General features: G+C 38.3%; 1 protein-coding gene, 2 long non-coding RNA genes and 1 pseudogene across 5 annotated transcripts in view; 1 reads left to right on the plus strand and 3 right to left on the minus strand.

The window, feature by feature from the left end:
* Window positions 1–575: 575 nt before the first annotated feature.
* Window positions 576–30,746, plus strand: LOC144617414 (uncharacterized). Its single transcript, XR_013557908.1, has 3 exons — window positions 576–738; window positions 18,737–18,844; window positions 25,084–30,746. It is a non-coding gene; the product is annotated as an uncharacterized LOC144617414 (long non-coding RNA).
* On the minus strand, window positions 5,651–8,983 carry LOC144612818 (cell surface glycoprotein CD200 receptor 1 pseudogene; annotated as a pseudogene). The gene is made up of 3 exons (XR_014138166.1): window positions 8,975–8,983; window positions 6,113–6,437; window positions 5,651–5,994 (listed from the first exon to the last, which is right to left on the minus strand). The product of XR_014138166.1 is annotated as a cell surface glycoprotein CD200 receptor 1 pseudogene (transcript).
* A 7,428-nt stretch (window positions 30,747–38,174) lies between the features above and the next one.
* On the minus strand, window positions 38,175–39,204 carry LOC132677094 (uncharacterized). Its single transcript, XR_009609201.2, has 2 exons — window positions 39,028–39,204; window positions 38,175–38,345 (listed from the first exon to the last, which is right to left on the minus strand). It is a non-coding gene; the product is annotated as an uncharacterized LOC132677094 (long non-coding RNA).
* Window positions 39,205–39,408: 204 nt separating this feature from the next.
* Window positions 39,409–52,801, minus strand: part of LOC132675719 (cell surface glycoprotein CD200 receptor 1-like) — a 17,122-nt gene continuing 3,729 nt past the window's right edge. Inside the window, exons 2-5 of one of the 2 annotated variants that reach the window (XM_078452998.2) lie at window positions 46,867–46,926; window positions 43,321–43,641; window positions 42,954–43,202; window positions 39,409–39,694 (exon numbers count right to left, since the gene is read on the minus strand). In XM_078452998.2, coding sequence (XP_078309124.1) covers window positions 39,585–39,694; window positions 42,954–43,202; window positions 43,321–43,641; window positions 46,867–46,926 — 740 coding nt within the window. In that variant the 3' untranslated portion in view covers window positions 39,409–39,584. The remainder of the gene's footprint in view (window positions 39,695–42,953; window positions 43,203–43,320; window positions 43,642–46,866; window positions 46,927–52,801) is intronic. The other variant, XM_078452999.2, reaches the window with a different exon arrangement.

A 52,801-nucleotide genomic window follows, 5' to 3' on the forward strand; every position in this document is an offset into this window, starting at 1 on the left:
CAGCCCTTGTGGCTGACAAATAAGATATTGAATGTGATATTCTAGAGCATGATTTGTTTTTATGGTCCTTATGATGCTCAAAACTTTTCTGGATAACATTATTTCTTAAAAGAACAAGTATATTTAATCCTTTCACAGAATGTGAGAATATTGTCAAAAATTATTCTGAACTATTCTTCAACATACAATTTTAAATGGTCGAGATACAGTTTATAATACAGCCATCAAAATGGACATAAACTTTGAATTCTTCTGGAATTGTTTACTCAAATTTTGCAGTAGAATTTAAATGCATGATTTGGGTCACAACATAGGAACAAGAAGAAGAAGAAGAGGAAGAAGAAGAGGAAAAAGAAAGGGAAGAAGGGGAAGAGGAAAAGAAGGGGGAGGGGAGGAGGAGGAAGAGGAGAAGAAGGAGAAGGGGAAGAAGGGGAAGAGGAAGGAGAACAAGAACAAGAACAAGAACAAAAACAAAAACAAAAAAGGAATAAAGAAAATTCCATTCTCTGTAAGTTTCCTTAAAGTTTCTTGTTTTTTTTTTTTCTCTTCCATGTTACAGGTAACTAAAGTGCATTTTTCAATCACAGAAAAAGCACTTAACAAAATTCAACAACCAGTTGTATAAGTCCACTCTGGATGCTGTGGCGAAATACCACAAACTTAGTGACTTCAGAGAAATTTATTATCTCACAGCTCTGGAAGATAGATGTCTAAGATCAAGGTACCAGCAAAGTTCTGGTAAGTTTTCTCTTTCTAAGAGACAGCTGCTTTCTTGTATTGTTTTCAGATGGCTTTCTTCTGCCTAGGTTCTTGCATGAGAGACACCTCTGGTGCCTCTTCTTTCTTGACGACTAATAGTTACATTAGATTAGGGCCCCACCCGGATGACCTCATTAAAGGCCCTACATCCTAACACACTCACATTGGGCATTAGGGTTTCAACATATCTATTACCATAACACAAATTGATGATAAAACCTCTCATAAAAAAAAAGGAATAAAGGAAACTTCCCCATTTTGATGAAGAGCATCTATAAAAACCTACAGCTCACATATTAATTAATTGTGGAAAATTGAATGTTTTCCACCTAAAAGAGAGAATGAGGCAAGGATGCCTGCTCTTACAACTCTTATTCAATATAATTTTGAAAGTTCTAGCCAGTGTAATAAAGCAGTAAAACTAAATACAGGGCATACAGATGAGGAAAGAGAAAGAAATCTGTTCCTATTTGAAGATGATGTGATGGAACTGTTTTGTATGGTTTTTTTTTAATTTTTTTAACGTTTATTTATTTTTGAGACACGGAGAGACAGAGCATGAACAGGGGAGGGTCAGAGAGAGGGAGACACAGAATCTGAAACAGGCTCCAGGCTCTGAGCTGTCAGCACAGAGCCCGACGCGGGGCTAGAACTCACGGACCACGAGATCATGACCTGAGCCGAAGTCGGCGGCTTAACCGACTGAGCCACCCAGGCGCCCCTAGAACTGTTTTGTATCTTGATCAATGTCAATATCCTAGTTGTTTTTGTACTATAGTTTGCAAAATGCTACTACTGGAGGAAACTGGGTTAAAGGCACATAGGATTCCTCTAGATTATTTCTTACAACTGCTTGTGAATCTGCAATCATCTCAAAATAAAAATTGAATTCAAAAAATAAAAATTAAAAGAATATTCCATTCTCTCTTTCATAATTATGCTTAAATAATTTCCCCTTGGGTGTTACAAGTAACTAAAATACACTTTTTTTATTATGGCAATTATGCATAACTCAAATTTTACCATTTTATCCATTTGAAAGTGTACAATTCAGTGCTACTTAGTAATTCCCAATTTAAAGAAATCATCACCGCTACAAAGTTCCAGAGGGTTTTCATCATCCTAAAAAGAAACTCTGCTGTCATAAATATCCACCCCACACACCCTGGCAATCATTAATCTGCTTTCTATCTCAATGGATTTGCTTATTGTAGATATTTCAGGTAAATGGCATCATACGATATTTGGTATTTTATGTCTGGCTTCTTTCATGTAGCATAGTATTTTAAAGGTTTATCCATGCTGTGGCATGTATCAGTACTTCTTTTCTTTCCATAACTTAATAACATTCCCTTGTATGGATATACCACCTTTGTGTATACATCCAACAACTGATGAGATTTGGATCGATTCCTACTTTGACTATTGTGAACGGTGCTCCTATGAACATTAGCATACAAGTTTTTGTTTGAACACCTGTTTTCAACTCTCTTGGCTATGTACCTACAAGTGGAATTGCTAAACCATGTGTAATTCTATGTTTCAGTTATTACACACTCACCAAATTGTTGTTCATCATAGTAACACCATGGAACTTTTCTACTAACAATACATGAGAATTCCAATTCCTCCAATCCTGGCCTACACTTGTTATTTTCAGAATGATTAGCCATCCTATTTGGTGTGAAGTGATCTCACTGTAGTTTTCATTTGCCTTTCCCTAGTAATGAATAACACTGACGATGTTATCATGTGTTATTAGCCAACTATCACTGACTATTTGTAAATGTTCCTTGGAAAAAAGCCTATTAAAGGTCTTCACTCAGTGTTTAATTAAGTTGTTTGATTTGAGCAGTAAAAAATTTTTTATATATTCTGGAATACTTAAATCTTATCAGATTTATTATTTGCAATTATTTTTTCACATTCTATGGGCTGTTTTTCATTCTTGATATGTATTCTGATACACAAAACTTTGTAGACAAGAACTGTTAATTTCGATAAACTGTAATTTCTCTATGTTTTCTTCGGATCCTTGGACTTTTGATGCCATATCTAAAAATCATTGCCAAATCTAAAGATAGAGTTAATACCTTACACTTCTTAGATTTTGATCATTTTAGCAATCATATTTAAGACTTTGATACAATTGGGGTTAGTTTTTTAATATGGTGTCAGATAAAGATCAAATTTCATTCTTTGCAGGTGATGGTCCAAAGCATAAACTTTGGAGTAAATCTCAAAAGAATAGAAATGTAGTGTATAATTTCTAGTACAATAAAAATGGAACTTTTAAAGCTCTGTAACATCTAAAAATATGGGGGGGGGGTGGAATATAAGCACAGAAAAATCAGGATAAATATAAATACAGTATTATAAACATACAAATAAATAAAGAAGAAATAAATAAGAAGAAATAAATAAATAATTATAAATATAAATAAAGACCACATAAGAGGAAAATGACAATGGTATTAAAAAAGGAAAGTCAAGAATTAGAGATGGTTTCATGAGGAAGGAAGGACCAATTCAGTTTCTCTAAAGATTATAGTCTAAATGAGGCAAACATTCTGTGTTTTGCAAGATACAGTTCTTAAAATGAAAATATGGTTTAGGGTATGTATAAAGAGTACATGGTCGATAATTAACAAAATAAGTACACCTGAATATTAGCATTATAAAATTAGAATTTTTACTTTCTAATTAAAATACTAATATGAGGCAAATTAAAAATTATATAGCTATATTTTGACTTTACGGCTTAAATTTTTGCAAATATTCTTTTTAATGTTACCTTACCTCCTCAACAACTAAAGTTGCTTCTTTTTTTTTAACTAGCATTTTCTGCAAAATATAAAAATAAGCTGGAGTGAATGAAGGAAACATCAGTATTTAGTTAAAAATGGGAAAACAAAATAGTATACTATTGACAAGTGTGGTTCATTTTTTATAGAATCCATAGTAAATCAGAACTGAACTACCAGAAATAAGAATGATGCTTGTGGTTAATACACATAGACAAGATAATTCCAGATTTTGGAAAAGGAAGTGGAATTATGAAACAGAAGCCTAATATATGTTACACATGTAACACAAAATAAATTATTGTACTTCTTTCCGGGTATAGAAATTTAGCATACACAATCTCTCCCAAGATCCTGTCCTAAGTGGCATAATTCACTGTGCTTGCATGCCTAAGTAATCAAGCAAGTCCCTCTTGTCATTTGGAGTAGTCTAAATCTAACACATTTAGGATGTGCTTCTTGATTATGGGAAGTTGATGTTAGCATATTAATTTCATCTTTCAGTTCCCCTTTTCTGACTCCTTCTGGCCCAATAAAGGTGAGGGAGAAAAAAACAGCCAACACCTGCAAATTTTCAAAAGGCAAATGGATCCCACAATGACCAAGATAATAAAAACAAAGAAGGTGATATACACAATATTTAAGTTTAGTGGTGACTGGTCTGTAAATATAGACACAAAAAACATATGGTTTAACTATAGTCCATCTGGACAGTGGAATATTATTTAGCACTAATAAGAAATGAGCTGCCAAGCCATGAAAAGACACAGAAGAAATTAAATGGATATTACTAAGTGAAAGAAGCCAGTCTAAAAATGCTACATTATTTTTTCTTAGTGTTTATTTTTGTGAGAGAGATTGAAGAGAGACAGAACTTGAGCAGGGGAGAGGCAGAGAGAGACAGAGATATAGTATCTGAAGGAGGCTCCAGGCTCCGAGTTGTCAGTACAGAGCCCGACATGGGGCTCAAACTCATGAGTCGTGAGATCATGACCTGAGCCAAATTCAGACACTTAACTAACTGAGCCACCCAGGCGCTCCAAGAATGCCAAGTTCTATCTGATTCCAAGTACATGACATTCTACAAAAGGTAAAACTATGGGGACAGTGAAAAGATCAGGGGTTGTTAGAGGTTAGGGTGGAGGGAGGGAGCAGTAGGTGAAGCCTGGAGGACTTTCAGGACAATGAAACTACTCTGTGTGAAATGGGGGATCCCTGCCATCTGCACAGTTACCAAAACTCACAGAATGTACACCTAGAGTGACCCTTAATTAAACTATGTGCTTCGAGTGATAATGTTGTATTACCATTGGCTCATTGACTATCCCAGGTGTACCTGGGTGGCATAAGTGATGGAGGCAGGGGAGGAGGGGGTGCCTGTAGTAGGGCAGGGGTTGTTGGGAACTCTGGAATTTCTACTCATTTTTCTGTAAACCTAAACTTCTCTAAAAACTAAAGTTTATTGAAAATAAGTATAGATATATACATAAAAGTATAAAATCATGTATCTCTGTGTGTGTGTGTGTGTGTGTGTGTATATACATATATATGTGTGTGTGTGTGTGTGTGTGTGTGGTTTAAGGATATCTCATAGCTCATGAAATTCACTTCTGTGACTTTATTTTAAACATTTCTTGGGGCACCTGGGTGGCTCAGTCGGTTAAGCGTCTGACTTCAGCTCAGGTCATGATCTCACAGTTAGTGAGTTCGAGCCCCGCATCGGGCTCTGTGGTGACAGCTCAGAGCCTGGGAGCTGCTTTGGATTCTGTCTCTCTCTCTCTCTCTTCCCCTTCCCTGCTTGCACTCTGTCTTTCTCTCTCTCTCAAAAATAAATATGAAAAAATTAAAAAATATATATATATATTTTATCCTTCTCCTAAAACCATAAGAATTAATTTAAAAGTACACTACTCAAGCCAGCTTACTGCTTGTATAGAAGTGTACACTTAAATTATTAAATCATGTTTATTATAATTATTAAAAAGTAAACATCATTTAAAATATGGCTTCTTAAACCAAATTCTGCATTATTCTTCTTGACATAACTCATAATGGTGGAGAAGGACATAAAAGAGAGGCTGGGGAGATTATCCTTGAGTGAAATTCTCCATACACTCCTTTTTCATTCTTCCATAGCTTCTCTGATATAATGAAAACTTCATACAAAAGCTGAAATTACTAACAGAATTCTGCTCTATGGACAGATTCCTGTTGCCAGTCAGATGATACACAAAGCAGGACACCTTAAATACCCGGTGGTCCTCCCAGCGGCACAAACTCTGGACGGTCACTGTGTCATTGCCCAGTGGCTCTTCCACAGTGTGACAATCTCCCCCTGGGGTCCAGGAGATCTGCGCCGCTGGCTTCCCTGCAGCTGCCCTACACACGATAGTTCCATTCTCAAGTTGAAACAGGGTCACGTCGGGGGGCACTGCAGAGATGCAGGGGAAAATGCTTCAGTCTTAACACACGGATATGGAATAGAGAGAGACATCTGTTTCAGTCCAAATCTGGTTATCTGACATCCCACAATATACGATGCTCCTTACCTAACGCTGTCAGGTGATATCCATGATAGAAATGCCCATGAGTTGTGACCACTTCACACCTGTAATATCCATCATGAGTGATGGCCACTCGATCGATCTGAAGGGCGGGATTCCGATCAGGTCTGGAGTCCCAGGATATTGTCTCGTCACTACAGTTTATGGCCCTGGTCTCATTTGTATCTTTCCTGTAGGCTCTGGTGCAGGAAGGCTTGTCTCTGAGGATTATTTCCCATGTGGTTACCAGCACAGTTGTCAAGCTGATGAGAGGGCAAGAGAGGATACCTTTGTATCCACAGGTACAGACAGGGAAGGGTGAGCTGAACACCTGCACAAAGAGAATAATGAAAGTACTTCATGTGTTTATTTTTCATAACATACTACGCAAAATTTTACTATAACAGGACTTTACTGGTGATCTTATTCCAGAAATATAAGGCTTACATAAAAAATTAAACTTGCACAAAATGCATATAACATGTTAAAACTAATCCAAAGATGAACCCATTTTTCTCCTTTATACTTTGGTCTTAGATAAACTATACCTATTATCATTGTGAGAAATATTTAAGCATTTATGCATTGATTCGCAGGTTTTGATATGTAAGAAACAAGAAAACACAATATAAATAAATGGACAAAATCATCTAAATCTAATGTTTTGGTCAGAGAGACTATTAGATTTATCTAATAACTCATGCTTCTTAGTATAGAAAGTAGAAAGAAAAATTGGTGAGTTGATTTTCTCCTCCTAAGTATTACGGAGAAAGAATAAGTCAGAATATCAGAACTAATAAGAAAGAATATCAGAACTAAATGCCTATCCTTACGGGTGGCACTTCAGACAAAAATAAATATAAAAAGCATAAAATGGCATTCATGTTGACCAGACTGAACATTTTTTTAATGCTTATTTATTTTCAGAGAGATAATGAGTGGGGGAGGGGCAGAGAGAGAGGGAGACAGAGAATTCCAAGCAGGCTCCCTGCTGACAGCTCAGAGCCCAACACAGGGCTCCATCCCACAAACCATGAATGAGATCATGACCTGAGCCAAAACCAAGAGTCGGATGCTTAAATGGCTGAGCCACCCGGGCACCCCACCACTACCCAGGGTGGGTATTTTTAAAGCTTTTTTTTTTTTTGGAGAATCACAATCAGTAAAATCAACAGATCTTTCTTCCTTCCTTCCTATTGAGTCACACGTACACTGCCAAACAGTTCAACTGTGAACTCTGCTCACAGATTGCGTCTCTATATTCGAATTACAAGAATTACATAAATTCACTCCCTTTGTCCAACTTTAAAGTCAAAATTAAGCCCTGCGACATACAACATAATGGGTGTCTGACCGGGAGGGGTTTGCTGAGACAGGATTAAGGAAGTCAGGGTCCATGCACCTGTAACCCAGCTGACTGGCAAGGAGCTCATCACTTTACATTGAGCAGAACTAGCGTGATGGGGCAAAATTGTTTTGTGCATGGAGCTTGTGGGTGCTAAACTCTCATTTGAGATCCCTCCTCTCCTTTTTTGGTGTATCCTGCCTCTTCTGTGATGATGGACTCATGCCCTCGCATTTCACAGACCAATCAAGATCCCATAACTACAGGAAGCAAGGAGGATACTTCCTTACTTACTCCTTTTTGAGAGAGAGGCTGAGGGAGAGGGAGTGAGGGAAACTTACATAGGCTCCGAGACCAGCATGGAACTTGGATGGGGCTTGATCTCACGACCATAAGATCATGACCTGAGCCTAAATCAAGAGTCAGACGCTTAACTGACTGAGCCATCCATGTGCCCCATTGGGGGGTGGCAGGCAGATTTTACAGCAGATCTGAGAGGGGAGTAAAATCCATGAAGCATGTGCACAGTGAAAATGAGCCTTGGCCAAGGTTGGAGGCAAGCAAGAAGTTAGCTGATTAGGAACAGCTAGAGGGGGGATGTGGGTGAACATCCCTGTGCCTCAAAACAAGATGCTGAAGATGAAACCACAAAGGGAAGAGGCTGGTGAATGTTCTTTTGTGTTCTCAGGGATTTGCACTTCTGCTTCTGAACAGTCTAAGGTTTTAATATTTTGCCTGCTATTGAGCCTTAAGGCCTGATTCTATTCTTTTAAAAGAAATTACTAGCTAATCAAATTATCAAATGCATTTTAATAGGGGTGCCATCTCCAGAGAAGTGGCTCCCAGGGTGAGGATCCCAAGCACCATGGACAATCCCTGTTCTTTCACCTTCCTCTGCTCTAGGACCCTCCAGCAATCCCCCTTCACCTGTGATGGGACTTCTGTGATTCCTGTCAGTCACCCTTTCTTTATCCTTCTCTTTCTCTATTCACACCTGTTGCGATAATTCACCAGTGACCAGTCACTCCCCCACACTCAGTGGGGTTGGCACCTGTCTAACAAATATAATCTCCTCACAGCCCTGTGATCAACTACCGTGATTTCACTTCCTGGTCACAGAGGGATAGCAGGTGGATTCTTCTATTGGCTCCAGAACCAGCAGTCACCTTCCAGCTTCTCTGCATCCTGTGTCTATGACTCTCCTCCAGGCTCCTCCAGCCCTTCTGCACACAGACCAATCCCTATGAGATTTTGGGCTTTTCCTTTCTGTCCTCACTGCCAGATATTAGATTACGACCCCATCACCACACACCTGGATTCCTGCAGAAGTCTCCTGATGTCTGTGTCCGTCTCAAATCTCTCCCCTCTTCGGTTCACACCTGACCTTGCAGCAGGTCCAGGATTCTGGGACACGGGTGTGATCCCCTCCATCTAACACCCCTCAGAGACCTCTCCCCACCCGAAGACAGCACTTACATGTCCTTATGTTGCCTTTGAAAGCCCTCTTTTGCAGATGGACTTACCTTTGCCATCTTATCACCCCTCAGTCGCCCCCACACTTTGCAAAGAAAACACCAAGCACCGCTGCATATCTGGGTCTTTCCTCACATCGTTCCTGCAGACTGGGGTGGCCTACAGACCACTCTTTGTCCACGAAAACGCTCCTCTTCCCCTAAGAGCCATTTCACACGCTGCACCTGCCGTGAAGCCTTCTCAGAGCCTTGCTGCTTCGCCTTCTCCTCTACACTCCCAGCACACTTGATGTGAGTGCTCATCTCCTCCGTCAAATGCCATCTGTGCTGACATCTGGGCTCCCCTGCGAAATGAGCCCCTTAGGGTGCTGTGGGGCTCTAGCTACTCTTGTTTGTCCCCGTGTTCCCCACATGGCCTAGCACAGTGCCTGACAGGGAGAGCTCCATAATCCTCGGATGGAATGTGCACTGCCCGGGGGGGAGGAGGCCTGGGGTCATTCAGGGTCCCTCACACCTCAGCACTCAGATCATCATACTCTTCAACTGGGCTCAGGCCGGCCCCCTGACCAGCCCATCAACCCTGTTTCTAAGGAAGTTCAACACTTTTTCCCTTTAGTACTGGCCTGTAGGAAAAAATTAAAAACATATTACCTTCCATAGGAAGTATGAAACGTCTCTGCTTTCCATCCATGAATGTACTATTCGTTGAAGGTAGAAGATATTCAGGGAAAAGTAAATGAAATGAACTTCAGGGACTGAAATTGAGTGTCAGCCACTGTTTATTCATACATCTTACATACAACATGATAGAAAATCAGTTGTCACTAAATTCCACAAAAAGCTTTACAAAACAGAAATTAGAAGTTATTTCATCATTATGTGGAAAAAACAGGTTAACATTTAAAATTACATTGCAGGCTTTTAATCAATAATTTCCCATTTTTGAGACACCTTGTTCTGTACTTGACAATAATTTTCTCCAGGGCAACCCTGCCTCCACTCCTCTCCTAGCCACAGTGGATTGTTCCATCATGGGTACCTCACATGATGGGGACTGAGTATAGTGTTTTCTCCAGATCCACCTCCTGATTAAAGTTGTTTGATCCACTGGTGGGCACCTCACCCAGCTGCGCAAATGAGAGTACTTTCACGAGAATTTTGGAACCAGATTGAGACTAGTCCATTCTTCTTTTCCTCCCCTTTTCTTACAGTGATTGCTAAATTTATGTGTCCATTTTATGTGTTCTCGATGTTTCTGTGAAAGTATTTTTTAAAATTTTTTTAATTTTTATTTATATTTGAGAGAGGGAGAGAGACAGAATGTGAGTGGAGGAGGGGCAGAGAGTGAGGGAGACACAGAATCTGAATCAGGTTCCAGGCTCTGAGCTGTCAGCACAGAGACCAATGTGGGGCTGGAACTCACAAAGCCGTGAGATCATGACCTTAGCCGAAGGCAGACCCTTAACTGACTGAGCCACCTAGGTGCCCCAAAAGTATTTTTTTTATAGATAAGGTTAACATTAATATGAGTAGACTTTCAGTAAAGCAAATTACCTTCCATAATGTCGGGAGGCCATGTTCAAACAGTTGAAGGCCTTATTTTAATAAAAGACTGACCTCTAGGAAAGGGAAATTCTATAGCAGACTGCCTTTAGACTCACTACTCCTCTTCCCTGGGTCTCCAGCTGCTGGCCCAGCCTGCTGATTCTGGACTTGCCAAGCCTCTACACTCTTGTGAGCCAGTTCTTTAAAATAAATCTCTCTCTTTTCCCTCCCTCTCTCCCTCCTTCCTTCTGTCTCTCCCTTCACTCTCTGTTATTCTGTTTCCTTGAGGACTGATGACTGTCCTGGAAAGAAGGAAGCAGAAGCAGAGAGAGAGAGAGAGAGAGAGAGAGAGAGAGACTCCTCACCTAGCTAAAGTTTCTAATTCCATCCTTCCTGAGACCCACATGCATTCCTTCCCTTGGAATTCCTGACAATCAAAGACTTTTCTGATAACCAAAGTAGTCCTAATCTACTTCAAATCTGGGTTCTGAAAAGATCTGTAGTGAAGTAAAACACAACAATTTTTTTCTAAATTATGATTTATCCTGGGAATATTCTGTGTGTGCTTGAAAAGACTGTATTCTGCTATTGTTGGAAACAATGTTCTGTACATATCTGTTGGGCCATTTGGCCTACAGTGTTGTTCAAGTCCACTGTTTCCTTATTGGTCTTATGTTGGAATGATCTTTTAATTTTCCAATGAAAAGGTACAGTTAGAGTTCCCTGAAAATGCTGTATTGTTTTCTATTTCTTCTTCAGGTCTGTCAATATCTGCTCTATATATTTAGATGCTCTGATGTTGGATGAATAAATATTTACATGTGTTTGGCGCCTGGGTTGCTCAATTGGTTAAGCATCCAACTTCAGCTCAGGTCACTCTCTCATGGCTAATGAGTTCCATCCCTGAGTCAGACTCTGTGCTAACAGCTCAGAGCCTGGAGTCTACTTTGGATTCTGTGTCTCTCTCTCTCTCTACCCCTCTCCTGCTAATGCTGTCTCTCAAAAATAAATAAACATTTAAAAAATTTTTTTAAAATATTTTCAAATGTTAAATCCTCTTGATGAATTGGCTTTTTACCATTAGAGACTGAAATGTTCTGTCTTTAGTTACATTTTTTAACTTAAAGTCTATTTTCTCTAATATTAAATATAGCTATCCTTACCTTCTTTTGGTTTTTATTCCCTGGAACAGCTTTTTCCATCCATTCACTTTCAGCCTACATGTATCCTTGACTAAAGTCAGTCTCTTGTAGTAGCATATTGTTGAATCTTGTTTTTTTTTTATCTATTTGCCCACTATATACCATGTGATTGGAGAATTCAGTCCATTTAATTTTTTTTTTAATGTTCATTTATTTTTGAAAGAGAGAGACAGTACAAGCAGGGGAGGGGCAGAGAGAGGGGGACAGGGGACCCAAACAAGCCCCCGGTATGGGTTTTGAACTCCCAAACCACGAGATCATGACATAAGCTGAAGTCAGATGCTCAACCAACTAAGCCACCCAGGTGCCCCTAGTCCATTTACATTAAGACAACTGATAAGAAAGTAGGTACTTACTATTGCTATTGTGTTCATTGTTTTCTATTTTGAAGTTCCTTTATTCCTTTCTTCCTGTCTTACTGACTTCCTTTGTGATTTGATAATTTTTTGTAGCAGTAGGATTTGATTTCTTATTCTATGTCTTCTGTGTATCTACCAAATAGTTTTCTTTGTGGTAACTATGAGTCATACGCCCAACACCTTATAGGTATTTCAAGCTGATTACAATATAAATTCATTGCCTACAATACTCAATATTTTTACATCTCCTCCCTCATTTTATGTTACTGATGTCACAATTTACATATTTAACTTGTGTACTGACAGATTTTTATAGCTATAATTATTTTTAATATTTTTTTGGCATTGGTACTAGCGTTAAAAGTTAATTCACACACCATCATTATGGTATTACACTATTCTGAATTTAATTATATATTGGCCTTTACAATATGTTTAATGTCCATATGTCACCATGTTGCTAGTTAGCACCCTCTCTTTTCCTTTTATTTATTTATTTATTTATTTATTTATTTATCTTACATGTATTTATTTTGAGAGAGAGCATGAGCACGTGTGGGGCAGAGTTAGAGGGAGAGAGAGAATCCCAACCTGGCTGCACACTGTCAGCACAGAGTCCAATCTGGGATCGACCCCATGACCAAGAGATCATGACCTGAGACAAATGCAAGGGTCGTACACCTAACCGACTGAGCCACCCAAGTGCCATAGCGTCCTGTTATTTCAATTTGAAGAACTCCCTTTAGAATTTCCTGTAAGCAGGTTTAGTACTGATGAAGTTTGTCAGTTTCTGGTTTTTTCTAGGAAAGTCTTTACCTCACCTTTATTTCAGTTTTCCAAGTGAAGGATTTCCGTGGCTGGATTTTTCTTTCAGCACTTTGAAGGTATCATCCCACTCTCTGGGTCTGCAAGGTCTGTGCTGAGAAATCTGGGCATCCTTTATATACGACCACTCACTTTTCCTCTGCTGCTTTCAAAAGTTTCTCTTTTCTATTTGATTGTAATGTGTCTTAGTGCAGATTTCTTTACAGTCAGTCAAGTTCTGTGGTCTTCATGGATCTGGATGTTCATTCCCCACAGATTTAGGAGATTGCCTCTCATTAGTACTTTGCATAAGCTTTCTGCTCCTTTCTTTTATGCTTATCTGGGGCTCCAGTAATGCCTATATTGCTTGGTTTGTTGGTGTTTCATAACATCCCGAGACTTTCTTCCCTCACTTCCGTTCTTTCTGTTGGTTTGCTTTTTATCTCTGACTGGATGATTTCAAATTATGTCTTTGTGTTCACTAATTATTTCTTCTGCTTGATGACTCTGCTGTTGGAACTCTTGATTGAATTTTTCAGTGTAGTCTTTGCATAAAATTTGCCGTTGTGTCCTTTACATGATTTCTACCTCTTTTTTTGAACACTCCCTTTGCTCATAGATTGTTTTCTAGATTCTATTTAGGGGTCAAACTGTGTTCTCCTGTAGCTCACTGAGCTTCCTTAAGTAAACTATTTTTGAATTCTTTGTCAGGCATGCAGAGCTCCATTGCTTTGAGATCAGCCACTGGGGCTTGATATTGTTCTTTTAGTGATGTCATGTTTCCTTGAATGTTTTGAAAGGTTTGCATTGCTCGTGTCTTCACACTTGAAGGAGCTGTCACCACCCCCCACCCCTCCCACCCACCCCCCCACCCCCCACCCCCGCCATCTTTACTGCCTGGTTTCTTCAGAAAAAGATATTCACCTGTCAGCCCAGCTGGAGATTCTGGGAGGTCTCTCAGACCTTTCCTAAGGAGGTACCTTCTCCATTCCCGAGGTTCCTTTTGAGGTGGAAGTCTTAGGATTCTGTGTCTTCTCTCCATCCCACAAAAGCAGACAGAATTCTGAAACCCTCCTTTTTATTTACACAAGGGAAATTCCCTGAAGTGCTCAGGGTTGTGGGCCTTCTCCCAAATCACCAGACTGCTGATATCCATGCACACTATCTAGGGAGGTTCCCATCATCTGTGGGAAAGTGTGGGGCTGGCCACAGAGAGGGTGATAGGATTCTGCAATACCAAGACAAGGTGACAGCACTTAATAGTCAGGGGCAAAGTACATAATCATAAACAGTAGTGAGGCCAGAATGACAATCAAGAGGCTCTGACCTGAAAGATCTGTGGCAAAAGCCAGATAAATCTTAACGTTCTTAAGGGTAAGAGAGAAGGGCAGCCAAAGACGGTATGGTTTGCCTTATATGGCCAGATCAAGGATAAATGGGTGTCTTACATCAGTTTTGCTTCCCGCAACAAAAATACCAAAGAGTGGTGTAATAACAAACACTTTATCTCACAGTTCTAGAAGCTGGAAGTCTAAGATCAAAGTACTAACAGACATGATGTCCAATGAAAGCCCACTTCCTGGCTTGTAGACAGCTGTCTTCTCACTGTATTCTCACATGGAGTGGCAGAGGGAGAGAGAAAGAGAAAAAGCAGGCTCTCTTGGGTCTCTTCTTATAAAGGTACTAATCTGAGAGCTCTATCCTCATGACAAAGTTACTTCCCAAAGCCTCCTTCTCCAAATGACATCCCATTGGAGATTGGGCTTTGACACAGGAGTTTTGGAGGACACATTCAGTCCATAGCATTGAGTAAAGACCCAGATTATTTGCCATAATGGAAAATCATTGTCCTTCACCAGGTTTTTATATTCAAACCAATTCTCATACTCAAAGCCACACAATTTTGGGCTCACATTCCAAGATTACAAAACATAGGAAAAAACAAGCCACCATAAATTCAGAAAATATTCTCTTTATTGGCTGCCCTCTGTTATTCCTAGAGAGAAGAATAAGATTCAGAACTTGAGATAGTAGAATCATGAAACACCAGGCATAAAATAAATGTGGTGAGGATGTTTAAAGAAATAAAAGGAGAATTAAAACACAAACAAGAAATATATGCTTCCCCCACACCCCACTCCTCCAAAAATAACTAGGCAGATTAGGAGAATACAAAAGAGTTCAATTTACTCATTGATTCACTGCTTATTAAAACTGGAAAACTATAGCAAAAAACAAACATACAGGATACGAGAAAGGGAGAATTTCAGAAAGTCCTAAAGGACAGTTTCCAATATAAGACAGTTTCGTTGTGTTAAAAATCTGTTCTTTAGCTTAGTCACTTTATGTATTACCTTAGCTAGATCTTCCAGATAACTCACTGCAGCATCTACATCTGCATTTGTTGCCTCACTATGCACTTTTGTTATGGAGAGAGTTGCTTTTCTTAAACCTCTTGAACCACCCTCTCTGCCAGCTTTCAACTTTTCTTCTGCAGCTTCCTGAAATCCCTCAGCCTCCATAGAATCAAGGAGAGTTAGGGCCTTGCTCTGCATTAGGCTTTGGCTTCAGGAAATGCTGTAGCTCTTTGGTCTTCTTTCTAGATCACTGAAACTTTCTCCTTATCAGCAATAATTTCACTTCCTTATCATTAGTGTGTTCACGAGAGTAACACTTTTGTTTCCTTCAGGAATTATTCCTTCACACTCACAACTTGGCTAACTGCTGGCACAAGAGGCCTAGCTTTTGACCTGTCTCAGCTTTCAACATGCCTTCCTCGCTAAACTTACGAATCATTTCTAAGTTTTGATTTCAAGTGAGAAATATGCAACTCCTCCTTTCACTTGAACACTTAGAGGTCACTGGGAGGTTATTAATCGGCCTAATATCAATATTGTTGTGTCTCAGGGAAGAGGGAGGCCTGATGGGAGGAACACAGAGATGGGGGTAGAGCCAACACAAACACACACACGTATCACTTACATCCACCATCTCATATGGACATGGTTAGTGACACCACAAAACAATTACATAATAACATCAGAGATCACTGATCACAGATCACCACAACAAATATAATGTAATGACAAAGCTTCAAATATTTCAAGAATTACCAAAATGTGACACAGAGATGCAAAGTGAGCAAATGCTGTTGGAAAAATGGTGCTGATAGATGTACTCAATGCACGTTTGGCATACCTTCAACTTGTAAAAACCATGATACCTTCAAGGTACAATAAAGTAAAACAATGGTACAATGAAACAAGATATGGCTCTATACCTAGTAACAGCTTCAAAATACATGAGGCAAAATTGGCAAAATTAAATCAAAAACATTAACAGAAATGAAGAATGTCTTTGATGACCTTATTAATAGTCTGGATATGGCTGAGGAAGGAATCTCTAAGCTAGAGAATATATCAATAGAAACCTCCAAAACTGAAAAAAAGAATAAACAATTAAAAAAAAAAAAACACAACAGGTATCCAAGGACTGTGGGACAACTACCAAAATGTGTAAAACATGTGTAATAGAAAAATCAAAAGAAAGAAGAATGAGAGAAAAAAAATAGAGGAAATTTTTGAAACAATGACTTAGAGTTTCTCCAAGTTACTATAAGATACTAAATAAAGTTCCAGGAAGCTGGGAAAATACAAAACAAGAAAAAATCTGAGGGAAATAAACTTGACCTGGCATATCATATTCAAACTATAGAAAATCAAAGATAAAAAAAATCTGAGAAAACTCCAGAGAAATAAAACACCTCATAGAAAAATAAAGATGAGAATTATATCCAACTTCTCCTAAGAAACCATGCAAAGAGAGAATGAAATAAAATATTAAAAATGTTAATAAAAAAACCCACTACCCTAGAATTCTGTATCCTACAAAGTTACCCTTCAAAAGTGAAAGGGAAATAAAAGACTTTCTCAAACAAACAAAAATTGGGGGAAGTTGCTTCCAGTAGACCTGCCTTGTAAGAAATGTTAAGAGTCCTTCAAGGAGAAGGAAATAATATAAGTCAGAAATTCAGAACTACATTAATGAAGAAAGACAATTGGAGAATGAATAAGAGAATGTAAAATAAAAGCTTTCTCTTTCTTTTTCTTAATTGATCCAACAGACATTTTATTCAAAATAATAAGAGCAATAATATATTCTTTGAATATATATTTATGTTGTATATAGTATATAGATATTTAATATGTAACTATATAAATATATTTATATATGTTTAATTGGATAGAGTATATTTATATAGAAGTGAAATGAGTGACAGTAATTCACAAGGAATGGCCAAAATCTACACCACTAATAATACCAAATGCTGGCAAGTATAGGAAGCAACATAGACTCACTGATTGCTGGTGGGAATGCAAAATGCTACAGCAACTTTGGAATACAGTTTGACAAGTTCTTAAAAAACTGAACATACTCTTACAAAACGATCCAGCAAAAGCACTCGTTGGTATTTACCCAGTTAGGTTGAAAATTACGTCTCCACAAAGTCCCCCACACAGATGTTAATAACAACTTTATTCTTAGTTGCCAACACTTGGAAGCAACCAAGATGCTCTTCAGTAGGTAAATGACTTTAATAAATTAGGATTATGCAGATGACAGAATATTGTTCAGTGCTAAAAAGAATGACCTATAGAGCCATGAAAAGACAAAGAGGAAACTGAAATACCTATTACTAAGTGAAAAAAAGCCTATGAAAAGGCTACATACCATATAATTCCAACTATAAAATATTCATTAAAAGGCAGAAACTGTGGAGGCTCTAAAAAGATGAGCAGTTGCCATGGTTTAGAGGGGAGGGAGGATAAATACACAGAACACAGAGGACTTTTAGAGCTGTTAAACTACTCTGTATGGTACTATAGTAATGGATACAGGCCATTGTACTTTTGTTCAAACTTATAGAATGCCCAAGACCGAGAAATGAACCCTATGTAAACTATGGCCTTGGGGTGATGATTATGTGTCAGGGTAGGTTCATCACTTGTAACAAATGTAACACTCTGGAGGGGATGTTGATAATGAAATAGAAGCTGTGCCTGGGTGGGGTTAGGAGGTGAGGTATATGGGAAATCTCTGCCCCTTCCTCTCAATTTTGCTGTAAAATAAAACTGCACTGAAAAAAATTAAGTCTTAAAACACACAAAACAAAACAAAACAAAACCAAACAAAACCTTTTTATACTACATGGATGTTTAATTTTATCAAATACATATTGCAATCTTACAGTTTTTCTCCTTCAAATATGTAATGGAGTCAATTACATGAATAGGTTAATCACTCTTTTCAATTACATCTTTTTGCTGCCATCTGTTTCCTGCCACATCTAAATAATTCTCTAGTGCTTTCATGAGTCAAATCTGCTATTCACTGTGTTTTGAATTCTTCCCAAATGTTCCTCCCTCCCTCCCAATTTCTTTCATCTTTTCCTGGCCTTAGGTTCCCATCTTTCTATCTCTTAAGAGCTGGTTTTCTTCAGTGTGGAGTTATGTTTACAGAGTGTATTTGTAAGTCCTGAAGGGTTAATGAGGTAATTGGTGAAACATCAGCTATGTTCTGGTCTCAAGGATGTCGAATGAGATAGCACTATGAGGACAGAGCCCCATGATCCCCTAAAGGATACTTTAGATACAACACTTGCTGTACCTCCCTGACATTCCTTGAAACCATAAGCACTCCCTTCATGCCTTCATGTAGCCACCAGATGTATGTCTGGCTAATGTCTAAAGACCCTTTGTGCTCTCCTTCCTTGCTTTGATGTTCTTTGATACTTCTATCTAAATAAAAACTGTGTGCAGTCTGCTGCGGCTGCTGCTGTTCTTGCTGGCAGAGAGAGCACTGCACATACGCTCAGCCTAAGTATCTGAGAATTTTTTCTTCAGAGTGCAGCAACAAGTGGCGCCTGAAAGGGACCAAGAGAATCTACTGGCTCCAGGCTGTGTACCTCACCTCTCAAGCCCAAAAACAGAAAAGGACATCTGTGCATTCAGGTAGGAACTACTGGCACTTAATGTCCACAAGGAGACTAGAAAAACATCCCTAATCTTTTCTGTTCCAATCAGGCGTGCAGAATCCTTTGTCTTCAGGTTTCTTTTGCTCTCACTGTTCCTCCTTCCTAATAGACTCCGGTTACTCTAGCTGTATGTGTGGCTTCTCCCTCATTCACTTCCTGAGTTAATGACTATGACGATTAGGACCAACTGTCTCTGGTCAGTCTACCTCGGGAAGGAGACTTAAGGAACATTCCAAAGCAGCTGTCGAAATTCCTTTTGTTTCAGGGAAATTCAGTCTTCTCTGACCGACAAGGACTGCCCATTTCCACTTGTTGGTGGGAAAAAAAAAAATCTGCTGTCTCTTCATCTGTCCAAACTGACAGGCTTTAAAACTGGGAGACCTCTTTCTCTGTCCTCTGGGCTTTTATCCACCAGCAGCCTTCCTGGCTGTACCTCACCTCTTCTGCTTTCCCTTCCCCCTCCTCCCATTTCTGTACCACTTTCGGTGCAGCCAGTGTTTTCCATGTCCCTGGCTCAGCTCCTCCTCCTCCCCTCACTGTCAAGGAGCAAAGAGCACCCCCTTAGACTTACATTGCCCACTTCAGATTTCCTCACTGATACCCTAGGTAGAAATTGACAATGGTGAACAAATTTCTTAACTTTTAAATGGACCCAGGCAAAATATATTTGGTATTTAAAATAATTTTAAGTTTATTGGTTTAATCAAGATAAACGTGTCTTTAAAATTATCAACATCAAATATAAAACTTTTCTACCTAAGTTTACTAAAGGTCAAATAAGCTCATGTTATGTCTGTTGCAATTTGTTAACAAAAAGACAACTTAAAATAATGGCTACTTCTGTCTCAAAAGTTTTCATGGGTAATTGTTAAGATAGCTTTCAAGTTTTGGTAACCTAAAACTTTAAAGTTTTGTCTGGATAATAAATTAAAATTAAATTCATTGGACATTTAGGCCATTTCCAAATCAAATGGAATGCTAAAGAATTGCTTACTAAAAGCAGGCTTGTGCTTTTGGCTTCTTATTACAAAAAAACTAAGGATATTTAAATATGTCAAAAAAAACATACTTTATGCTTAATTAATTCATAAATTTGCCACCTTAAAATTTCTGATATAACAGGGGTGCCTGGGTGGCTCAGTCGTTTAAGCATCCTATTTTGGCTCAGGTCATAATCACATGGCTCATGGGTTTGAGCCCCCTTTGGGCTCTGTGCTGACAGCTCAAAGCCTGGAGCCTGCTTTGGATTCTGTGTCTCCCTCTCTCTCTGCCCCTCTCCTGCTCACACTCTCTCTCTCTCCAAAAATAAATAAACATTAAAAAATTCTGATATAGCAGACAGTTCACAGTTAATTACTACTTAATTTTCACTGGAGACTAAAGTTTTTAAGAGTTAAAATTCTAACTATAATTAAAACTGATGAAAATAAAAAAAGTAACTCTGTATGTACAAAAGTAGGAGATATATTAAAAAAAGATATAAAGAATGGGAATACATTTTTGTTAAAGGTAAAAAAATAATAATAATTTTGTCCTAAATGAGACTGGTTGTTTGGAAAAAAATGGCTTAGGACAAAATCTAAATGCAAAGGAAAGTTATAAAAGGTTCACAAAGGGAAATCTTTGAAAAAAAATTTTATGTGTGGTTAGGACAGAGTAAGGTTAAAATAAACAGATTGTTAAAATACACCGATAAAAGATTAAAATTCTACTTTTCTCTCTATTCAAAAAACAGTTTTCTTGGATTATGGACCTGCTCTTGAGGGGAAAAAAAAAATTGTAAACATAGGTCTTTTGTCTTTTCTGTCTGCCAAAAAAAAACAAAGAAAGAAGAAGCCAAAGCTTTTTGTTTTGTCTTTATCAATCAGGTCTTTGATTACTTAGTCAAAACTTCTCAATGTTAAAAAAGCCAGGTTTTGCTAATAACTATATAAACCTACATATTTGCCTTTAAAATCTCTTATTGCCACCTTGATTAAATAAATAATTATAATTTATAATAATTTAAGGGGCGCCTGGGTGGCTCAGTTGGTTGAACATCTGACTTCGGCTCAGGTCATAATCTCACAGCTCGTGATTTCAAGCCCCACGTCAGGCTCTGTGCTGACAGCTCGGAGCCTGGAGCCTGCTTCCGATTCTGTGTCTCCCTCTCTCTCTGCCCCTAACCCACTCTCATTCTGTCTCCCTCTCTCTCAAAAATAAATAAACATTTTTTAAATATTAAAATTTATAATAATTTTAATATAATATATAATATATTTTAATATAATATAACTTGATTTAATTTTATATAATAATATTATATATATAATAAATAATATAATATAATTTAGGATATGCTTCATAACTGTCTATAATTTTAACAAACTCCCCAAAATTTAAATTGTAAATAAAATATTTTTTAACAATTGGGCCTTTTTATTTAATATGTTACTTAAAAAACCCTGTCAAACAAATAGTAATAAACCTTAGGTGGTATTACTTAGGTAAATACTATGACTGCTCAAACATATATATAAAATTGTAAAATGTTTAGATATTTTAATACAAAGTCATCACTTAATATTCTGATTATCAAAATGTTATATGTTACAAAAATAACTAAATTTCCTTGTCAATTACATCATAATAAACTCTCATATCACATTATTAACCATGTCCATTTTTAAATCTCTTGTCAGTTATAATTATTGTTCTGATACTCTTAAAAAATATGTTTCATCTTCAAAAAAATTTATAAAAAAACTTTTAAGACAAATACAGGTATTTGGCATTTTTAAAATCATAAAACAAATAAATAAAAATTTACAAAATGAAAAAACTACATTTAAACTAAACAAAAATAATAACATTAATAACATTTATAAATAAAATAAGATTATAATTTTTATAACTCTTGTTAAAAATATTGCTTGTTCTCTAATGTTTGCTCTTCCAAATTAAAAAAATTATCTTAAGATATCTATGATATTATAAAAGTATAATAAAATATTCATTTATATACAAATTAAAACATTTAACTTTTCTCTTTACTTAAACCTTCTAAAATTCAAAAACTCTCAATAAATGTTCTTTCTTTCATGACAAGTACAATTGTTTACATAAATCCAATAAGAATCTGTTTTCCTTATAATAAAATACCATTAAAAATACTCATTATTTTACCAAGGCTTTAACTAAAATGTCATATTTAAAAATGATATACATAAACTCAAATATAACCAAACAATTTAAAAAAACTGAAGTTAACTTTATAAAACATAAAGCCAATAAAGCCCCTTAAAAACCTTAGCTTAATACCTTACTTAAAAATTCGCAACAACCTTCCCAGGTAACTAAACAATGTCACTTCTAATTCCTTTTATCACCAAAATACACACTCTCTATCCAAACAATTTTCTATTCCTCTCAGACAAAAAATGTCATTCGTTCCTGCCCAAAATATCAACAATTCTCTCCTATTTGCCCCATGGAGTAAGTCCTCAGGGCCTGACAGCCAATCAATTTTGGCAAGTGAATTTTACACACATATCATCTTTTGGTAAAACTCAGTGGGTACATGTGTCTTATAGACACTTTTTCAAAATATATATGGGCTTCTGCCCAAAGAGAAAAACACACCTCACATGTTATTTCTCGTTTATTAAAATGTTTTGCAATGATGGATATACCTAAAAAGATCAAAACTAATAATACCCCAGCTTACACCTCACAACAATTACAACTCTTCTTACAATAAAATAAATACCATTCCACTAAAATTCCTTATAACCCACAAAATCAAGCCATCCTAAAACTTGCAAATGGCCTCCTAAAATTATTTTTATTAAAACAAAAAGGGGAAAATACCACCCCTAGGGCCAAATTAATGAAAGCCCTATTCCCATTAAATCATTTACAATTAGGCAGAAATTTTCTCTCTGCAATGCTCATTTTCAAATGGAACAGGAACTCCCAAAACCCAAAGTATGGTATAGATGGGCCAATCTGGAAAGGTCCGATACAATTGTTAACCTGGGAGAGAGGTTGTGCTGCTGTGCTTTCTCCTCAGGGCCCTTTCTGGGTACCTACTCGGTTAATAAAACCACGAGGGACTCAGGAATCCAATACTAAACTTCAAACTGATGACAATGACCCCTCCCAGCGGGATGTCAAATCCAAAGAAGAGGAAAATTGATCATTCAGCCAACTGAGACATCTCCTGAGGTATGTTAAAAAATTAACCTCACAGCCTAAAGAGGTTCTAATCAACACAGGCACGCCTGTGATCCCTGAAAATACGTTCCCATCCGTCATCTCTTGCCTAATTGCCAACTCAGCTAAAGTAATACTCCTGCTAATGTGTCTGAATTCTTTACCTGTTGCTTCCACTCACCCACACTCTACTTTTACCTGCTGGGCTCATCTTCTTAGCCCTCCTATGTTTGATTTAATCTCTTGGGAAGATCCTGAAATTCCTATCTCATCTAATGAGTCCTCTATTACCATAGGATACTGGGTTCCCATTAACGCTGATGATTCATCTAACTCTCCAGCCCATAGGCTCCCAATAGATTGGGATTTTTCTCACTTGGGCATCCCTTTATGTTTATTTTATAATCCTAATACTCAAAATACTAACCAAAGTCGCTGTGTCCCTCTTCACAAACGATGGTATACGAACAGCATACTTAAAACACCAGAAGATGAATCTCAGGTAAGTACTATCAAATATCAACATTTTGTTCTCACGATAGGAATAGGAGGAAACCTAACTGAGGGAAAACAACAACCAAAACCTCTAATGCCAGTATGTACAAGACCCTGGCTAGAGATGGGGTCCTATGATGGCTTCTCATGGGACCTCTGCCGTTCTCGTAATTTTACCCAAATATCCCTATTGAACAATACAATCCTTAAAGACTGGGGACCCCATGAACTGATGGTGATAACAAGTAATAAAACTTGGGAAGGACATATCTGAAATTGGTCACTTCCTTTCCATTATGATACCTCTAAACCCATATGGAATCCTGGATTTGTGAGTCTGATACTTAGATACTCCACTAATGCCTATACCTCTATTAAAACTTTTTCTTGGAGGGTTGGCCTACCATTTATTCAAAGAAAATTTAGACATGGTCCTGTGACACTTATACACAGCAAATTTAACTGGTCCTATACCGGTAAAATCAATACTACTCTTATATGTACCATAAGGCCATATGTTTTCTTACTTGCATCTATAGGTCTAAATCTTAGTGAGACACACACTATTTTCATAGGAAACAAAACATGGGCAACCTCCTGTTGCTCTACTACAAACATATCACATTTACATACAACTTTTGTCTATACAGCCAAATGAAAGGCACAGCTCAGGTTGCCAGTCTAATTAAATCAGCCCTGGCAAGGGGGTCCCCATTGCAACAGCTTGTCCTTGCATTAAAAGAAAGAATGAGAAGCCAAAAGGCTTCTAGGCATTTTCTTGGCAGCTATTTTACCCATTACAGCACTTGTAGCAACAGCAGCTACAGTAGCCACCTTCTTACAGACCACACACCAAATAAATCAATATATGCAAAATACTACTTTAGATTTAGAAAAACAAGTAAGAACTGATCAGCAAATCCTTGCCCAACCTCAGGCATTAGCAGCCTAGGTGTCCAGCTAGGAGAACATCAACAGGCATTATGAACCCAATCACAACTTGTATGTGACTCAGGTTTCACAACCTACTGTATCACTCCCACTTACTACAATGAGTCCTGGAATCAAATACATAGACCTCTTGATCAGGCATTCGACTCACCCTTGAACATCTCCATTAAAAACTTAAAAATCAGATTGCAAAACAGTTACAAGAGCTTCAATGAAAAAAGCCAATATGCCACAATTAACAGTCTCAATAATATTTCTCTTTTTAAAAAATTTTTTTAATGTTCAGTTATTTTTGGCAGAGAGAGAGAGAGACAGAGCATGAGTGGGGGAGGGGCAGAGAGAGAGGGAGACACAGAATCCGAAGCAGGCTCCAGGCTCTGAACTGTCAGCACAGAGCCCAACGCGGGGCTCAAACTCACAGACCACGAGATCATGACCTAAGCCGAAGTCACTCAGGCACCCCTCTCAATGATATTTCTAACTGGATCAACCCAAAAAACTGGTTCTCCTCGTTCAATCTACACTCCTGGTTTAACACTATTATAATATTGCTAATCATCTTGTTTCTCGTTGCAGTTATCAACATGATGGTGTCTCTTTGCTCCCGTAACAAGTCATCCAAGGTATTCTTCACCAATACCCAGATGCTCACCACTTCTGTGACAACGCCTTTTCCTGCTAATAAAAAGATAAAAGGGGGTAGATGGTGAGTTATTTTTAGAGAGTGTATTTGTAAGTCCTGAAGGGTGAATGAGGTAATTGCTGAAACATCAGCTATGTTCTGGTCTCAAGGCTGTCGAATGAGATAGCACTATGAGGACAGAGCCCCATGATCCCCTAAAGGATACTTTAGATACAACACCTGCTGTACCTCCCTGACATTCCTTGAAACCACAAGCACTCCCTTCATGCCTTCGTGTAGCCACCAGATGTATGTCTGGCTAATGTCTAAAGACCCTTTGTGCTCTCTTTCCTTGCTTTGATATTCTTTGATACTTCTATCTAAATAAAAACTATGTGCAGTCTGCTGCTGCTGTTCTCGCTGGCAGAGACAACCTTGTATGTCTTCTCAGTCTAAGTGTCTGAGAACTTTTTCTTCAGTGCGTGGCTACCTTCACCCTTAACTAGACATATATGGAAATATGGAAGCCAGTGTTGCTCAGAATGTTTTGGAACTTCTTTGGGAAGATTGCAAGGAAAGACAGGGTGGATTCAAAAGTTTGCTTCCATCTGCTTAAGCCTGCTCTGATTTTAGCTACTTCCCTCATTTGTTCTACCTGTTCACACTTTGGGATAAGATTCCATTTCTTCTGATGTGAGCTTGAAATCATTGACTTCAAATAGATAATGATTACTATATTCTTATGTTCTCTGATGCTCATTTTCTGAAACAGAATTTCCCCATATACTTTTTGCCTCTATTTTAAAATTTTAAAACCCCAAATAGAAAGTTAGGGTTTCCTTCTTAGCCTGTGAGCTAGAAATATTAGAAATATCAAAGGAGCAACAATAATCACACATTAATAAACATAGGGATCAAAAAATAAGAATTCAAGGAGACAATAAAGGTACAGAACAAAACACTGGAGGATTTGTCCTGTCACACAAGTTTAGTTTCACTCCATTCCAGGGCCCCCTGTGTTACCCTGGACTCAGCTGGACAACCAATCAGTGCACTATTGACATAGGGTAGATCAGAAGGTTTGCTGGATAATAAACAAATTTATCACTGCCACAAGGCAAAGCATTTTATGAGTGGATAAAGAGCGTCCTTATCACTTCTGAAAATATCTTTACTTTTTGCTAAAAATGTCACAGCATCAGACTTACCAGATACCACGGTATTGACAGAGATCAGTACCCTCAAAGCTGATATCCTCCCCAGAGTATGCATTTGGAGTGGTCAGCCACGGAGGAGCCACTGACAGGAAATATTGCTGAGTTTTGTTGAGTGATAAAGAAAAAAAACCAACGCCTACAATTCATTGGTTCTTGCAGAGTACTGAAGTGACAACATAAATTTTGTAGCAACTCATTTAGAAAGTAGTATTTTGGGACGCATAAATTACACCTGGTAAAATGCACAAATCTTTAGTGGACAGCTTGATGAATTTTTACATGTGTATACACTCAGATAATCGCCTACAAAACCAAGGTAAGACCATTTCACTATTAAGAAGTTTCCTTCCTGTTCCTTCTCTGTCAATATCCCTTCCCCAGAGAGAAACACAATTCTGACTTCTATCACCACTTTGCCAGTTTTTGAACTCCATATAAATGAAATTCTACCATGTGAGGAATTCAACTCTACCTGCCATACATAAGCTTCTCAATACGGTTCTCACTGTCACCCTGAACCTGATTCATCCCCGGGTGGCCAAGTATGGCAGCCATCCTTCATTTCAAATTGTCACAGACAGTCTGCCTTTCCTCTCATCTATCTGAATGTCATTGTGTTGTGTCCCACCATCAAAAAAAAACTTTCAATCTTATAAAACATTGGCACTTTGGGCAAGATTGCATGGCCACAACTGCTTACTCTTACATAGCTTCTTGGGGGTCTGCTCTTGCCTTACTAATTTATTCCAAACCACCAGGAGAACAGCTTGGGAAGGAAGTGTTGCCTGTTGGTAAGCTTGTGCTTTAACTTGCAGCTTGTTGCTGTGTCTGCTGGTGGTTTCCATGTGACTCCTTACCCAAATCTTCTTGGTGTTGGAAGATTAAGAAATAAAGAACGTTATTTCATAATAATAAAAGAGTAAGTTCATAAAGAAGACATAACATTCCTAAAAGTTTTTGCCCTTTATAACTGACCTTCAAAACTATACCTCCTCAACAATAGAAGTTGACAGAAAATCAACAAGTACATAGAAGATTTAAACACTATCAATCAACTCGAACTCATTAACGTTTGTTGAGCACTCCAAAAACAACAGAATATGCACTATTTTCAAGTATGTATGAAATATTTATGAAGTTAGTCCTCTACTAGAGTCACATATCATGTCTCAATACATTTAAAATATCTCAACTCATACACCATATGTTCTCTGACCACAGAGAGGTGAAATTAGAAATCAATTATGGAAATATATCTGGAAAATCCTCAAATATTTGGAAACTGAATAACACTTTTCTAAATAATCCACAGGTCAAGAAGCAATCTAAAAAAGTTTATTAAGTATTTTGAACTAAATGGAAATGAAAAGCTTCACAAAAGAAAATTCTAAGCACATACAACCCCCTTAAACCAAGCATTTCAAAAAATATTCCCAATTATACACAAGTTTTTCTAAAATGATGAAAACAGAGGGATTACATCCTATCTTAGTCAGCTCAGGATACAATTACAAAATACCATAGATTGGATGGCTTAAGCAAGAGACATTTATTTCTCACAGTTGTAGAGGCTGGGAGGTCCAACATCAAGATGTTGGCCAATTTGGTTCTTGGTAAGATTGCCTCTTCCTGACTTGTAGACAGCTACCTTTTCACTGTGTCCTTAGTGATAGAGAGAGAGTTCTCTCTCTTCCTTTTTTTTTTTTTAATAAGAACACTATTCACATCATGGAACCCTCAGAATCTCATCTAAACTTAATTACCACTCAAAACCCTGACCTCCTGATGCATCACATTGGGAGTTGAACTGAATTTCGAAAGGACACAAACATCAGTCCATAACCCTGTGCCAACTCATTTAATACCACTAGCATGACCCTGATACCACATAAAGCAAGGGAAAATATTACTAGAGAACTACAGATCAGTATCTCTCACGAACATAGATGCAAAAATTCTAAGGAAAATTGTAGTAAATAGAATCTAACAATATATATTAAGGATGATACATTATGTCCAAGTGGGTTTTAACCAAGAATTCCAGCTGAATTTAATATTCAGAAAAAAATATTACCATGTCAAAAGCTAAAAAAGAAGAAAATTCTGATCATCTCAATTGGCACAAAAAATATTTTTACAAAATCAAACATCTATTCCTATTTAAAACTCTGAGACCCTGATGAACATGAATACAAAAATTCTCAACAAAATACTAGCCAACTGGATCCAAGAATACATTAAAATAATTATTCACCACGATCAAGTGGGATTTATACCCGGGATGCAGGGCTGGTTCATTATCCACAAATCAATGTGATACATCATGTTAATAAAAGAAAGAACCATATGATCCTCTCAATAGATGCAGAGAAAGCATTTGACAAAATACAGCATCCTTTCTTGAAAAAACCCTCAAAAAAGTAGAGTTATAAGGATTATACCTCAAGATCATAAAAGCCATATACGAAAGACCCACCACTAATACCTCACTCTCAATGGGGAGAAAATGAAAGCTTACCCCCTAAGGCCAGGAACACAACAAGATGTCCACTCTCACCACTGTGATTCAACATAGTGTTGGAAGTCTTAGCCTCAGCAATTAGACAATGGAAAGAAATAAAAGGCATCCAAATTGGCAAGGAGGAAGTCAAATTCACTCTTTGCAGATGATATGATACTCTAGGTATAAAGCCCAAAAGATTTCACCAAAAAACTGCCAGAATTGATCCATGAATTCAGCAAAGCCTCAGGATATAAAATTAATGCACAGATCAGTTGCATTTCTGTACACTAATAATAAAGCAGCAGAAAGAGAAATCAAGGAATCGATTCCATTTACAATTGCACCAAAACCCATAAAATACCTAGGAATGAACCTAACCAAGGAGGCAAAATATCTACACACTGAAAACTATAGAAAATTTATGATGGAAATTGAATGACACAAAGAAATGGAAAAACATTCCATGCTCATGGTTAGGAAGAACAAATATTGTTAAAATGTTGATACTACCCAAAGCAATCTACATATTCAATGCAATCCCTATCAAAATAACACTAGCATTTTTCACAGAGCTAGAACACATTTTTCACGTAGCTAGAACTTCTAATGCTAGAAGATGCATTACAATGCTGTAATCATCAAGACAGTATGGTACTGGCACAAAAACAGACACTTAGATCAATGGAACAGAATAGGAAACCCAGAAATGGACCCACAAACGTATGGCCAACTAATCTTTGGCAAAGCAGGAAAGAATATCCAATGGAATAAAGACAGTCTCTTCAGCAAATGGTGTTAGGAAAACTGGACAGCAACATGCAGAAGCATGAACCTGGATCACTTCCTTACACCATACACAAAAATAAACTCAAAATGGATGAAATACCTAAACATAAGACAGGAAGCTATCAAAATCCTAAAGGAGAAAGCAGGCAAAAAGCTCTTTGACCTCGGCCACAGCAACTTCTTACTCAACATGTCTCTGGAGGCAAGGGAAACAAAAGCAAAAATGAAGTATTGGGACCTCATCAAAATAAAAAAAGCTTCTGCATAGCAAAGGAAACAACCAGAAAAACTAAAGGCAACTGACAGAATGAGAAGACATTTGCAAATGACATATCAGATAAAGGCTGAGGATCCAAAATCTATAAAGAACTTATCAAACTCAACACCCAAAACCCAAATAATCCAGTGAAGAAATGTGTAAAAGACACGAATAGACATTTTCCCACAGAAGGCATCCAGATGGCTAACAGACACATAAAAAAATGCTCAACATCACTCATCATCATGGAAATACAAAGCAAAACCATAATGAGATACCACCTCACACCTGTCAGAACGGCTAAAATCAACAATGCAGGAAACAACAGATGATGGCAAATCAGATTCGGAGAACGAGGAACACTTTTGCACTGATGGTAGGATAGAAACTGGTGCAGCCACTTGGGAAAAGTGTGGAGATTCCTCAAAAAACTAAAAATAGAACTACCTACGACCCAGAAATTGCACTACTAGGTATTTATCCAAAGGATACAGGAGTGCTGTTTCAAAGGGGCACATGCACCCCAATGATTATAGCAGCGCTATTGACAATAGCCAAAGTGTGGAAAGAGCCCAAATGTCCATCGGTGGATGAATGGGTAAAGAAGATGTGGTATATATGTACAATGGAGTATTACTCGGCAATCAAAAAGAATGAAATCTTGCCATTTGCAACTGCGTGGATGGAACTAGAGGGTATTATGCTAAGTGAAATTAGTCAGTCAGAGAAAGACAAATATCATATGACTTCACTCATGTGGAATTTAAGGTACAAAACAGATGAACATAAGGGAAGGGAGGCAAAAATAATATTAAAACAGGAAGACGGACAAAACATAAGAGCCTCTTAAATACAGAGAACAAACTGAGGGTTGTTGGAGGGGTTTTGGGTTGGGGGGGTCGTGCGCTAAATGGACAAGGGGCATTAAGGAGGACACTTGTTGGGATGAGCACTGGGTGTTATATGTAGGTGATGAATCACTGGATTCTACTGAAATCATTATTGCACAATATGCTAACTAACTTGGATGTACATTTAAAAAAATAAAATAAAATAAAACTCTGAGAAAGTAGGAATAGAAGAAACATTCTTCTACCCAATAAAGAGCACCTATAAAACAAACAGAACCCAGCAGCCAACATTGTATTCATGGTGAAAGTCAGCTTGATTTCCCCTAAGACTAGAAGTAATACCAGGATGTCCACTTCCATTACTTCTAATGAGCCTTTCACTAAAGGGTTTAGCCAGTGCAATAAGTAAGCATGATCTAAGGTTATAATAAGAAATATATATTTGATTGCTTGCACAGAGCTCCTAAAATCCTTGTAATTTCCTGAGTGATAGAGATGAGAGGAGTGCCTTTTGTTATTCATAACAAGTCCCTTTCTTTAAAAATTTTTTTTTAAATTAATTTATTTATTTTTGAAGAGAGAGACAGAAAGAGCTAGCAGGGGAGGGGCAGAAAGAGAGTGAAAGAGAGAGAATCCTGAGCAGACTCTGCACTGTCAACATGGAGCCCGATTTGGGGCTTAAACTCACTAACCGTGAGCTGAAACCGAGAGTTGGATGCTTAGCTGACTGAGCCACCCAGATGCCTCCATAACAAGCCCCTTTCAACCATACCTGAGTTTATACTAATGAGGTGAACTTGACATGCCTCTGGATAGCTTCAGGATGGTGGCTGGTTTCAGGGGAAGCAACCACATTTCTAAGGGTTGGCAACTTCAGGCCTATCGCATGACCTCCAGAGCCAATGATTTAATCATCATGCCTACGTAATGGAAACTATATGAAAATCCTAAACAAAAGCGTTCAGAAGGCTTCTGCTTTGGTGAATGCATCCAAAACTCTGTGGGGACAACAGAGCCCATATGCTTGAGAGCTTTTCAGATCTGACCTATGTACATCTTCATCTGGCTATTTCTTTGTATCTTTTTAAATATTTTTTATAATAAACCAGTGTTTATTGCCATTATAGCAAATTATCAAACCTGGGGGAAGGGGTCTCATGGGAGCTCTCAATTTGTAGCCAAGTTGGACAGTAATGTGAGTAACCTGGAGACCCACCACTTGCAACTGGCATCTGAAGTAGAGGGCTGTCTTTTGGCACTGAGCCTGTATCTGTGGGGTCTGTGCTAATTCTGGATAATTAGTGTCAAAATTGAATGAAATCGTACATCACCCAGTTGGTGTGTACAGACAATTGGAGAATTGCTCGGTGTCGAAAATTTTGATGTCAGAAATTTTATTGTGAAAATTTCGATGTCAGAAATTTCATGAGTAGATAAACAGTTATTATTCAATAAGTGAAAACAAATAAAAGTCATACAGATTGGAAAGGAAGAAAGGAAGCTGTCTTAATTTACATACATCATGATCATCTCTATTGTAAATCTGAAAGAATCTTCAAAAAAACTATTCAAACCACTAAGTATAATTATCTAGTTTGCAGAATATATAAGGTCAATATACAAAACTCAGTTGTATTTTAATATAATATTAAGGAACAATTAGAAATTGAAATTTAAAAAATAATATCCTTGGCACGCCTGGGTGGCTCAGTCCATTGAGCATCTGACTTCAGCTCAGGTCATGATCTCACGGTTCCTGAGTTTGAGCCCTGTAACAGGCTCCCTGCTGTCAGTGTGAAACCCTCTTCAGGTCCTCTGCCCCCCTCTCTCCCTGCCCCACCTCTGCTCATGTTCTCTCTCTCAAAAATAAACATAAAAAATAACAATATCTTTTACAGTAGCATCCAAAAGTATGAAATGTAGTATTTAGGGACAAGCCTCAGCAAGATGTGTAAAGCTATACACTGAAATGTATAAAATATTGCAGAGAGAAATAAAAGTAGGCCTAAATAAATGAGAGATCTACGACGCTCATGGATTGGAAGACTCATTATCGCTAAGATATTAATTCTCCTCAAACTGATATATACTTCAACATAATCCGGTTAAAATCCAAAAAGTGTTCTTTGCAGAAATTGACAAAGTCTAAAATGTATATGGAAATGCAAAGTACCTAGGATAGCCAAAGCAACTTTGCAAAAGAACAGTCGTAGAGCTAATGCTAACTGATTTCAAGACTTATAAAGCTACAAACAGTGTGACATTGGCACAACAATAGACACAAGGTTCAATAAACAGCATAGAGAGTCCATAAATAGACTCTTACACATGAGTGCAAATGATTTTCAACAAAGACAAAGGGTAATTTAGTGGTTTTGGGATATGCACATGAATATCAGTGTACAAAAAAAAAAAAAAAAAAAAAAGAACCTAGGTCTATATCTCCACCAGATACAAAATTCCATCAAAATAGATTATAAATATAAATGTATAACCTAATTCTAGAAATGTTCTATAACAAAACACTAGGAAATCTTTGTGTTAGAAAAAAAAAATTCTTAGGGGCCCCTGGGTGGCTCAATCAGTTGAGCATCTGACTTTGGCTCGGGTCATGATCTCGCTGTCCATGAGTTCAAGGCTCTGTGCTGACAGCTCAGACCCTGGAGCCTGCTCCGGATTCTGTGTCTCCCACACTCTCTGCCCCTTCCCCACTCATGCTCTTTCTCTCTCACTCTCAAAAATAAATAAATATTAAAAAATAATAAAAGGAAAAAATTCCTAGATGCAACCAAAAGCATAGTCAAGTAAAGGAATAAGTCGATAAATTATTCATCAAATAAAAAAAGTCCTCTCTTAAAAACAAACAAACAACAAACAACAACTACCAAAAACCATCTTTTCAAAAGACAGTGAATGTTGTAAAGAGAATGAAAGGACTTGTATTCAGAAAATAGAAAGAATTCTGAATAAAGAATGAAGAAACAAACTACTGAATTTTTTTAAATGAGAAAAGCATTTCAGCACTTACCAAAGAAAATATATGAGTGATAAATAAATTTATGATAAGACAGTCATCATTAGTCTTAGAGAGATATACATTAAAACCATAATGAGAGATTAATATAACATTGTATGTCTTTGATAACTTTGATAATAAAACTTTTATAAAACCATTAGAGAGAAATACACATCTACTGTGATGTCTAAAAAATCTGATCATACCTGGGTGCTGAATGGCTCAGTTGGTTAAGCATCTGACTCTTGATTTTTAGCTCAGGTCTTGATCTCACTGTTTGTGAATTTGAGCCCTATTCTGGGCTCCATGCTGGCAGTGCAGAGCCTGCTTGGGATTCTCTCTCCCTCTCTCTCTGCCCTCCCATAAACTTAAAAAAAGAATATACTGACCATACCATGAATTGCTAAAAATAGGGAAAAACTGGAAATGTGGACATTGGTGAGAGGAAAGTAAAATAGTATGACCACGTAGCAAAAAGTTTGGCAAAATTACTTTAAGTTAAAAATCCACATGCTGTATTATACAGCTAAACCTTTGACAGCTTTTTACTGAGGAAAATAGAAGCACATGTCCACAAAAATACTTGCATAGGAATGTTTGCAGCTTTATTTGCAATAGCCTAAAACTGGAAACAACCCAGGTGTCCATCAATAGGTAAATGGATAAACAAACTGTGGTATATTCACAAAATGAAATACTATTTAGCAATAAAAATAATGAACTTTAATGTGTGACCTTATATTAAATCATTATGTTCAGGAAAGGAAACCAGATTCCCCCCTCCCCAAAAAGGAGTACATATTGTATGATCACATTTATATAAAAATCTAGGAAATGTAAATTGATATATAATGACAGAAAGCAGATCAGTGGCTCCTTGAAGGAGAACAAGAGTTTGAGGGTAGGATTACAAAGAAAAACAAGAAAATGTGGGGGTGATGGATAAGTTAATTATCTTTTTAAACAATTATTTATTTATTTATATTCATTTATTGTTGAAAGAGAGACAGAATGCGATCAGGGAGGGGCAGAGAGAGAGAGAGGGACACAGAATCCGAAGGCTCCAGGCTCTAAGCTGTCATCACAGAGCCAGACACGGGGCTCGAACCCACCAACCGTGAGATCATGACCTGAGCCAAAGTTGGATGCTCAGCCCACTGAGCCATGCAGGTGCCCCAAGTTCATTATCTTGACTGTGCTGATGGCTCACAAATGTAAAACTATGTCAAAATGTAACAAATTGTACCCTTGAAATATGCGCAAAATGTAACAAATAGTTATATCAATTAAACTACAATAAAACTGTCTTGGGGTGCCTGGGTGGCTCAGTCGGTTGAGCATCCGGCTTCGGCTTAGGTCATGATCTCATGGTTTGTGAGTTCAAGCCCCGTGTCGGGCTCTGTGCTGACAGCTCAGAGCCTGGAGCCTGTTTTGGATTCTGTGTCTCCCTCTCTCTCTGCTCCTCCCCTGCTCGTGCTCTGTCTTTCTCTCTCTCAAAAATAAATAAATAAACATTAATAAAAATTTTTAAAAAAACAAAGCTGTCTTTAGGTGTTTGGAAATAAAGCATAACCACTGATAGATGTAGATTACAATGGCTATCTTTTAAACTACAAAGGGAAAAGAAAGAAAAGAGGAAAAATATTAGCCAATCCAGCAAGGCAGAGTAAGAGAAAAAAATAAAACAAGGCAGGGGGAAAAAACATACTAAATAAGACATATAAGATTGTAGAAATATGACCAAATTTGTAAGTAACTACAACAAATGTGTATGGTTTAAATTCTTGTCTTAAAAGTTAAAATTTTCAAAGAGTTAATAAAAAGCAGCCATATCTGCTTTATTAAAAAGCTGTAGCTCTTTGTAACAGGTATACCTAAAATAAAATGTCACAGAGAAGTTGAAGAAACAGAGTCGATGGCATACCAGGCAAATACTAACCAGTGAAAGCTGGAAAAGATGGACTGGGCAGCCAGGGAGGTAAGTGGTTCACATTTCCCATCAATAGAGAACTCACCATCCAAACACAAGGAATGCAATGTGCTGATGGTCTCCAGCAGTTAATGGCTTCAGGATCCATTTCAGCTTTTTTTTTTTTTAATGTTTTAATTTATTTTTGAGAAAGAGAGAGACAGAGTATGAGTGGGGGAGAGGGTCAGATAGAGAGGGAGACATAGAATCCAAAGCAGGCCCCAGCCTCTGAGCCATCAGCACAGAGCCTGATGCAGGTCTGGAACTCCTGAACCACGAGATGATGACCTGATCTGAAGTCCGATGCTCAACTGACTGAGCCACCCAGGCGCTCCTCCATTTCAACTTTTGAGTTGAGGCCATATTCTTCCCAGACAATGACTATGCATGAAGGCACATTAGGGTTTGGCCATTCCTGCTCTTTTAAGATACTTCATACAAGTCATCTTTGCTCCAGGGCTTCTCATGGGTTTGGCGAAGAATTTGGCAGTTCTGTATGTGATCTGAGGCCCTTGTATCCTGCTCCCTCTCCTTTTCCTTTCACAGGTTTGATTCAGATCAGCAGCAGGGGCTGAAATCTTTGCCTCCCCTCTCCTACTTCCTGCCCCTTTCATCTTTCACAGGTATAAGCCCTCTCTCCCAATTAACCTTTACTGCTCCTAACTCCATCTCAGCCTCTGCTTCCTGGAGAGCCTGTTTTAGTTTCCATGTTTTTCTGATTCAGCAGATCTAAACTGCATTTGGGTGATCTATATAATTTTGTATTCATTTCCTCATGTGATTCTGATGTTCAATCACATTTAGCACCCCTGTAGTGGAAGATTTTAATACATTTATTTCCTGTGCCACATAATTTAGCACTTATAAATTATCTTGAAGTCTTTTAAGTGTCATTTACATGGCTGTTTTGACATTAGCAAGTTAAGATGTAAATACAATTTTGCTTTGCTTTGTTTTGAACCCATTTAACTGTGAGTCTCCTCCCAAGCAAGGATGGATGGAGAATTAAGAATGTCAAGGACAGGGTTATGGTGTCTGTTGTGTGCATTACTCGATAAACTTATGTGGAGAAACTTAATGGATTGTTTTTTTGTTTTAGCAAATGGTGTCAAAATGGTTTGGTGAAAATCATGTGCCAAATGTCATTACATTAGTTTTACCTCCAAAATGAATGAAAAATATTTTAAAGATAAAGCCTAGTGTAGCCAAAATGGCTGGAGGGAGAACAGTGACAGAAGAACTGTCTTAAGTGTTTCAAATGGCAAAACTGAAAAATGAATGGATTTCGTTTTAATTTCTACCATGATGAAAAAAGTTTATCCATTTATTCTGAGAGAGAAAGAGAAAGAGAGAGTGTAGGTACACATGTAGGGGGAAGGACAGAGGGAGGGGGAGAGAGAATCCCAAGCAGGATCTGCAGTGACAGTGCATGAGGCTTGATCCCACAAATCGTGAGATCATGATCTGAGCAAAAGTCAAGAGTTGGATGCTTAATTGACCGAACCAACCAGGAGCCCCTACCATGGTGAAAATGTTTAATGTTTTTCCTGCCATGGAGAAGCAGACTGTTTTTTTCATAAATTTTCAAAATTAAAAATTTTTTGAAAATATTATAAACAATGTACACATGATTAATACTGTATTCCACCTAAATAATAGGGCAAGGTCATGTCATCCATTAGCTATCCTCTTATCACATGCACCATATTTTATGGATACCCAAATTCTTCATAATGCATATTTAGCTGCTTATTTAGTCAATGAAAATCTGTTACTTGCTCAATACCTCACAATAAAATGTACACCATAAAAATACACATTTTCAATTTATCACATCTGCAAAAATGTTAGGTATTAGTTACCAATATCTCTATAGCCATAGAATGCATTCAGAATACAAATTGCTCACATGTGTTCCCTCTCTCATTCCTGCTCTTTCCCACAAAAATGACAAAAACATAAATCCGGTTTTGTTAAATAGTGTGATTCTTATTATACTCTGACATCATATTTATTAACTGGTTGATTAAAAACAAAAAGTGGCAATCTTGCAGATATAAAAGTAATGGTATAGAAAAAGACAGAATCAAATACAGTTGAAAGGAATGTAAATTGATACAACTTGACACATCAGTCAATAATGAAAATGCACAATTCCCCTCAAGGAATTTCTAATTCCTCCCAAGGGAATTATTGTACAAATATACTCAAGCAAATGCAAAGAGATATATCTATGTGGTATTGTTTATAATAGCAAAACAAACAAAATTTAAATCATCTAAATGTCCATAATTAGGCCTATGGTTAACTAAATTTTCACATAACCATAAAATGGAATTTTTGTAACCATTCAAATGAACGCAATAGCTCTGCCTGTGTTGTTTTAAAAGATCTCAAAGACTGATTATATTTTGCATTCTAGAATTCTAAGAAAATCAAAAGAGTAGCTTTACTGTTTCTTTATTCATTTGTTCTGGTGCTAGATTCAAGTAACTTATGAAGTATGGAGACACAGCCCATCAACTTCGTTTTGTAACACCTGAGACCTCCTCACTCTGCTCACAGTGTCATAGATTGCTCTTCTCTGTGTAGCTGCCATAGGATTGCATTTCATCCTAAGAAAGAACTCAAAGTCAAAAATCCATTCACAAAAGCCAGAAGTCACTAATTTCCTACGTTTTCCTAACTGGTGTCCACAGCTTTAGTTTCTATCAATAGTGCTTGTATTTGCATCTCTAGGCTTACATGGACATAAGAGAAAGACTCTTTTCTATTATTTTATCAAAAAAATTGTTGATTATGTAGGTCTCAGTGTCAAACGAAAAAGATTGTGTGAAAGTGGAAATGGAGAAGAAATGAAGTAATATGAAAGGTATTTCAAAGGAGAGGGTCAAAGACTTGGTAAGCTACTAGTTATGAGATTTGGAGCAGGATAAGATTTAAGCCCAGGTAAGAGGAAAATGATGATAGTATTGAGAAAGGGAAGTCAAGGATTAGAGATGGTTTCATAGGGAAGGAAAAACCAAATCATTTTCTCCAAAGATTATAGTCTAAATGAGGCAAACATTCTGTGTTTTGTAACATACAGTTCTTGAAATGAAAATATGGTTTAGGGTACATATAAATAGTACATGGTAGATAATTAACAAAATAAGTATGCCTGACTATGAGCATTATAAAATTAGAATTTTTACTTTCCAATTAAAATACTAATATAATGCAAATTAAAAATTATGTAGCTATATTTTGACTTTATGGCTTAAAAGTTTGCAAATATTCTTTTTAATGTTATCTTACCTCCTCAACAACTGAAGTAACTTCTGTTTTTTTAATTAGTATTCTCTGCAAAATATAAAAATAAGCTGGAGTGAATGAAGGAAACATCATTATTTACTTAAAAATGGGAAAACAAAACAATATACTATTGACAAGTGTGATTCATATTTGATAGAATACATAAAATCAGACCTGAACTACCAGAAATAAGAATGATGCTTTTGGTTAATACATGTAGACAAGTTAATTCCAGATTTTGGAAAAGGAAGTGGAATTATGAAACAGAAGCCTAATATATGGAAAATATGTGACATAAAATGAATTACTATTTACTGGTTTAGAAATTTAGTATACACTATCTCTCCCAAGATCCTGTCTTAAATGGACTAAATCACTGTGCTTGCATGCCTAAGTGACCAAGCAAAATCCCTCCTGTCATTTAGAGTAGTCCAAATCTAACACATTTAGGACATGCTTTTTGACTATGGGAAGTTGATGTTAGCATATTAATTTCACCTGTCAGTTCCCTATTTCTGACCCCTTCTGGCTTAATAAAGCTGTGGAAGAAAAAACATTAGTCAATACCTGCAGACATCGATTTTCAAAAGGCAAATGGATCCCACAATGACCAAAGTAATCAAAATAAAGAAGGTGATACATACAACAAATTTTTGTGGTAACTTGTCTCCTGTAAATATAGACACAAAAAAATACATGGTTTAACTGTGGTGCATCCAGACAAGGGAATATTATTTAGCACTACCAAGAAATGAGCTGCCAAGACATGAAAAGACACAGAAGAAATTAAATGCATCTTACTAAGTGAAAGAAGCCACTCTGAGAATGCTACGTTCTGTATGATTCCATGTATGTGACATTCTGGAAAAGGCAAAACTATGGAGACAGTGAAAATTTCAGGGGTTGTTAGAGGTTAGGGTGAAGGGAGGAAGGAATAGGTGAAGCCTGGAGGACTTTTAGGACAATGAAACTACTCTGTGTGAAACTACAATGGGGGATCCCTGCCATCTGCATAGTTCCTAAAACTCACAGAAGGTACACCTAGGGTGACCCTTAATTAAACTATGTACTTTGAGTGATAATGTTGTGTTAACGTTGGCTCATCGACTATTCCAAATGTACCCGGGTGGCATAAGTGATGGAGGCAGGGGAGGAGGGTGTGAATGTAGTGGGGCAGAGGTTATTTGGGAACTCTGTGATTTCCACTCAATTTTGCTATGAACCTAATACTGCACTAAAAACTAAAGTTTATTGAAAATAAATATATATATATATATACATAAAAGTATAATATATATGTGTATACAGATATACACATATATATGTACATATATACTGTTTCAAGGATGTCTCATAGTTCATGAAATTCACTTCTGTGATTTTATTGTAAACATTTCTGAGCCATTAAGAGTCCAAATAATGGTTATAATAAAGTTGCTTTATCTGTTCTGATCCTAAGGTTTCTGGCAAGACGTCATCCTAAGTCAGGATTTTGCGGCTTTAAGGATTCATGACTGGTGAATTCATATAGGACAGATATGGAAAGTAGATTTCTTGGTAATAGTAATAGCAGGATGTTTCTCATCTCCACAATTTAGAAATAAATGGGGAGTTGTAATGGAGGTAGTTGGAAAAATAACCTAGTTCTGAGGTCACTGTTCTTCCAGGGCCTTGAAACTGACTGAATGCATGGAGGCAAATTTCCATCATGTATTAAACGCTGTCAGCCATATAAAACTCAGTCTGACAACAGAAGAAGTCACCAAAGGAATTGCCAGCTCTGAGAGGCAGTGATTTTAAGACCTGGCTCCTGCTGTTCCCTGAATGGGTCCCCCAGCAGAGGGAGGTGAGTGGAAACTAAGCAGCCTGCCGTCCAGTCCCTCTGTCTTCCTTCAACAGTTTGTTTTGACACATTGCATTTCTCTGTATTTTATTTGAAAATAAACATCTCTTTGCAGTTAAAATCAACAACAACATTTTGAAACCCCCTCTTGAAAACTAATGCACCGTCTTTCATTAGAAGTGTAACCTCAGAGGTTGAAGATCTGCCCTCCAAGTGAGACAGGAAGGAGACCCTGCACTGGCTGGGAGTGGACCAGACAGTCCTTCAACCCTGAGGTTCTATAAGTAGGACAGCATATGGTATCACCAGGTGGTCGAATTTCATACACAACCAGGGCACAGTTACTCTTCTCAGGAAATACTGCTAAAATCCTTTTTTAAATCACTTTACGAATGGATATTGGAAAGTGGTGGTTTAAAGACATGGGTTCTTCTCTTCTTCCTTCTTAAAACTGACTAAAATATCAGTAGGTAATTTTTTTAAGTATAGACTCGCCAAGACAAAGAGAACATGGTGGAAGACAAGCAGATGAGATATTTCAACTTGTTTTAAGGTGAAACATGAACAGAAGAAGGCAAGTCCTTTAGGGTGGAATAACAGAAGGATCTTAGTGCCCACAGAACATCTAGAAGACTCCAGAACAGGAAGGGCTAAATGTATAAGAAGGGGTACGTGGGAGGTGAAGTGTGAGCTAACAGTTGGAAGCTTCTTTGAAGGTCTGTATTGAGAAGAGGTAGGCTGCCCAGTCCACTCGCACCCTGTGCGGCCTTCCGCAAACAGCAGGAAACAGGAAGTGTGACCCAGAAAAAGTGAACTAGAGAGAATCCAGAGTCAAGGATCCAGACAGTGGAGGGTGGAGATGAAGTGCCAGACTAAAGAGAGATGCTAAAGAAAAGGCTGAGTTCTGAACAGTCTCTCTCTCTCTCTGTCTCTGTCTCTCTCTGTCACACACACACACACACACACACACACACACACACACACACACTTCCCTCTATTTCCCTGCTCCCATAACACTAACAGTCAGCCTTATACCACTAAGACAATAGACTGGAGACTTATTTTCTGCAGAACCTGAACAGACTCGGAGATAAGACCTTCAGGTAATTAAAGAATCCGTCATTAGAAAAGAGAAGTTCATTTTCCCTCTTTCTGCCTATTGATGCCAACTGGTTGGCAGGACCACCCACAGACAGCATAGCTTCCAATCAGCTCAGTTTTGAATGCTCACTCTGAAATGATTGGAGAACCAAGGATTACCAGAGTAAAGAAAAGCTTCATACCTAAAACAAAGACATTAAAACTAGCAAATGTCAGGAAGGCAGAAGAAACTCAATTAAACAGACATGGAATCAAGCAGAGGACGAACCGAGGGAAGGAAAGTGTCCAGGACAATATCTGTGCAGCAGGTCTAGTGACCCAGCAGGCCAGATTGGAACAAGAGTGTGTAAAAACTCAAGAAGGGATGTTTTCCAAAAAAAAAAAAAAGGAACAGATGGATTATCTATACATTTGACCATGTGAAAATAGCATTAAGAGGAGTTTCCTAATTTTGTCAGTGAGTTTAGTGACAATTAAGAAGTACCTAGAGTAAACTTGAAATTGATCATTGAGGTTATTATACTATAGCTAAGAAATTATAGAAGAACCTGGAAAATAAAATCCTACCAAAAAAAATTGTGAAGAAAACTTATGAGTGACTGGATCCTTCTTAAAAAGCATAAATATTCACTTAAAAATACACTTTATCCTTCTCCTAAAACCATAAGTATTATTTTAATAGTACATTCACTACTCAAGGCAAGTTACTACTTGCACAGAACAGAAATAATTACATTTAATAATTTAAATTATTAAATTATTTTTAGTATAATTATTAAAAAGTAAACATCATTTAAAATATGGCTTCTTAAAACAAACTTCTGCATTAGTCTTCTGGACATAATTCTGAATGGTGGAGAAGAAGGACATAAAAGAGGGGCTGGAGAGATTATCCTTGAGTGAAATTGACCATACACTCCTTTTTCATTCTTCCATAGCTTTTCTGAAGGAATGAAATCATCATACAAAAGCTGGAATTACTAACCTGAATTCCTCTCAATGGACAGACTCCTGTTGCCAGTCAGATGGGACACAGAGCAGGACACCTTAGATACCCGGTGGTCCTCCCAGCGGCACGAACTCTGGACGGTCACTGTGTCATTGCCCAGTGGCTCTTCCACAGTGTGACAATCTCCCCCTGGGGTCCAGGAGATCTGCGCCGCTGGCTTCCCTGCAGCTGCCCTACACACGATAGTTCCATTCTCAAGTTGAAACAGGGTCACGTCGGGGGGCACTGCAGAGATGCAGGGGAAAATGCTTCAGTCTTAACACACGGATATGGAATAGAGAGAGACATCTGTTTCAGTCCAAATCTGGTTATCTGACATCCCACAATATACGATGCTCCTTACCTAACACTTTCAGGTGATATCCATGATAGAAATGTCCATGAGTTGTGACCACTTCACACCTGTAATATCCATCATGAGTGATGGCCACTGGATTGATCTGAAGGGCGGGATTCCAATCAGGTCTGGAGTCCCAGGATATTGTCTCGTCACTACAGTTTATGGCCCTGGTCTCATTTGTATCTCTCCTGTAGGCTCTGGTGCAGGAAGGCTTGTCTCTGAGGATTATTTCCCATCTTATTGTTACCAGCACAGCTTTCTGGGTGATCGGAGGGCAAGAGAGCACAGCCTTTGTATCCACAGGTTCAGACAGGGAAGTGTTAGCTGAACACACGCACAAAGCGAATGATGAAGAAAAAGTTGAAAAAGAAATCCATGTTAAATTTTCTATGACATAATATTTAAAGTATATTAGAACATGACTTTGCTGGTAACCTTATTCCAAAAATATTAGGCTTACATAAAAAATTAAACATGTGCAAAACGCATACAACACATTAAAACAAATCCAAAGATGAACCCATTTTCTCCTTTATACTGTGGTCTTAGATAAGCTATACCTATTTTCAGTGTAATATTTTAAGCATTTGTACATTGATTCACAGGCTTTGATATGTAAGAAACAAACAAGAAAACACAATATGAATTAACGGACAAAATCATCTAAATCTAATCTTTTTGTCATAGAGACTACTAGATTTATCTTGTAACTCATGCTTACTAGGATAGAAACTAGAAAAACTGATGATTTGGTTTTCTCCACCTAGAATTTTTTAAAAAATTTGTTTAAAGTTCATTTATTTTTGAGAGAGAGTGTGAGTGGGGGGAGGGACAGAGAGAAAATCTGAAGCAGACTACAAGCTCTGAGCTGTCAGCACAGAGCCTGATGCAGGGCTTGAACTCACGAACCGCAAAATCATGACCTGAGCTGAAGTCAGATGCTTAACCAAGTGAGCCACCCACCCACCCCTCTCCTCCTAAGTATTAATGAGAGAGAATAAATCAGTAATATCAGAACAAAATGCTTACCCCTAAGAGTGGCAATTTGGGCAAACATAATCATTAAAAACATAAGATGGCATTCATGTTGACCAATCTGGACATTTTTAAAGCTAATATTTTATTTGGAGAATCACAATCAGTAAAATCAACAGATCTTCCTTCCTTCCTTCCTATTGAGTCACACGTACACTGCCAAACAGTTCAACTGTGAACTCTGAACACAGATTGCGTCTCTATATTCAAATTACAAGAATTTCATAAATTCACTCCTTTTGTCCAACTTTAAAGTCAAAATTAAGCTCTGCGACATACAACATAATGGGTCCCTGACTGGGAGGGGTTTGCTGAGACAGGATTAAGGAAGTCAAGGTCCATGCACCTGTAACCCAGCTGACTGGCAAGGAGCTCATCACTTTACATTGAGCAGAACTAGCGTGATGGGGCAAAATTGTTTTGTGCATGGAGCTTGTGGGTGCTAAACTCTCATTTGAGATCCCTCCTCTCCTTTTTTGGTGTATCCTGCCTCTTCTGTGATGATGGACTCATGCCCTCGCATTTCACAGACCATCAAGATCCCATAACTACAGGAAGCAAGAGAGGATATTTACTTACTTACATATTTTATTTATTTATTTATTTATTTATTTACTTATTTATTTATTTACTTATTTACTTATTATTTATTTTCGAGAGAGTGGCTGAGGGAAAGAGAGGGAGAGAAACTTAAGTAGGCTCCACACCCAGCCCAGCATGGAACCCAGATGGGGCTTGACTCATGACCATCAAATCATGACCTGAGCCTAAATCAAGAGTCAGATGCTTAACTGACTGAGCCACCCATGTACCTCAATGGGGGGTGGTGGGCAGATTTTAAAACAGATCTGAGAGGGCAGTGAAATCCATGATCCATTCACCACTACAAGTGGCACCCCGTGTACACAGTGAAAATGAGCCTTGGCCAAGGTTGGAGACAAGCAAAAAGTTACCTGCTTAGAGAACAGCTAGAGGGGGTGTGGGTGAACATCCATGTGCCCAAAAACAAGATACTGAAGATGAAATCAAATAGGGAAGAGGGTGGTGGAGAACACGTTGTGAATTTTTTGTGTTCTCAGGGGTTTGCACTTCTGCTTGTGAACAGTCTAAGGTTTTAATATTTTGCCTGCTATTTATTCTCAAGATCTGAGTCTCTTCTTTAAAAGGAAATTACTAGCTAATCAAATAATCATATGCATTTTTAACAGGGGCACCGTCTCCAGAGAAGTGGCTCCCAGGGTGAGGATCCCAAGCACCATGGACAATCTCTGTTCTTTCACCTTCCTCTGCTCTAGGACCCTCCAGCAATCCCCCTTCACCTGTGATGGGACTTCTGTGATTCCTGTTACTCACCCTTTCTTAATCCTTCTCTTTCTCTATTCACACCTGTTGCGATAATTTACCAGTGACCAGTCACTCCCCCACACTCAGTGGGGTTGGCACCTGTCTAACAAATATAATCTCCTCACAGCCCTGTGATCAGCTACCGAGATTTCACCTCCTGCATCACAGGGGAATAGCGGGTGGATTCTCCTATTGGCTCCAGAACCAGCAGTCACCTTCCAGCTTTTCTGCATCCTGTGTCTATGACTCTCCTCCAGTCTCCTCCAGCCCTTCTGCACACAGACCAATCCCTATGAGATTTTGGGCTTTTCCTTTCTGTCCTCGCTGCCAGATCTTAGATTACGACCCCATCACCACACACCTGGATTCCTGCAGAAGTCTCCTGATGTCTGTGTCCGTCTCAAATCTCTCCCCTCTTCGGTTCACACCTGACCTTGCAGCAGGTCCAGGATTCTGGGACACGGGTGTGATCCCCTCCATCTAACACCCCTCAGAGACCTCTCCCCGCCTGAAGACAGCACTTACATGTCCTTGTGTTACCTTTGAAAGCCCTCTTTTGCAGATGGACTCACTTTGCCATCTTATCACCTCTCAGTCGCCCCCACACTTCGCAAAGAAAACACCAAGCACCGCTGCATATCTGGGTCTTTCCTCACATCGTTCCTGCAGACTGGGGTGGCCTACAGACCACTCTTTGTCCACGAAAACGCTCCTCTTCCCCTAAGAGCCATTTCACACGCTGCCCCTGCCGTGAAGCCTTCTCAGAGCCTTGCTGCTTCGCCTTCTCCTCTACACTCCCAGCACACTTGATGTGAGTGCTCATCTCCTCCGTCAAATGCCATCTGTGCTGACATCTGGGCTCCCCCGCGAAATGAGCCCCTTAGGGCGCTGTGGGGCTCTAGCTACTCTTGTTTGTCCCCGTGTTCCCCACATGGCCTAGCACAGTGCCTGACAGGGAGAGCTCCATAATCCTCAGATGGAATGTGCACTGCCCGGGGGGAGGACGCCCGGGGTCATTCAGGGTCCCTCACACCTCAGCACTCAGACCATCATACTCTTCATCCGGGCTCAGGACAGCCCCGTGACCAGACCATCAACTCTGTTCCTGAGAAAGTTCAACACTTTTCCCTTTAGCACTGACCTCTAGAAAAAAATTAAAAATCATATTACCTTCCACAGGGAGTATGAAACTTCTCTGTTGTCTGTCCATAAGTGAACTGTTTGTTGAAGCTAGAAAATATTGAGAGAAAAGTGAATGAAACCAATTTTAGAGACTTAAATGGAGTGCAAGGCACTGTTTATCCACATCTTACATACACTATGATAGACAATCAGTTATTTGTAATTAAATTCCACAAAAAAGATTTACAAAACAGGAACTAAAAGTTATTCCGTCATTATGTTGAAAACCATGTTAACATTTGAAAATTATGCCATAAGCTCTTCATCAATGATTTCCCATTTATGAGACACCTTGCTCTGTACTAGACAATAATTTTCTCCAGGGTAACCCTGCCTCCACTCTCCTAACCACAGTGAATTGTTGCATCATGGGTACCTCACATGAAGGGGACTGAGTATAGTGTTTTCTCCAGATCCACCCCCTGATTAAATTTGTTCAGTACACTGGTGGGCACCTCACCCAGCTGCACAAATGAGAGTACTTTCACGAGAATTTTGGAACCAGATTGAGAATAGTCCATTCTTCTTTTCCTCCCCTTTTCTTACAGTGATCACTAAATTTATGTGTCTACTTGGTGAGGCCATGGTTCCTAGATATATTTAGTTAAACACAATTCTCGATGTTTCTGTGAAGGTATTTTTTTAGATAAGATTCTAACATTTAAATAGATAGACTTTCAGTAAAGGAAATTACCTTCCATAACGTGTGTAAGCCTTGTCCAAACAGTTGAAGGTGTTATTTAAAAAAAGACTGACTTGCTGGGAAAGGGAAGTTCTATAGCAGTCTGCTTTCAGGCTCAAACTGCTCCTCTTCCTGGCTGTCCAGCCGCTTGCCCAGCCTGCTGATTCTGGACTTGCCAAGCCTCTACAATCATGTGAACCAATTCATTAAAAAGTCTCTCTCTTTCCCCTCCCTTCCTCTCTCCTGTCTCTCCCTTCTCTCGCCATTATTCTGTTTCCCTGAGGACTGCTGACTAATGCATCTATCCTGGAAAGAATGAAGCAGAAGCAGAGAGAGAGAGAGAGAGAGAGAGAGAAAGAAACTAGCTAAAGTTTCTAATTCCATCCTTCCTGGGACCCGCATGCATTCCTTCCCTTAGACTTTCTGACAATCAAAGACTTTTCTGACAATCAGATTAGTCCTAATCTACTTCAAATCTGGGTTCTGAAAAGATCTGTATGAAGTAAAACACAACAATTTTTTTAAAATTATGATTTATCCTGTGGAATATTCTGTGTGTGCTTGAGAAGAATGTATTCTGCTATTGTTGGAAAGAATGTTCTATACATGTCTGTTGGGCCATTTGGCCTACAGTGTTGTTCAAGTCCATTGTTTCCTTATTGGTTTTATTTGGAATCATCTGTTCATTTTTCAGTGTGGGTTGTTACAGTTCCCTGTAAATGCTGTATTGTTTTCTATTTCTTCTTCAGGTCTGTTAATATCTGCTCTATATATTTAGGTGCTCTGATGTTGGATGCATAAATATTTACAAATGTTAAATTCTTTTGATGAAATGACTTCTTTACCTTTAGAGAGTGAAGATCTCTGTCTTTAGTTACAGTTTTTGACTTAAAGTCTATTTTCTCTAATGTTAAATATAGCTATCCTTACCTTCTTTTGGTTTTTCTTTCCCTGGAACACCTTTTTCCATCCATTCACTTTCAGCCTGCGTATATTCTTGGCTAAAGTCAGTCTCTTGTAGGTGGCATATTGTTGAATCTTGGTTTTTTATCCATTTGTCCACTATATACATGTGATTGGAGAATTTAGTCCATTTAATTTTTTAAATGTTTATTTATTTTTGAAAGAAAAAGATAGAGAGAGAGAGAGAGAGAGAACAAGCAGGGGAGGGGCAGAGAGAGGAGGACAGAGGATCCAAACAGGCTCCCGATATGGGGTTCCAACTCCCAAACCACGATATCATGACCTGAGCTAAAGTCAGATGCTCAACCAACTAAGCCACCCAGGTGCCCCTATATTTATATTAAGACAACTGATAGGAAAGTAAGTACGTACTATCGCTATTGTGTTCATTGTTTTCTGACTGTTTTGAAGTTCTGTTATTCCTTTCTTCCTCTCTTGCTGGCTTCCTTTGTGATTTGATGATTTTTTTTTTTTTTGCAGTATGATTTGATTTCTTTTTCTATATCTTTTTGTATCTACAAAATGTTTTTCTTTGTGGTAACTATGAGGCATATGTACAACACCTTATACTTACTTTAAGCTGATTACAGTGTAATTTTATTGCATATAATACTCAATATTTTTACATCTCCTCCCTCATTTTATTTTACCGATGTCACAATTTACATATTTTTAACTTGTGTATTCACTAACAGATTATTATAGCTATAATTATTTTAGAAGTTTTTTTAAGCATGTGTACTAGTGTTAAAAGTAATTCACACACCACCATTATGGGATTACATTATTCTGAATTTAATTATATATAGGCCTTTACCAATGTGTTTTACTCTACATATGTCACCATGTTGCTGGGTAGCACCCTCTCATTTCATTTCATTTATTTATTTATTTATTTTCACTTTATTTGTTTTTGGGAGAGTTCAATTGGGGTGGTGCAGAGTGAGAGGAATAGAGAGAGAATCCCAACCTGGCTCCACACTGTCACCACGAGTCCAATCTGGGCTCGACCCCACGACCAAGAGATCATGACCTGAGACAAACGCAAGGGTCGTACACCTTACCGACTGAGCCACCTAAGTGGCCCAGCATCCTCTTATTTCAATTTGAAGTGCTCCCTTTAGAATTTCTCGTAAGCTAGGTTTAGTACTGATGAAGTCTGTCAGCTTCTTGTTTTTTCTAGGAAAGTCTTTACCTCACCTTTATTTCTGGTTTTCCAAGTGAAGGATTTCCATGGCTGGATTTTTCTTTCAGCACTTTGAAGGTATCATCCCACTCTCTGGGTCTGCAAGGTCTGTGCTGAGAAATCTGGGCATCCTTTATATACGACCACTCACTTTTCCTCTGCTGCTTTCAAAAATTTCTCTTTTCTATTTGATTGTAATGTGTCTTAGTGCAGATTTCTTTACAGTCAGTCAAGTTCTGTGGTCTTCATGGATCTGGATGTTCATTCCCCACAGATTTAGGAGATTGCCTCTCATTAGTACTTTGCATAAGCTTTCTGCTCCTTTCTTTTATGCTTATCTGGGGCTCCAGTAATGCCTATATTGCTTGGTTTGTTGGTGTTTCATAACATCCCGAGACTTTCTTCCCTCACTTCCATTCTTTCTGCTGGTTTGTTTTTTATCTCTGACTGGATGATTTCAAAGTATGTCTTTGTGTTCACTAATTATTTCTTCTGCTTGATGACTCTGCTGTTGGAACTCTTGATTGAATTTTTCAGTGTAGTCTTTGCATAAAATTTGCCATTGTGTCCTTTACATGATTTCTACCTCTTTTTTTGAACACTCCCTTTGCTCATAGATTGTTTTCTAGATTCTATTTAGGGGTCAAACTGTGTTCTCCTGAGCTTCCTTAAGTAAACTATTTTTGAATTCTTTGTCAGGCATGCAGAGCTCCATTGCTTTGAGATCAGCCACTGGGGCTTGATATTGTTCTTTTAGTGATGTCATGTTTCCTTGAATGTTTTGAAAGGTTTGCATTGCTCGTGTCTTCACACTTGAAGGAACTGTCACCACCCCCCACCCCTCCCACCCACCGCCCCACCCCCCACCCCCGCCATCTTTACTGCCTGGTTTCTTCAGAAAAAGATATTCACCTGTCAGCCCAGCTGGAGATTCTGGGAGGTCTCTCAGACCTTTCCTAAGGAGGTACCTTCTCCATTCCCGAGGTTCCTTTTGAGGTGGAAGTCTTAGGATTCTGTGTCTTCTCTCCATCCCACAAAAGCAGACAGAATTCTGAAACCCTCCTTTTTATTTACACGAGGGAAATTCCCTGAAGTGCTCAGGGTTGTGGGCCTTCTCCCAAATCACCAGACTGCTGATATCCATGCACACTATCTAGGGAGGTTCCCATCATCTGTGGGAAAGTGTGGGGCTGGCCACAGAGAGGGTGATAGGATTCTGCAATACCAAGACAAGGTGACAGCACTTAATAGTCAGGGGCAAAGTACATAATCATAAACAGTAGCGAGGCCAGAATGACAACCAAGAGGCTCTGACCTGAAAGATCTGTGGCAAAAGCCAGATAAATCTTAACGTTCTTAAGGGTAAGAGAGAAGGGCAGCCAAAGATGGTATGGTTTGCCTTATATGGCCAGATCAAGGATAAATCAAGGATAAATGGGTGTCTTACATCAGTTTTGCTTCCTGCAACAAAAATACCAAAGAATGGCGTAATAACAAACACTTTATCTCACAGTTCTAGAAGCTGGAAGTCTAAGATCAAAGTACTAGCAGACATGATGTCCAATGAAAGCCCACTTCCTGGCTTGTAGACAGCTGTCTTCTCACTGTATTCTCACATGGAGTGGCAGAGGGAGAGAGAAAGAGAAAAAGCAGGCTCTCTTGGGTCTCTTCTTATAAAGGTACTAATCTGAGAGCTCTATCCTCATGACAAAGTTACCTCCCAAAGGCTCCACCTCCAAAGGACATCCCATTGGAGATTGGGTTTTGACATAAGAGTTTTGGAGGACACATTCAGTCCATAGCAGTGAGTAAGAACTGGGGTTAGTTGTGATAATGGAAAATCATGATCCTTCGCCAGGTTTTTATGTTCAAACCAGTTTTCAGACTCAAAGCCACACAATTTTGAGCTGACATTTCAAAATTACAAAACACAGGAAGAAACAAGGAACCATAAAGTCAAATAATATTATTTTTATTAGCTGCCATCTGTTATTCCTAAAGAGAAGAATAAGATTCAGAACTTCAGATAGTAGAATCATGAAACACTGGGCATGAAATAAATGTGGTGAGGATGTTTAAAGAAATAAAAGGAAAATTAAAACACAAACAAGAAATATATGCTTCCCCCACACCCCACTCCTCCAAAAATAGCTAGGCAGATTAGGATAATACAAAAGAGTTCAATTTACTCATTGATTCACTGCTTATTAAAACTGGAAAACTATAGCAAAAAACAAACATACAGGATACAAGAAAGGGAGAATTTCAGAAAGTCATGACATCTTCTTACAATATAAGACCATTTCGTCTCTTTAAAAATCTGTTCTGTAGTGTAGTCACTTTTTTTTTTAACACTTATTCATTTTTGAGAGACAGAGCACAAACAGGGGTGGGCAGAGAGGGAGACACAGAATCTGAAGCAGGCTCCGGGCTCTGAGCTGTCAGCACATGCCCGACATGGGGCTCAAACTCACAAACCATGAGATCATGATCTGAGCCAACATCGGATGCTTAACCCACTGAGCAACTCAGGTGCCCCTAGTGTAGTCACCTTCATGCATTATCTCAGCTACATCTTCCGGATAACTTGCTCCAGCTTCTACAACAGCACCTGCTGCTTCACCTTGCTCTTTTGTGTTATGGAGACAGTTTCTTTCTTTAAACCTCATGAACCAACCTCTGCTAGCTTCCAACTTTTCTTTCACAGCTTCCTCACCTCCTTCAGTTTCCATAGAATCAAGGAGAGTTAGGGCCTTGCTGTGCATTAGGCTTTGGCTTCAGGAAATGTTGTAGCTGTGTGGGTCTTCTTTCAAGATCACTGAAACTTTCTCCTTATCAGCAATAAGTTGTTTCACTTCCTTATCATTAGTGCGTTCATGAGAATAGCACTTTCATTTCCTTCAGGAACTTTTCCTTCACATTCATAACCTGGCTAACTGCTGGCACAAGAGGCCTAGCTTTTGACCCGTCTCAGCTTTCAACATGCCTTCCTCGCGAAGCTTATGAATCATTTCTAACTTTTGATTTCAAGTGAGAAATATGCAACTCCTCCTTTCACTTGAGTACTTAGAGGTCATTGGGTCATTTATTAG

Source organism: Panthera onca, chromosome C2 (assembly GCF_046562875.1).
Source record: "Panthera onca isolate mPanOnc1 chromosome C2, mPanOnc1 haplotype 2, whole genome shotgun sequence".
Classification (NCBI taxonomy): domain Eukaryota; kingdom Metazoa; phylum Chordata; class Mammalia; order Carnivora; family Felidae; genus Panthera; species Panthera onca.